This window comes from Malania oleifera, chromosome 1 (assembly GCF_029873635.1).
Source record: "Malania oleifera isolate guangnan ecotype guangnan chromosome 1, ASM2987363v1, whole genome shotgun sequence".
NCBI classification, from domain to species: Eukaryota; Viridiplantae; Streptophyta; class Magnoliopsida; order Santalales; family Ximeniaceae; genus Malania; species Malania oleifera.
In genome coordinates this window covers 22,726,023-22,798,111 of record NC_080417.1, presented here as the reverse complement: position 1 = coordinate 22,798,111, position 72,089 = coordinate 22,726,023, and the positions used below count along the sequence as shown (strand labels likewise).

Genomic DNA, 72,089 nt, shown 5'->3' with positions numbered 1-72,089 from the left:
CTATAAAGTTAAAATTTGTTTTGATGGAACAAAAGTGATAACTATTGTCGATGATAATGATAATTCATTAAAATTTCATCTTTTATATTTATATATCTAGTCAAAAAAACCATTAAAAATAATTTAACGACTATAAAATTATAATCTATTTAATGGAATAAAAGTGATAATAAATGATTACGATCGATAATGATGTTTCATTAAAATTTCATCCCTAATATGTTTTCTTTATGTTCAATCGAAAGAACCCACTAACCTTCTTGTGATTGTTAATTGCTTCTTTTCACATTCTATTTTACTTGTGTTCTCTTGTGTTTTGGGCCAAGAACCAAAAAACATTGCACAACAAAATGTTGAATGTCCATATATAAGAAGCAGTAGATAAGGCCTTTGAGCTTAAGAAATACAAATAATAAAACACATGCTGGCTTCCATCTCTTTTGTAATAATGATCCAAGTTAAACCTAGGTCACTATATGGACATCATTAAAAAATTTCGAATCATTCAATTCTTTTTCTATTCTGGCAATAAAACATATGAGACCAAAATTTTGGACATATGACAATATGCAAATTGTTTCTAAAATGCACACAAAGATTTTTGCATGGCAACAACGATAATGACAATAATAAAGGTTTTGAAAAAAATCATTTTTTTTTTAATTTTTTTTCAGGTTTTATTAGGTTTCCTAATTCTTGTATCTAAAGCAATGTCTCGAGCATTGACAGAGTGGAACCCCACATCTAGGTATGGGGTGTGGAGCCTACTCAAGTTAGCGTCTATGACTATATTATCAAAATACACGAATCAAGAAATTAATTTTAAATTTTTGGCGTGCATATAATATATTTATCTCATTAATTAACAATTTAATGGATGTCCTCAATGAAGTTCATATGCTTAGGAAATTTAATTCCTTTGTAGTGGAATTTTTTAAATGGTTGGTTCAAAGAGTAGTGTCATATAAAAACACTTCACAACTAGTAGACTTGTAAATGATGGTTAGAATATATTAAGTTATGTACTTTTGATAAAAACCATCATGGTTCATTCCGCTACTTCACACATCCCACATTGAAAATGAGACGGGGCATTCCTAAACCCTCAACCGTTTTTACTTCCCAACCCTCTCTCATACCTCAAGCAAACATGGTGTTAAATTTCATTACATCTCCTCTCATAGATGGTGCACTGCAAACTAAAAGATAAACTTCTTAAATTAATTTATACCAATTGGTAAATTACGCCAATCATCGAACTTCAGCACAGGTTTAATGTTGCCTTACAACTTTAATTTGTATCAAGTTTGTTTCAAATCGTTTGACTACTTACAAAATTTGTCTCAATTGTCTAAAGTTTATTGAGCCTCCATTATTTCATTCTCTAACATCTTCTATTGTCTATCTTCTTCTTTTTTCTTTTTTTTTTTAGTGGAAATTTTAGATGTCCATTTTTTTGCACTTTTATAGTAAAGTAGGGGTGGGTCATATTTGTTAAAAGTTAATTATTGCAACATTAGTGTGAAAAAAAGGCTTAAATTCAGTGCGGTGCACATATCATAACATAAGAATGTCTAAACCACTAATTATTTCTCCTTTACATAGTCAATTATGATAGGAAAAATCCTATATCTCTTACATTAAAAAAAAAGATTAAGATATTTGAATAAAAGAGTCACTACAATTCATTTTTAGGAACTTTTGTTTGATTTCCGAGGTATTGTTTTAGGTCTAATGTAATGGACAAACTAAAAAAAAAAAAAATGCATAAGCATTAAATTTTGGAAATGAAGTAGTGTAATGATGAGAGATATTTTGGTCAAATTTGATTGTAAAGTAAAATGTCAACAAAATGTCTTCAAGTTGATTTCTCCCTATATTTTTATTTTTAAATTGATTGGGAGGTTTATAAGACCCAAATCCCCTCCCTAATTTACTCAACATGTCATTTTTTTTATTTTTTAGTTATTAAAATTTTATTTTATTTAGTTGAAGCAAGCATGAATGGACATTGATGATGCCTTTGTTTCTCAATTGATCAAAAGAATCACGACCTTTCTTGAGATTTTGACTTTCTTCCATTTTGTGATTTTTCGCCTTTTATATGGCCTACTGAATTGAGGTGCAAAATAATAATGATAAAATATATTTGACTTAATATTGCATATTTGTATGCATAAGTAGCATCAAAGGCTTGCAAGCCTAATAAATTCAACAAATAAGATACATGTACCCTTCATCTTCTTCTCATCTCTTAGGAAATTTCTCATTAGCTAAAACGTAGGATTTCTTGAGGTTTTTATTTGAATCCTATAGAGGCGAGAAGCAAAATAGGATGGGAGATTGGTTTACTTCCTATCTTGTAGATTAGACTCAATATAAGCCTCCAATTGACTGATTTTAAAAATTTTAATCTTTATCCTTTCTTCTTTTGGATATTATTTGAGTAATACCTTACAAACACTAAATTTATCATCAACAAGTAATGACCCTAATGTATTCCCACTTGAGTCAAAGAAATTATTAGATTAAGTTATGTAATCACATTAGATTTTAAAAAATAAAAAATCAAATACAAGTGGTCATATGTTCAAACCAAATGGACCGCAATTCCCTAAAACATACTTATACCCTCATTATTTGTTTGATTACTATTTACAATTTAATGTGGTAGATAGTCTAACATAATAATTACACATATTCTTGAGTTGGTCTCATGTAATTCGAATAGAAAATTTTCACAGACTTAGAACCCCAATCAGTGGCAAGTGACCAAGAGAGTTCAATGTCTGGAATGTACGAATAGGTATGCAATAATTTTACCCCTTAGAAGATATCTCAATGATCAAAGTTTGAGACTTTTAGAAGTTTTTAGTTCCAATATTAGAATGGGTGGCAAAGGTAATGAAAGAGATGCTTTATCTCTTATTGTATGACCCCAAAAAAAAAAAGGGTTTGCAATTGTTTTGCTTCATGACCCAGTTAGCAACATAGGCACTAGAATGACCCTATTCTTACTAATTTATGTAGGTATTATAGACTAAGTATGGAATGACATTGTTGATACTGCTATTTCTATAACATCTAAGAAGGAAAATGACACATGAGCATTCCACCATGCATGCACGAAAAGTTGTGGATTAGGGTTTGAAGTCTCCATATTGGCGACATTGAATTGGATAGTTGGAAAATGGAGGGAAAGGATATGAGATGACATATAAGTTACCTTCCATTGTGTAGCTTATGATGCATACTGAACCTTCAATATACCAAATAAATAAATAAATCTTAGCCTATGATATTAACAATATAACCCCAATTTGAGTTCATTGCAATGAGTCAAATAGTTATGGGACTTGATTGAAACAAATTGAAGTCCACACCACAATATAACAAATAGTTATGAGATTTTATTTAAACAAATTAAAGTTCCATGGCCAACATTGAAAAGTTTGAGCAAATTTAGACATAATTATTGCAATTTACCATCCAAATGTTGACACCCCAATTTTAACTAGACCTCCCCAAGAAACTCGGCCAAATAAATTAAACTTAATTTTGAATGCTGAGCAAAACCCCTTGTTTTGAAATTAAGACCCTGAATCCCCATGATTGAGTTGTTTTATTTCAATTAGATAAGTTTATTAAAAATTTCAGTTAATTGTTTTTAGTTGAGTCTTTTTGATTTTCAGTATAATGTTTCTTAGTTGCAAAAATCGTTAGTTAGAATCCCGTAATCAACTGCATTTATTAGGTCTAGTATTGAGGTTTGGAATCCCGAAATTTAAGTCCTCAATGTTAATTTGAAAATAAATTTATCAACTAAAGTCACCCTTGAGTTTTCAATTTCTAGGGATTGGTGATGAAAATCTTAAATTTAGCCTTTTTAAGTTAGGACCTCGTAATTAATGTCTTCCAAACTTTTAGCCAAAATCTTTAAGTTTTAGAATTTTGAGAGTCCATTTTTCCTAATTCGAGTTTAGGATATTTTTTAAATCAAGTCCTTTAAATCGAAGAGTTAAATTTTAAACTGAGTTTTGCAGTCCTTGAGTCAAGTCTTTGATTTTAGGTCTGATAATTTTAAAACTGGAATTTTGTTCGGATATTAAAATCAGGTTCAATGAACTATGGTTTTTTCGTTCAAAATTGGTCAACCCTAGAGTCACGGTTGAAAAAATGCATACATCATAATTTTTATTCAAGAGAAGACACGTGTGTACACATTCAGAGAATGTTACAGGGAAAGTAAAATAAGGTTGAATATGAAAATACAAAAAAGAAAAGTTACAACAGAATAGTACAGGGAAAGTATGCACAAAAGTGCTTATAAGGGAATGTTACAAACAATAGTTGTAGGAAAGGAGAATCAGGGGTACATCAGAATGCAAAGGAAATTCAAAAATTACAAAAAAGGATAACACAAGAAATAAATTAAAAGCCCTCCATCCCTGAGATGCCACCTGGCCAAGATTCCAAGCCCTCCAATCCCTTGCTCCCAGGATCACCTGTGCACAAAGAGAAATTGCACATTAGTTAGCAAATGAAATTCAAAAATAAAATAAAAATGCAGTTAACAGAAAATTACATGTGCAAAAGAATATAAATATTCCCTACCAGGTTGGTTGGAGGGGAATTCTGTTAGAGCTTTCGGCGCCAAATCACCCCAGAGCCTCCCTATAAATAGGGAGTCTCACACTGTAGCTAGACACCCACTAAGAGCACAGAAGCACTCTACAAAAATTGAGAGAAAAATAGAGCAATTGAGAGAAGTAAGGAAACTCTACAAGAAATTGCAGAATTCATAGAGGAAGGGTGAAACTGTATTGAATTGCAGAGCCGAGAAGGAGAAGAGGAGAAGAGAGAATCAAAGTTAGAGGAACTCTGCAAGAATTATTCTACCGAATTGCAGAACCTCAGAAAGGAATAGAGATTATAGATGAGCACAGTAGCAGACTAGCAGAGAAGCAGGACTCGTCTATTCACCCAACATAGACATACCAAACCAGACGTTCGAAATAGACACAGAAAGACAGGAGAAGAGAGAGGAAGAGGGTAAAATTCGAAACCATCAGTCTTGTAATCATTCAATTCATTTGAATAATGGTGTATGAATGTGAGAGCCGGAATTATTTCTATTAGGTTTCATGCTCATGCTTGAATTTGAACTCTAGATCAGACTCGTATCCACTTCCCCATACCCGAATCTAAGTTCGGGTTCAACCCCCTTAAACCAAACCCATAGATCCGTTTTGAAGTCACCCCCAAGCCCATTTTGGTTTATAGATAACCAGGCTGAACCCTATTTAACCTTTTAATCCAGCCCATCTGTTTTAAAATCTCCGAGGCCCAACTTCATTTTTTAAAAAACCCCTAAACCCATTTGAAAACTTGACCCTAGGTCAGCCCTTTTTTTTAAATCTAACCTGGGGCTGTATTTTTTAACTAACTCGGCCCATTGATTTTAAACTAACCCCCTAGGGCCCATTCTTTTTTTAAACACTCAAGCACGTTTAACCAACAACCCCAAAAAAAAGCCTGCATGTGACAAAACCCATATGTGACCCCCACGTGGCTCACTTGGGGATACTCGAGTTCACACGACTCACCTGGGTTGACTCGTGCAAGTCAACCCTAGTTTGATTCACCCCAACTCACTAATTTGAAGACGAGTTGACTCATCTTCAACCTTAACCCTAACCCTAAGACCTGCAACTGAAAACCCTAATCGGCAGCATTCATACATAAAACCAAGATCACAGAGGCAACCAGTATTTGCAAACGAAAATGATGATGATGATGATGATGATAATAATAATATCTTTCTTAGTTAGCCCATGAGACTGTATATCAAACATTCATTTACTTATTATTATGTTCATATTGTATTATTTATATGGTAAATTCCATCATATTTTTTATTGTGTTGAACATCCACTCTTCTAGTCTTAAATTTGATGGTAGCCTAAGGAAATAAAAAATATGCGGCATCAAATGCCTTTTCTTTTTGAAAAAAAAAAAGAAAAAGAAAAAGAAAGAAAAGAGATGATGCATTTAACATTCAAATATACAAAAATAAAAATAAAAATAAAAAGTTCACTATTATTATTATTATTATTATTATTATTATTATTATTATTATTATTATTATTATTATTGTGTTTCATGTGTGTGGTTTTGTGTGTGTGTGAGAGAGAGAGAAAGAGTGGAATCTGAATCAGACGCCATCAATTGCCACGTGTACTACTAGAGAGCTCTTTTATAACTAATTTAAGGAGAGAGAGAGAGGTTTTGCAATTTACAATTCTAATTTGATTATAATTTCAGTATATATAAGTTTCCATGAAAAAATGCTTAGAAAGAGATTGCACGTTTAGCACAACTTTAAACACACTGCTGAAACTTTTGCCTGAGATTTCAAAGTTCTTACGTCGAATCTGAGCTAAGGTTATCTCGTTTTTCAAAATACAATTTAGCAATCATTGAGGAATCTTTTTGGTATTGAGGTTTGGTAAATCGATCTGTACGTTAATATTTCTTCTCATAGAGTTCTTCATATAAACTGATTTGCTTGATTGATATATATTTTTCCAAAGAACTTCTCATCTCAAAATCTATTGTTGAAATAAGTTGAGTGATTGATCTTGAGTATACTTTCATATAGATTATTTAGATAATATCACTACTTGATAAAGGTTTTCGCCATTGGTTAAATAGTGTTGATTCAAGTGTGTAAACAGTTAAAGGATCTATATTTTAGATATATTAAAAACACTTGATTAAATATCTTTGTTGTTCATAAATATTTATTTTATTGAGGGATATTTTTTTGGGAAAACTTTATATTTAGTTTTTGATCTTTGGAAATCATATTTTATATATATATATATATATATATATATTTGCATATTCCAAAGATTGTATTGTGATTGAATATTTGAAAGGAAGTTGTTTGATTTTGTTTGATATAATATTCAAGACAAAGATATTGATAAGTTCACATTAGATATTTGTGCATTTTTGCAAAGTGAACTAAAACCCTAATTTTCTCCAAAACTTTTAATTATATCATTACTTGGGAGTTTTGATAAAAAGGGAATTTGTGTGTTGAAGCATATCATTCCTCTAACGATTGTATCGTTACATACATATTGAGCTTCAAGTTTGATCATATGATTATGTTTTAGGAATTTCAATTGTACTCACTAGCTTTGTTAGAAGTAACATTGAGTGTTTTGCAGATTTGATATTATATTGTAATCACGGTTTAGGTTGTGAACTGGTGAAGAGGAAGTTGTGCCTTATGTAAGCAGCGGGTGAGGAGGAAGTTGTGCCTCTTGTAAGCAACGGATGTAAGGGAAGCTCCATCCCAATTTAAGGAGTAGGGATTTTAGTAGAATCCTTGAGTGAGTTGCTCAAGGCGATGACGTAGGCCGGGTTGGCTGAACCTCGTAAAATCGTGTTTGCCTTCTCTCTTCCCTTATTTCTTATTTTTCGCACTGTATTTCATTACTCGTATTTCATGTGTGTATGTTTGAATAATCTCACACGCACTTAATTGGGTAAAAAGAATTCATTGATAAAATAAATTTAAATGAGCCTAAAATTCCTGCATTTAATTTGTTAAACATAGAAATCGGGATTAAGTGGTAAATAAGTTTGAAAGATTTTAAAATACCCAATTCACCCCCCTTTTGGGATTACACCTAAATCAACACATGTGTTATAGGTGTGGTAGACATGGCCACGTAGATCATGATTGTTATGCTCCACTGAGCAATGCACTCGCTCTTGATCAGAATAGGAGGAACAACCTGGTGCCTCGCGACGGCAGTGGCTTGACGCGTGTTTATATGCTTGGTATGACTGAGGGGTACAATGCTAGTGTAACGACCTGCTTAATTTCCATGCTATATTTTTCTCTTTTCATACTATGACATATAACATCTCTGATACCATTCTAGGAGTAAACGCAATCATTAACCTAAGCAGCGAGAAGCATAAATCAAATAAACATATTCATATACAACTATATACAATACCAAAACCAGAGTGCTAACATGTTTTCCCCAAAATATACACATTTATATGTTTCCCAAAAATACCCTCAACTATACTGGGATATACAAAAATCCTCCACAATACTCACTTCGTTGACAAGGCACTACTGAAACCCCTCTATCTGCGAGCCTGGTTTGCTCGCCTACCTGGATTACTTGAAAAATGAATCAACACTAGGATGAGCTAACGCTCAATAAGACGAAATATGTTATTACTAGTGTGTGGCAAATGAGCTATAATATTATGAAAATTTGTTTTCATATAGTCATGTATAACTGAATATGTAAATATAGTTTAAGTAATAAAATCCACCACCCCTTTCCATGTTGCTTAACATAACAGAATTGAAGATTGCTATTCAAAATACTTCTAGTATGAGTAAGTATATTCCCTGTTTCTGTAAATCTGTACATATGTAATAGTAACAGAAAACTTTCCCTGTGGATAACTGTGTGTTATGATTTAACCCCTCATGACAGGGTTGTGCGGCCCGTAGGCGGGATTTACCCTGGCTGGCCAACCAGGAATAAATCACTATACTCCATCGGTCTGATCTGCCCACCTCAACCCATATTTGATAAGGAGTCTGTCCACGTCAAGGGCCCAGGTGATCAACCTACTACCACGTATTATCTAAATAGGTGGTTGCACTCATAACTAACATTATATGTAGCAATGGTACCGTACTCTGTAACTGCATAGTCCAACAGGGTCTGATACTATATAATATATCTCTATATACAACTGTCTGATTTACCTTGATTCTGAAATAACCGTAATAACCATGATATTGCATAAACTGTATTGTAATTCATATATCATAATACTGAGAACTGCATAATCATAATACTGAAGACTGCATAATCATAATACTGAAGTTCGTATAATCATGGTATTAGAATTCATATAATCATGATACTGAAATACGTAAAATCATGATACTAAAATTCGTAAACATAACTCCGTAATATATTCATATTCTCAAGTCGCACCATACTTTAATACATAATTTTCATAATTTAATAAACTGTATAATATTTCAAAATTTCCTAGCATAACATATTTCCCTTACCTGACTACTGGAAAGCCCCTATGGTACACTAGCGTAACACCCGTAGGGCCTTCTACATAACACCCTGAAAACAACATTTGTTAGAACAGAATATCAGTATTTCTTCGTCTACATCATTTCCTATAACTGTCATAAGGCCAAAAATAAACTAAAAGGCCTTACCCTGTGGGATAAATTCCAACTCGATCCCACTGACGATCCGTCTTAGCAAACTTGAAAAGAACTCCGCCAAGAACGTCGTGGTGGCTTCAGATCTTCGATCCGGTGAGCAATAGGCCCAGAAACGAAGAGAGAAGTGAGAAAGGGACGTAGAGAGAGAGAGAGAGAGAGAGGAGAGAGAGAGCGGCATCGAAAATGGATAAAAATCCGGTTTTTAGCTATTTATAGGGCCAGATTCGTCGACGAGACACGTCACCTCGTCGACGAGTCCTTCATTAAATTCATCAACGAGACCCTATATCCGTCGACAAAATTCAGAGCAGCCCATCCTTCGCTTGGTAGTTTCTCGTCGACGAAATCTTGCCTTCGTTGACGAGGTACTGAAGACCTTCGTCGACGAAACCATGTATTTGTTGATGAATTTCCTTATGTACTCGTCGACGAATCCCTGTATTCGTCGATGAGTCGAGGCAATTCCTTGAAATTATTATTATTATTATTATTATTATTATTTCCAAAATGCGATGTTGTCGATGAACGCGGAGCGTTTGCCTCCTTCTGTTCCTTTTTCCATTTTCCTCCCTCTTTATTATTAAAATAATATTATTCTCTAGGTCACTACAGCTAGAGGCGCAGGTAATATATTTATGATTGCATAAGTGATAGTTTTGATTGATTTTAAATGACTTGATGGTTTATATGTTGATTTTAAATGATTTGATGGTTTATATGTTAGAATAAATTGAACTGTGTAAATATGGTTAATTAGCTTTTAAGTTGTGAAAAATGATAGATTAACAAATTTTGAGGATGAAGTTTTATAAGGAGGGGAGAATGTAAAGACCCGGAAAAATAAAATAATAATAAAAATGGGAAAAATGAAGTTTTGGGGCCGGTTAAGGAGAAAACCGGTGACGATTTTCTAGAGGAGACAGAAAACCAGAGACGGTTTTCAAGTTACTGTAGAATGGTAACGGGTAAACGATGAAAAATGGGCTAGTTATATAGAAAATCGACGACAGTTTTCTCCAGGTCTAAGAAAACCGGCGACAATTTTCTATGTAAAGGGGATATGAAGAAAATCCTGCGAGCATCTTTCAAAGGAAAACAAAATTTTCCTTTCTCTCTCTCTCTTCCAAACCCTACGAAACCCCTTCCATTAATCCTTCAATTTCGGCTCCATTAAAGCCCTGATTGATGATCAGGAACCACGACGGGGTTCCTGGGAAGATTCTCTACAATCTACGCGGAGCAAATTTTCAGTTTGGGGTTTCGGGGCACCATCCCAAAATCAAGGTAAGTATGGTATTTTAAGTTTTATTGCTAATATGGAGTATGTAAGGTCTAGGGAATGATAAAATATCGTTTTATTGAGATTTGAGTTGATAAACTCGAGTTTTTGAATTAGGATTCGGGTGAGTGCTGCAAACATCGTTTGTGGTCCTTGTGGGCATAATTTAAGAAATCAGGTAAGGGGAATTAATTATAACAGGTTTTTATTAATTTTAAACTGGTTAAATTCGATTATAAAAATTTATATATATTTAGATATGATTTATCTAAATAGTTAGACATTTAGGAAATAATGATTTTTGATATATAATATATATGGGATAAAATTGCGTGGCAGAAATACAACTTTCATAATTTAACTGGATACGATTATGAGCCGATGTGAGTGCTGATTGGTGAGTAATAATATTTGATTGTGAATATTGGCTAGTTGTGAATATGTGAATAAAGATTGGTTGTGAATACTGGTTGCTTGAGATTATTGTGTGATGAACAATGTGATATGTGTGAATGTGTCATTTTGTGTGGTTATTTGTGTGTATCACAATATAACATTGGCAAGCCTGAGGAATTTGTTATATTGCCTAGATATAATCACGATATACGTTGCCAGGCCCAAGGAGTTTGTATATTGTCATTATATATTGGGGTAGAGCAATGGTAGGCCTAAGGAGGTTGTTCTACTGATATACTACGGGTAGGTCATAGGGACTGGTACTGGTTATTAGTGGTGCATGTGTAGGCCACATTATATCTTGTGTGGATGTGAGTCCTGTGTGGACCATGTTTCCTGTGTGGATGTGAATCATGTATGAATAGTCCTGTGTGGACCAGGTATCATGTGTGGATGGGAGTCCTGTGTGGACCGTGTATTATGTATGGATGTGAGTTCTATCTAGACAGTGTATCCTATGTGGATAATTTATGTGGAATGTGGTCTGATAAGATAAATGGTATGTGACTTTAATTATATGTATATTTATGACAGAGTAAAACTTTCTACCAAGAGGTTGCTGAGAAAAGCATGCACCCTGGTAATTTTCAGTTTAGTATTAGAGCAGAGGGAAGCTACTTGTATGAGCAGGTAATCTTTCCTATTCTTGGAGACTTTACCTATATATATAGCCTGAGGGGTTACTGAGTAAGGTGAGTGCTCTGATATTAGTATTAAAGCAGAGGGAAGCTACTTGTATGGGTGGGTAATCTTCCCTATTCTCGGGAATTATCATTAAAAATATTTATGTATGTGTGTATGATATCGAATGTATGTGTTGTTAATAATGATGTGTTTTCTCAGTTGCTATTGATAGTGATTTACAAATGAGTATATATTTTGTATTTATCTAAACTCTCTGCCACACAATGTTATGATTTATTTTTCCTTACTGAGATATGCCTCACCCTAGTGGATGATTATATTTTTAGGTCCATTAGGTGATCGAGCTTAGAGCTCCAAGCTGGATTGTAACTTTGGTAAATTTTGGGGTGAATAAAAGAACAATTTATGTATAGTATATGTTTTTAAATACTATGATGTAATATAAACAGATGGATGCAATTGTTTTCAGGGTTTGTAGATAGACTCTGGTATTTAAATTGAGGTTGTATATTTATTTCCGCTGCATGACTATGATGTATGGTATCAGAAACAGGTGAATGAAACATGTAACCTTCGAGCTCCACTTGGTGGGTTCAGTGCGTTACATGTTGGGAGCACACTTTGTACTCTATTTTCTCAATTTTCATATCTTGATGAATTCAAAAGAGAGGCATGAGTTCTTCGGAGCGCAGTATGCCCCAGTTTTGAGGGAATATCTATATAGTATTGATTTTGAGCATATCTTCACACTTTTTGAAAGGGGAGTTAAAATAAGAAGGTTTATTAAATTAACTTTTGGATAATTTTCGATTAATCAGGTACCGTTCATAAGAACAGGGTGCTAATAACTTTCTCTTGCGTAATCAAACTCCCGAGTCTGACTTTGGTAACGCAAACCGATTCTACCCATAATTGGGTAGTAATCAAGTGTTCTAACCATACTTCAAAAGGTTAGTGACGACTCCATTACACCATTGTTTTCCACGAAAATATATTTTTCAAAATCCACACATCACGTCATTTTTGAGTAGTTCCAAGTTTGCGTCTAGGAACATCGCGACAATAAATAAGAATTTTATTATTTAAATAAATTTTAAAAATTAATTATAATCAAAATTTAAATTATTTCAATTTTATCTTATTGACGAACTAATACTAAAACTTTTAAAAAAAGAACATAAACAAAAATGAAAAACCAATATCAAAGCATTGAAGGTTGTGGGATTAGGTTCAAATTATGTATGTATGTATTATTATTATTTTTAATGCTTTAAACAACCTTAGCAACTGCTATTAAAGGCAAGCACATCTTTTATCAAGAATTTAGTGATAAGTTTCTTGGAGATATGTTTTTTAGAGGTAAGATTTTTTTTTTAATTTGTTTTATCCATTATCTAAAACTAATATCAAAATTGTTCATATGTTAATAAAGTTTAAGGAATTAAGGAAATTGATTGTGGGAAATTCAAAGAAATAGTTACAGAAAAGAATAAAAAATAAGACAACTTTTCCTAATTAAAAAACCAAAGATTGTAATTAGCTAAGTTAAATTTTAAATTATTTTTAGTTATATTAAAAACTATACTTTTCATTGTGTGAGAAAGTACATAATGATAAAATTTAAAAAATATTTAAGAAGAAAATAAAAAATAAAATAATTACAAGTTCATAACAAGTACCAAAATAGGTTTCAAGCATGTACTCTTGTACTTCTAGTAGAATGTGAAACCAAGGTGGATTTATTGTTTGCCAAACCATGAAACCTATTTTTCAACTTTTTCAAAAACAATCATGAAGTAAGTTCCAAAAAAAAATTTAAATATAAAATAAAGTATTAAAAAGTCACAAAATGTAAAGATTAGACACAAAAATAGGAAGTATTTTTTTTTTTTTTTTTTGTGGTTAAAATCGAAACCTCGTTCAAAATTTTTTCCAAACTACTTGGCTGACTTCACCTGAGTAGAATTCTTTCACGGGATTAACTACAAGTGTAGGAAAGCGAATATCTTCTTTACCTTAAAAACGTTGTCAATGATCTATACTTTAGCTCGACCACAACTAGAATAATATAATAACATCATATTGAAGTGGGAGGAAAACAAGTGGTGTAAGAATTGCATTTTTAATATTTTGTTAAATGATTTCTAAATGTATATTATAAGTATGACTCGTGATCTAGCAAGAAAATTTGAGAACTTTTCAATAAGAACTATGTTATTAAAGATGTTGGAACCAAGAAATTTTCTTGCAGCAAATTCCTTTATTACATGATGACTTATGAAATAATAGATCCCCAAATTTGAGAATTCGAAATTGTTGCATATTGATGCGTTTCAAAAAGTCTTTTTAATTAATAAATTGACACCATCCTAGAACGAGATTAAGGGAACATTGATGCATAAAAATAAAGACAGAAAAACTCATTGCCTTAGAACGAGTTGATAAAAATATAGTGGTTCAAGATACTAAAATGAGGGAAAGGCGAATCCAGTGGAATATAATGAGACTAGGTACAAAGGGAATTTCATATTGAACTAGAAAACAAGTTAACAAGAGCTACAAAAACTATAGGTTCAATAATAAAGGAAACGACTAGAGGGTCAATCGGCTACAAAGTTGAACCAACAACTAGAGAGAAATAATGGAAGTAACAACCAAGAGAGGTACCTGTTATGCTTACAATAAGCTTAGATATTATACACCTTAATATTGGTTTCGTCAATGTGGTAGTAATAGTAATGATAATAATAATACACCCAAAGCCAATATTATGGAAGATGAGGTGATCACTGATGTGGTAACCAAGGTAAGTTCGGAAAACTTCGCATGACTGGATAGTGGATACTAGGGCCACCCAAAAAACATTTTAAAAAAGGAAGCCCAATATAATGTTTTTTTCTCTTAGCTTCTACCCATTCCCTTTCTTCCCCATTAAACTTCCTATGCACCACCTGAAAAAGAGGAACAAAAGGGCACAAGCCACATATCCTTGTTTCAACCCTCATTTTTTGAACCATATATAGGAGCTTCATTTTTCCTTGTTTCTTCATCTTATCTATTTTGCATTCTTACCTGTCCATGACTCACCTCCCCATTAACTAGTTTGGTAACCTACTGCCTCCTTACTAGAGGGAAGAAACTATCTTCACATTGAGTCCCCTAGCATTTAACTGTCATCGCCCTACTTGTTGGCAACATTGTTCCCTTTTAGATTTGTTAGTCTCTTCCTTCAGGACTCCTCCCTCTATTTCCTCCTTTTTGAAATATTATATTATTATTATTATTATAAAAAAAAAAAAGTAGCTCTATTTTTGTTATGATGTTTATGAAATAGATAGATAAATTTTTTATACACATACATTTTAGTTTGTTTAAGTATCATTATCATCTCCATCATCGTGACATGAAAATTAAAAAAGCAAAAAAAGAGAAAAGAGAGTTAGTAGAGTTAAGTTTTGATGAGTGATAAAATGGGTTGATGAGCATAATTGATTACATATGTTTGATAGATTGTGCTCTGACGTTGTGATAAGTGCAAATGAGTTTAGTGATACATTTATATACACATTTACAAAAAAAATTATAGTTGCATTTACAAATGAGATTACAAATGCACTACAAACTAATGTTCAGTTTAAGATGTTCAACAATCAACTTACTAAATCGTTGGAATTTAAATTATTTCCTATTTTATGAATGTTGATTAAAATCTTTCAACAAATGATGTTCGACAATACTTAGCTCAAAATCAAAGCTTGCACCATGTGCATGAATTTTTTATGCATGTTCGACAATGATTGTTGTCAAAGGTAACGCATGAAGTGGAACTTGTTTTTTTCTATAAATGCAAACACACGCAACACAAACAAGAGTGGATCGAATTACACAAAGTCAAAGTTTATCATGCAGCTACTCTTTTGTTTGTGGTTTATTGTAATTATAATTTCGGTTCAATAGTTTTTAGCATTCAATTTTGTTTAATAGGTTGTGTTCTTGACAAAAACTCTATAAGCTCACAAATTCTGATATACATATTGTGTGTGTGATTTAGAAACAACCGTAGAGGTTGGTGTTTACATGGTGTTCATATTGGATGCTATCCTGATGGGATCAGTGTCCTAGGTGCTAAGGAACTTGATTTTAATTGTTATTTAGGTGGGACTGATGTGTCCGAAGTGTTGCAACACTAAGTTTGGCTAGAGAATCATGTTGTATTGGGATTGTGTTATCCTAGGGCTGAAGCATGTGTTATCGGTGGTTGTCCAACAACGAAAGGACTAGTCTCTTGGTGATTGTAATACTTAATGTATTAGGGAAAAAATTTAAACTATTTAGTTTGAGGAGTGGATGTAGGTCAAGAGACCGAGCCACTATAAAATATTTTGTGTCACTTTATTCCCTTCACTATCTTTGTTTTGATCATATGCTTTAGTTTCATTTTCTCATCAACTGGCTTTATGTAAGATTGACGTAAATATCATCTTTCATTGATTATATTATGAATGTGCGAATGAGTAAATTAATCTACAACAAAAGTAGAAAAGGGAAACTATAAAAATGGAGCATATATGGGGGATATTGTTCGTGTCATCTTCATGCATGCCCTGGAGTATGACTAACATCGTTTGGGTACGTGGCAATTGCACCATTGACAAACAAATTATTGCTAGACCTGAGGAGCGACAAGTGATCAACCAAAAGCAATAAAGGTCGCCCATTCATTAGGTGATGGATAGGTGCCAATCTTGGTCATTACATAAAAAGCTGCAAGTAGCCACCTAAGTGAGACCATAAGGAGTCAACTACAAGAATTATGTAAATTAATGTGTGGTAACTCCTTTGATTAGCATTAATATTAAATTTATGATTTGTAACAATGTAATTTGAGGGTAGCAATGACTTAGACACAATTTAGTTTGCAATCATAATTCCAAGTTTGACTTGAAGTGGGTATAAATAGGTATATAGTCTATCTTGTAAGATATCTCTCAACTAATTAACGTACATAATACAACTAGCCTTGTAATAAATAGGCCCGAGTGCCTTCTACCCTTCTCTCTATCTCTTTCTCATTTCTTTTTTCCTTTATTCTCTTCACTCTCCATCTCTCCTTATCTCTTTTAATATGAGTTTACCTCTCTTTTTCTTGTCCTTCTTTTACAATTTCTCTTATATCTACAATGATTACCATCTCAATCTTTGCATCTCTGAGAGGTGTTAGCATAATGAGTCCATTCACAACCCATTCACTACCAATCCATCCAAATTCACACCACTATTTAAAAGCTTTTTAATTTTTAATCAAACAGGTGTCAACATAATTTTGTACATATTTAATTGTAACTAACCTATTATATATAATTATCTATACCTAAGAATAGATATTCTATAAACTAAACATAAGGGTAGTATTCACATTTTCTTTGCATTCATTGCCTCTTATACTAAATTCAACACTTATTTCTTTCTTATTTGATTGATTCTTTTAATCAATCTATAATGGCACATATAATAAGTAGGGGATTTCAATAGTCACTCTCATTTATGATATCTTTTGTAATGTAAAATTGCCTTGAATTTCATCTAAATTCACCAAAATCTAAATTTAAGATCCGAAATCCATACTCCCAAATATAAGCAGATAGTTTTCTTTACAGTTTATTTGAAACTAAAATGTAAGGGGAATATATGTATAGAAAGGAATTCAATTTTTCATGTTTAGTTATAAAAAAAAGTGGGAAACAAAATAAAATATATTGTAAATCCATGAATATAAATTTAATCTTATACATAATTAATATTTAATTTTTCTTATATTTTAATCATATTAAAATAAATTTTCATTTTCAATACTATCAATATAGAAAGAACATGTAGGGAAACTCTTTTTTCTTATTTTTCTTTTTATAAAAAAAATCTTTCACCCGAACATCTCCGTAAAATGAATTTTCGGGAATTTGAGGACCCTTAAAATATTATTCAACAGAACAAATAAGATCTCAAGGTCTTTCAAGTACATTTTAACAATTTCTCATTTCTCTAGGACTCTCACTTGGCCAACGATGACACTTGTCATCAACAAAAACTTATTCCTCTTGCATTTGTCCTTTAACAATTTCTCAATCAAAAAATTTTCCCCAATAATCAAGCCATACAATGTTGAGAATCAAGTATGCAAGCAACATCTGAAATCTAGGCCGTTCAATTGTAATTTTTTTAAAAATTTAAAAAAAAAAATTACCTTATTTTTTAAATTTTCAATATTCACATTAAAAAAGTATAAAATAAATAGTTTGCGTAGATGTGAAAAAAAATATTATTTTTATATTTTAAAAATGTATATGAGGTAATATTTAGAATCATGGGTTTTGAAACTAAAATTTGAATTTGTGTGATTTAAAAAAAATAACTATATACATAATCCATATAAACTAAAATTCAATATCTAAGTTTCATGTATCTATAAGTAAGAGTTAGAAATTTAAAAAAAAAAATTTATTGAAAAGAAGTCTTCCAAATTTTTATATAATTTGAAAAATTGAAAATAAGGTGACTTTTTTGGTAATTATTTAATTATTGGAAATAAAAAATAAAATTATTTTCACAAGTAAATACCAACAAAACTGTTAATTTTTGTTCACTTATTTTATACAAATATTATAAAAATTAAAAAATTTTAATAATTTTTTTTTAAAAAAAATTCACAACTAAATAGACCCAACTTTCAAATTAGTTTTCACAATTTTCTTTTCAGTTTACCAATATATTTAATATTTTAAAATCATTTCTTTTTTATGTTGTTCACCTTAATTGGAGGTCAACCCTTGCATACTTTGGATTTGCTTAAACAAAGATGAAATATCTATCAATTGATAAATAGGGAAAAAATTTAAATTTAATAATTCTTTAGATCTAATCGACCATATTAATGACATTCAATCCACTCACATCATCCAAGAGCAATGCACTTTCTAATATTTCTTTACATCTAATAGACCATATTAATGATATTCAATCCACTCACACCATCCACGAACCATGCATTTTCATAAATGACATTGTTAGAATAGAAAATTATACAGATTATTTGCCCATCCACATTGTTGGAGTGCCTATCCTTTTCTTTTTTTTTTTTGATTACATAGGAATTCCATCCACCAACGAGCCCTTCAGATCCCCTGGTGCGGTACTAAACCTACAGATCAGCGTCTTTCGCTCCCAAGTCTCGCTGATCAAGATAAAGTCCAGATGCGAACACGGCTTCTATGCATCAGTTAGACGTTCGGCCAACTTGATTCCCGGGATACATCTCCATTATCATCCACGGTCCTCGCTAGCTGACACAGAACTCTCACCATTCACGGTTTCCGTTGGCTCATAGAGTGAACTCTCACCATCCACGGTCCCTGCTGGCTCATAGAGTAAACTCTCACCATCCACAGGTACCGCTAGCTCTATGAGTGTACCTACTTGAAATTAAAGCCCCGATGCTTCTTCTTACTTGCTAATGTCTTTCCACCGCGCCATGCCGTGAGGGCTTGTGTGCCTATCTTTTAGATGTTAAACATGTGGTATGTGAGTTTCAGTGTTTTATAGGTTTCATACTTTGATATTAATGTTGTGTAAGACTTATTTATAGTATCTAAAAAATAGGCACATGGGCATATAAAGGGAAAATTATTTTTTTTTTTAATTTTTAATAACATTTCAATTTTAGTATTCATTATATAGAGAGAAAATGTAATTAGAAATGAGTTTCCTTCTATTTTTCTTTCCTTTCTTTTGCGCAACCAAAATCGTTTATATAAACGAATTCTAGTGCTTGTGAATTTGTTAAAGTTTGAGAAGTCCAACAACAAGAAGGGGCTTTGAACTCATCAAAATTGACAAATTTCTTAAACCAAGATTAAGAATTTTGTTGAAGAAAAAAAATAAAAATTAAAAATAATCTATTTTTCATTTTCATTGACTCTTGTTGGTGTAATTTTAATTTCCTCTCTCTACCCTTAGCATTTACCGACAAGAATTGGCATGGAAGTCTTTTTCTTTTTAATTAAGTTCATATATTAAGAGGGTCTTATAAGTCTATATCATGAGCCTTGGGACTCCATAATGTCCCATTTACTCTTCATTCCAAAGTTCAAACTTTATATATAATTTAAGTTTTAGAGAGTTTGACTTTTAAAAGAAAAGTGTTTTGTGGATAGAACTTTAGACTTTTTTATTTTGCATATGATTTGCGTGTATTGTACAATTTATTTTGGAATTTATTAGGCCAATTAATGCATTAAGCCTAAAAGAATAGGACTTGAACCTCCTTAGACAATGTGAGATTTTTTACGTTTGAACCACGTTAGATTCATATCCTACTCTAACATCTTTGTTATGTATTTTCATATATTTACACATTTCAAAACAATTTTTAAGGAAATCCATTTAAGGTGAAGCCAACACTAAAAAAATCTAATGAAAATGTTAGAAATTTTAACATGAAATTTCATTTCTAAGGGCGTCCTTATTATCGCAACGTCCTAGAAGTGTCCTCTCCCAAAATGAAAGGGTTGAGTCTTCGGATCACCTCGATCGAATGGCAAATTCAAGATTATGTAAAGGGGGTAATGCATGTGGTGAGAAATGGACCACATTTTCTTTCAAGGAAGTCGCCACTAACCTATTTAACTTTAGATGAGGTTAGAATACCTATTTAATTTACTATCAATTTATTGGTTTTTACGCTATTCTTGGTCAAAGGAAACAGATAGTTCATAGTCTGTGTGACCAGGTCAGGTTAGGGAGTATAGTTATGTAAAGGGAAGGTACTGGCACTCCTTTACACTTATCTCACAATACCTAATTAGCCTAGGGACCTTTGAAATTAACCGATTAAGACTCAACTTCCTCCATTTTTATTTTTATTACCAATCTAGTATATTGGGCAGCCTTGTGAAAGATTACCCTTACCTCGGGATCCCTAGAGGCGTGTGAAGACATAACCCCCAACGATCCTTATAAGGATTAATTATTTATCAAGTATATCCCACGTTTTAGGTGTTTCCTTTACCTAACCTTTAACTATTAGGAGGTCTTACGAAAGAAAAAAAAAAAACTCTCCTCCCACCTTCGATTTCTCGAGGGCATGCGAAAACATAACTCTCAAATTCAGAGGAAGATTTATTAAGAAATTTTATTTCAATAACATGTGCAATCAATAGAGCAATTTATTCAAAGCATGTAAACAACAAGACATACAAGAGAAGTATGCACGTAAATCAGTGACGTGTATTCCTCGATAGTTGGAGTAATGTCTACCCCTTCAAAAGTAAATTAGTGATAAGAGGGATTCTAGAATTCCACCAAAACATTCATCACTTCTAAATTCACTACTACATGTAGTAAGAATCCAATGTGACCATATAGCTGAGAGAATTTCAAGCGCCTTTCAACTGTCCAACCAGCCCAAATGATCTTTAACTCTTTCAGAGAATTCAATTGAGTATCAACCCTTACCCGAGCCGGCAGTACCACATTAGCCTCTTTACTCAAACTATCTCCTTGCTAACTCTACTAGCTTTCAGAATATAACTCAACTACGACCTCTTCCTCTTTATGCACCACTACTGAGTTATTTATGGGGTAATTTTGGAATACTTCGGAATTTTGATAAGGTAATATGTATGCCTAATATGAATGCAAAAAATTTGTGACAATATATCAAGGAATTTAATCAGACATAATAAAGATTAAACCAAGTTTTGTGAAGAAGGATGAAGTTCTTGTCCTATCCCTAGGTGGATTTATCACTTATAGGTTTTCACCAAAACTCTATTCTAAGGGAGGAAGCTAAAGTTAAATATGCATAGTTCAAACTCTATTCCCTATTAGCAAAAGGTTCCCAACATGTCCCCTATCCTCACCCAATAAGCTTGGACAAAGTACAAACTAAGCGGAGTAGTTCACATGCCCCCAAAGACCTTGTCTCATGAGAGCTAATGACACTACACCTGTAGAGACCCGAAAAATATAATAAATAAAATAAATAAGGAAAAGAGGAAGAAGGTTTGGAAACAGCCCAAACTGTCGACGGTTTCATGGGGAGGTAGAAAAACCGTTGACAGTTTTCTTTTTATCGCGACAGGGTAACATGGTAAACGGTTAAAAAGATTTGGTTAAAGACCAAACCATCGACGGTTTTTTCTGGCTGTGTTGAGGTTATAAAGATCCTGCGAGCTTCACTTGAAAATTTAAAAAAAAATAAATTGCTCTCTCTCCCTCCCTCACCAAACTCTATAGCCCTACCTCCATTTTCCTTCGATTCTCGCCCCGTTAAGCCCCGTTTTTACAATTAGGAACCACCACGAGGTTCGTGGGAAGGTTCTCAGCAACTTCACTCGAGCATATTTTCAATTTGGGGTTCCGGGGCACCACTCCAAAACTAGGGTAAATGAGGTAATTTGGAGTTTTATTGTTAATTTGGAGTATATAGAGCCTATGAAATACTGAATGATAAATATACTAGGGGTTGAGTTGATTAAATTTGAGAAATATGAATTTCATGGTTTTGAGTTTCAAACAATGTGGGGCGTAGATTTAAAGTTTCAGCAGGCTTATCAAGAAACAGGTAAGGGAAATATGTTATGTTAGTTAAATTAGAGATTTTTACCAGTAAAATATAGTATATGATTATAGGTTTCTAAAGTGAGATTTTGAATAATTTAGAGTAAGAAATTATGTAGTTTTACAGATCATATTTAATGAGTTTTAATTATTGTGCGGGCATTAGAATATTGGTATATTACAAAATTTTACACAGCTTTTTCAGAACTATGATTATATAATTTTTACAGAATCATGATATACAGATTATACAGTTTTATTTACAGAGTTATGACTATACAGTGTTTTACAGAATTATAGTTTACACGGTTATACAGAACTATGATATACAATTTTCATAATATCATGATATTCTAATTATAGAACCATGATATTCAGATTTCAGAACAATAACATACAAATATCATAGCTTATACAGATCAGTTTATTACAGCGTTATGGTTAACATAGTTTATTACAGAATCATGGTAAAATAGTAATATATATATATATATATATATATATATAATAGTATTATATAGTATCAGAACCCTAATGGACTAGATCAGATTATAGAGCACTGTACCATAGTTATTAAAGTTCAGAGTGCAACCACACATTTCAGATAAAGTGTGGAATTTATGAGTAGCTGATTGTGCCTTGGGAGAGACGAAGACTCCTTGGTAGTCTAGGTTGAGGCGGCCAATCTGACAACAGAGGTTTTTTGTTGACTTATCCTAGTAGGCCAGCCAATGTTAAGTCCAACCCACGGGCCGCACAACCCTATCATGAAAGGTTAAATCATGACATACGGTTATCCATCCAAGGAAATTTTCGTAGTTATATATATGTTTATAGATTTTCAAAAAACAGAAAGTATATATATAGTACCTAAAAGTATGATTAAGTAGAAAGTTAATAAACACTTGTATTTTAAGTGACATAAGTGTGAGTTATGATGTATCTTATCTTTATATGTTATTTTAGTTACAGCCTGATTAATAAATATATAGCTTACGTAGACTCTTTTGCCACACACTGGTAATAACATATTTCGTCTTATTGAAAGTTGTCTCATCCCAGTATTTATATTTCAGGTGATCCAGTTAGACGAGCAGATTAGGCTCGGAGATAGAGGAGACCCTTGTACTGCCCTCTTTGTAGGGTAAGTGATTTTGGGAGATGTATTTTTGAGTAGTTCCTGGGGGATCTGGTGGATGATTTTGGAGAGATGTGTATGTATGTTTGCGAGATGAATGTATCAACACCCCTACACACCCAATCTACAAACAGTATGTAATTAATCATGAACTTTCCCTAAATTGAATGCAATGGTCTTTAATTAATTCCTTAAAAATAAATAAATAAATAAAAATTTAAAAGGAAAATGAAAGTCATAGTGCAATTTAGGAATGTCTAATATGACCTTTAAACGAGGGGATCTTGTTAGATAGACCGCCTTTAGAACTAATATAAATGAGGTCTGAAATATTTCTATACCTTTTTTAAAATCATTGGGACGCACACACACAAAAATCAAGCAAAAGCATCAAATTTTAAGCAAAAGTGTCTTTAAAAGCATTCCCAGATTTTTTCAAACAAAAAAAATTTGTGGAAATTTTTGTAAGAACCTGAATCGTGATAAGTGGTTTTTAAATAATTAAAGAGAGGGGCATTTTGGTAAAAGAGCAGGCCTCGTCGACGAAGCCAAATTTCGTCGACGAAGTCTGCGTCCTTCTCGTCGATGAGGGAATGCCGAGTGGTTCGGGGAAATTAGAAATATTCGGTTCATCGACGAGGCCATCGTCTCGTCGACGAAACCAATGGCGGACTCATCGATGAAACCAATGGTGGACTCATCGACAAAGACGCTAATTTGTCGACGAATCCACCCGGGTCAAAGGATCTTTAAAAGGATATTTTGAGTTGATTAGTAGTGAAGTAATGGTTTCTCTCTCTCTCTCTAGGAACTCAGGATTCACTCTTTCTCTCTAGATTTCTTCGCAGTTCGTCACTAAAATCGTGAATCTAAAGTTACCACGAGGATCGTGGAAGGATTCTCTACAAGTTCTGCGGATCGGAATCCCATTTTGGAGATTTTTGGGTTTTGGCGTAAAATCGAGGTAAGGCTCGGTTTTCATTCTAGATCCGGTAGTTTTGTAGGAAACAGTCTTGTGAGTATATTCTATACTGTGATTTGTAGGTTTTGGAACTCAATTCGTTGTTTAGGGGCCTTGAAGTTCGGGATTTGCTATTCAGGGAAAAGGTAAAGGGAACTGTGTTTATATTGGTTATTTTTGAAATCGGACTCGATGGAACTGTGGTTCACGGTCCTATGTGTGTTTTGGCTACTCTTTGGGGGGATATAACGGGGAAAACTATGAGTTTTTCAATTTTGGAAAAAAGGGGATGACGGGCTGCATCCCTGGTTTTGTTAAAAACCGAACGTATATGTTGATTTATATTGTGTTATTGGGATGGTCGTACCTTGACTTGTTTAAACTATATTTATTTGGAAAACCATGATTTAGATTACCAAATGGGTGTGGTTTGTTTGGTTATATAAGCATGCATGTGTGTGTGACTGTTGAAATTCTAGTAGGAACGGGGTTCCGAATTGTTCCAAGTATTGAGATTGTCCGGCTCTATATCCAAGGGCGTGTGTTTATCGCCTGCTACGTAGGCAAGAGTGTCCGGCTCTATATCCGAGGGCGTGAGCCTATTACGATAGATCAGGCCAAAGGGTGTGGATCCACCAGTTAGCGTTGGTACGATGCCATGGGAGTCGAGGACTAGGCATGTGCTGGTGGCGCCGTGTTCGCGGGTTGGCTACGGTTCAACGCCGTATGTCGCGGGCCGGCTTCAGGCCGAAGGGTGTGACGATACCAGGATTGCTGATCATGTGTATGTGTGCATGTATGCACTGTGTAAACTAGTACTGGAATGCATTTAACTGCGTGTATGTTGCATCATGATAACACTCAAATGTCATACACCGATATAACCTGTGTTCTTCCTTACTGAGAGGTGTCTCACCCCTACTGTACATACATTTTTACAGGTCTTTCGAGTAACCGGAACTAGTGTCCTGGTGTAGGGAGCGTAGTGACCGGTGTACTGCAGTTAGTGCTTGGGTAAGTGCTAGGACTGTATTTTGGTGGGTTGCCATTTTGAGATGTATTTGGGCACTCGTTTGTACGTTTTGATAGAGTATATTTCTACTCTTATATAGACTCTGGTATGGTACTGCATATGTATATATAGAATGACATTTTTTCTACCGCGTATATGATTGTGTCTGGATGTGTTTAGGGTGCCTGGGAACTCCACGGGGTCGAACCCTCATCCTTGGTACTGTATCTGTGGATGATTTGTATGATACAGGGACATGTTAGGTTATATTTTCACCCCTGGGTCCCATTTCAGGGTTTGGGGCGTGACATTTTATGAAATTTTCCAATATCAAATTTTTTTTTTTTAGATTTTTAAAAGATTTTTCCTCATTTTTTTTTGGCATTTTTTTTTTTTTTTCATTTAAGTCAAAATGACTCAAATATTTTTTTTATAATTTTAAAAATATTTTCCTGATTTTTCTTTGATTTTCCCTATTATTAAAAATTAAAAATCATTTAAAAATTAATAAATAAAATCAGTTCAGGAAATTAGAACGATTCAACCGGTTAGAACCGGGATCAGCTTGGTTGGCCTTGGTCTGCAAGATTTAACTCTTGACATTAAACCATCGATGCTTTGGCTGAAACCGTCGACGGTTTCGTTAGGCGCAAGTCACGGAATTTGAATCGGGAGATCAATAGATTGAGGGTTTTAGAGGATTGTCCTACGGGGATTGCTACAGGAGTGATTTAGACAGGTTCTAAAACTTTTGTACGCATAAGGGTTCATTTATATACATTATTTTGTAACCCTTGATGTATGCTTGATATTGTAATAGTGAAAATTCAATTGCTGCTCCTGTGGACGTAAGCACATTGCTGAATCACATAAATCTTGTGTTTTTTTTATTGCTTTCGTTTATTCTTTTTGTGAGTGATTGCTTATTTTGTATATTCATCATTCAGTGCTTGCATTACTAGTTCCAGATTCAATTGTATGGTTTTTGCTACACATTCGCATCAACAAATTGCAAAATTAAAAGGGTTTTAAGTGCTAATCAATTTGAGAAGGTTCTAAAATATTAATTATTATATTTATTATTTCACAAATTAATTCAATAACTATTTGTAGATAAAAATTATTAAACTAATTATTACTAATGGTTGAAATTTTGATAATTCAATTATTATTAATGGTTACAAAAATAAAATTATAAATTTATGGGGATATAAAAATACTAATTATTTTATTTATTAGGGATTTTAAAAATATCAATTATTTTATTTATTAATTCATAAATTGTTTCATTTAATACAACAATTATAAAGGTCTATTAATTCAACTATTGTTAAATTATTATTTCAATTATTAATACAAGTTTAAAAATTAACTTACAAATTGAAATTAAAAAATTAATTATTTCAATTATTAATAGAGATTACGAAAAATATTAATTCAAATATCATATTTTTTGTTTAAGAAATAAATTAAAAAATTTAAAGATATTTACAATTTTGATAGGTTTATTTATAGGATTATTTTAAATATTAATTATGGTTATAGAAAATTATTGTTTCAACTATTTAGATAAATATAGTTATCCCTTAAATTCTTAAAAGTATACATATTAGTAATTTGTAATAATTTGTGGTGGTATTCTTAACATCATATAATACACAAATATTATGCAAATGAATGACAACACTAAGAACTTTTTTTGTTTTTTGTTTTTTTTTCAAAATATTGTCTTTTTTTTAAAAAAATATTTTTATATTTTAATGCATTTTCTATATAAGAAACTCATTCAATATACAACAAATAATCAAATTTCTCTAAATTCTTTATTTAAAATTTATCTTCCATTTACTCCTATTAACGTTATCATGAGGGTTAGATACACTTATTCTCAAAACCTAATCATGCAAGGCGACAAAAAAACATAATGAGAAATTGTAACAAGCACATCCATATGATAACGTATGATAATATATTTTATTTTATAATATAAGACCGAGTGGATAAAAAAAGAATAATAGAAAAAAAATGATAATTTACAAATAAAATTAACATGTTTTGTTATTGTAATTTTAACCATGAATTAACCACAAATTTCTTTTTAATATATATATATATATATATTTTAAAATAATTATGGTTCGCTTATACTTTTTGAATGATTGAAAAACATGTTTTTGCATACCCAAGGAACATTGGGGCTAAAGAAATTAGTTTTATTTATATTTGAATAATGTGTATGGATATGATATTTTGGTCGTTTTGACAGTGGACATCTTTTCATTTTATGATTTAATATTGTTGTTAGTGTGTGATTTGGATAATAGATATAACATTTCTTTGATTACTTTCACAATCCTCCTTCTATTATGTTATCAATGTAAAATTGAAAATTGTAAAGTATCTTTATTATGTTACATCGTGCTGTTAAATTGAATATATTATTTGAAAACAAAGATATAGTCCTAAGAGGGGGGTGAATTGGGTTTTAAACTTTCTTTTAAAACTTTTTATGAATTTTTAAACTTAATTTAATTCTTTCAACGAATTCTTAATTTCTTGTTGATTTAGCAATCACACAATAAAAGTTTAATTCTCTTTATCTAATCCACAACCACAAAACAAATAAACATTCAATCAACCACTCAAACTAATTAACCACAATGCAACTAACCAATCAATTAGTTACACAATATTCAATCAGGATGTTTAGTTTGTTTGCAGCCCTGTGGTGAATGAAATTGTAATCCTTGTAGAGAACGTAATTTGTTTCTCAAATTGATATTTAACACAACATCCAAACTCTTCCCAAAAATTCAGAATCCAAATAAACTCTTAGTTAATTTATCTTTGGGTGTTAACCAATCAACGTACTCCCTTTGAGGTTTTCGCAAAGTATTAATCAACTAACGTACTCCCTTTTGGTTTTCGCAATCCCAAATCAAAATTAAACTTTAAGTTTACTTAATTTCCAAATTTACGTAGTATATATGATTTAGGAATTTAAAACATCGACGCAGTTAATATATGTGCTGAAAATAAAGAGCAAGGGAAAGAGAGAGTAAGACCACGACTTTTAAGAGGTTCGGCTTATCTCTAGCCTACGTCCTCGCTTTGGCAAACCACCAAAGGATTCTACTAAACCAATTCCTTCCCGGATGAAACAAAACCTTTACACACTCCTTCAGTAGGCTAGAGCCCGCCTCTTTAAGTGATACCCCACACTCGGTCACTCCTTCAATAGGTTAGAGCTACACCTCTCTAAGCAATACCCCACGCTTAGCCAATGATCCAACAACCTGAAATTGTCAAAAAACAACAAGAAAAAAAAGAAAATATCTACGTACAAAAACACTCTCTTAAAGAGCAAATTAGTACAAGTTCAACTCTATATACTTCAATGTAAAAATATCAATATGAAATAAAATTGAAACTCAAGTATAGAATTCACCAATATCCTTCTTAGATGAGGATTAGCAGTAGGAATTTAGAGGAGGAAGGATCAGCACTTCAGAATATCTCAGCAAAAGAGTTTTGCATTGAGTGAGCAAGAGAGAGCTTTGCAAGAATAAGAGTGCTTTCAGCTTATCAATCATATTTTTCAATTCTTGGTGTGTTTTAATTTGCAAAACCATGTATTTATAAGCTTTCAAAAGTATTTTCGTATTACCCAAGATTACTTGGAGTATCTTCCAAGTTTATAGAAAATTTGGTGGCCAAGAAATATGAATTTCAAATCCAAATCTTTTAAAAAATACAACCGTTAATAGTGTTTAGATGTCTGAACTTTCGGGTTCAATTGTCTGATGTGGTTTTGCCTCTTTAGAAAAATTTCAGAAAAATCTACAAAAGTCTGAACTTAATCTTCAGTCTTCTAAAGAAATTTTTCAGACGTTTGAAGTTACACTTCAGTCGTCTAAAGTGATTCTGTCTGTTGTTTAGTCCTCTAAAGTTCTGCCGTGAACAGTGTTCAGTTTGTTGACAACTTCGACCTCACTTTAGTATTTTGGTAATAACTTTTTCTATACAACTCCAAATTAGGTGTTCTTAGTGTCAAAAGAAAATTAAGAGAAAATCCTAAAACGTTTATGTTGAACTTTTTTTAAAATAAGTAGTGATTGATAGTGAAAAATGTACCTTAATGCGGATGTAGAAAAAATGATAGCATTTGAAAAAACCTCTTTTTAGTGCTTTTCATTCCAAAAATAATTTTGACCTTTTTGAAACATCTTTTAACCTTATAAAAATATTTTTCAAGTATTTTAAAATGTATTTAGGTCAAAGAAATTAGCCTAAGAGCTTCAAAATATTTCAAACGATATTTAAACATTAAAGTACGTACATAAAGACTTTTTTCACATTTTAGGTACTTGAGTTTTCATGTTTTGTCTTTCTTTGAGCTCTCTCACTTTGCTTTTCTTTGACTTTTTTGACTTCTAACTTTTCTTTAGCTTTCAACAAATCATCCATGTCATCATTTTTTTCAAGCTTTAAAATATCATCTTTAAATCCATGTTTCGACTCTTTTAAACTTCATTTGATCCTTGTGGGTACTTTGACCTTACTTTCACATATGTGATCCATGAGATATCATTACTCACACAAATATGTTAAGTTTCACTTGTTTGTTAGCATCAAAACAGGATTTTAAGCCAACAATCTCCCCACCTTTTTTATGATGACAAACAAAGAGTAAAAATTTGAATAAGCCTTAAAAAGGTCCCCCCCTCCTTTCAATAAGCATTATCTTAACAAATTTTGCAATCTCAAGGTCATTTTTAAAAATATTTTCACGTATCGTGCTTATATATCAAAATCACATTATTCAAAATTAATATTAATCAATATCAAATATTTATCCTCCTTTTGATATATATATATATATATATATATATATATATATATATATATATCATGGTCATAAATTTTTAATATCATGCTCAATTTTTGCCGCCCAAAACTTCTCCCCTTTTTGACATCAATAAAAAAGAGTAAAACTTTAAGTACTAAGGCTATGAGCAACCATAAAAAGTATAGTACTTTAAACTTCAGCATGCATAATAATTAATGATACCAATTTTATTCCATGATTCCAATTTAATAATTAGGGAAGAAACATAATACAAGCAATAGGTCATAATACTCCCCCTTAATTTAGTACATTCAGATTTGATACCAACTATGCTTTTAAGTTTATTATCTGTGCTTTATATATTGATTCATATCCAGTATGTTCTCATGAACACAATCATCAAATACTAATATCATGTTAACATCATCAATATCATAACATGCTCATGAGTTCAATTATGCTTATCATTCTTAAATATCAATTTGTGATACCAATTGAGTCTTTTAAATTGTGATACCAATTAAAATTTTTAAATGTGATACCAAAAATACTTTATAGATACCAAAGTTAATATCACTTCATGCATTGTTCATGGATATCAAAAATATCATTCATAGCTCATGGATACCAATATAAAGAGCAGCACAAGACTAATTTATCCAATTAATTCATTATTAGCGTGTATAGTCAAAAATTAATTTTATATCAAGATTCATGCTAATGCTCAATAATCTCATGCTCAAATTTCATACTTCTTATATCCAGATTTAGCTTCATAATCATGCTCAAGTTTGCAGTATAATGAGCCATACATTATTAATATAAGTCAAGTCATGATCACACATGTAGTATATATAGCAAATTAGCACAACATGTATTTCATTTTCATTTGCTTTGTCATATTGCTCAAGTTGTCTTCAAGTATCTCTCATTTTTAAAATGTTTCTTATCAAAATATTCATGTCATATTTTTGATTTTTGCTTTCATATGAATTATCTTTCCAAATTTTAAAACTCTCTATTTTAAGCTTGTATGAATCATCATATGATTTTGGCCAACAATGTTATTTGTGTTTTTATTTGTTCTAATAAATTCTTTGAGATTTTTAAGGCCTTTTATCTAGGTACTAGGTTTCATAAGTGATGTTTCTTTTATTCTCCATACAATTTTTAATTCTTACACCCTTTTTCTTTAATGAACATTCAAACTTTATATGGTGTTAGTGTAGGCTTTAGAAGATGTGCTAGCATAATCTTTAAATGTTTTTGAAAATTATCCTATGTAAAGATTCTTTTTCTTTTTCTTTTTAATCCCATTAAATCCAATGCCTTCTTTGTTTAAGGACATCCTTTTTGTGCCTATCATTTTGTCAAAGTTTTCCTTTCTTTTTGTGAAGTTGTAAATAATTTTTTCTTTATCTTCAATTTGATTTTTGAGATCATTTATCTCAATATCTTTATTGTCATCAACCTTCTTTTGTAATTTCTCTAATTCTTGAAATAATTTTTTGATTTTATCATCTAATTCAAAAATATATATATCTTTCTCATATTTCATAGAGGATGGGGATCGAAGATCTTCTATCATCTTTTCATTTTTGCTTTCTAGTTTCTTGATTTTTAAATCTTTTTCATTTTCAGCAAAATTTTTAAATTCTAATTCCTTTGTCATAACTTCATTCTTACTTTCAATTTTCTTGATTCTTGAATCATTTTCTATTTCAGTAGTTTTAAGGAATTCTAACTCTTTCATTACACCTTCATTCTTATTCTTCAATGAAGTATATCGTTTAGTCACATCAATTGACATTTTATGTACCTTGAATAAGTCATTTTGAAGTTCTTCATAAGATGACATGCTCTCATCATCGGATTCATTAGATGAATCACTATCATATTCATTATCTGATTTGGTTAAGGAACATTGTTCTTTATCATCGATGGTTTAATGCTAAGAGCTATTTCCCTTGCAGACTGAATCCTGAAACCCTCAATGGTTTAGGTCTAACCGTCGATGGTTATCTTCCTATAACCTTCTCTCTTGTTCTTCACTTCACCATGCTTTTTTGGTGCATGCGTTCCACTCAATATGAGCCATAAACCAACAAGATATTAACTTTTATTCGAAACAAATATTTGAATAAAATTTTTTCAGTAAATATTAATTCCTATTTGCTTCCAATCAACATTCTTTCTAACAAAATTTCAACAAATAATTATTTTCAAGGTAGTTAAAACAATTATTTTCACAATAATATATTGAGGTTGAAAAAAATAATTTAATGTGCAATAAAATAATGCGAAATGACAGTGCAATAATAAATATTATGATTAAATTACAATAATATCAAACAAATCTTATTTCAAATACATAAACCCTAATCTCACAAAAATATGTTAATATAAATACACCATCATCATACAAATAACTCAATATCACAATGAAACCGATGCAAAACATCAAAACACAAACTCTAAATATTCTTAGTTCTACTACAACAATAAACAAAAAAGTGAAGAAAATTTTTACTTCACATGTGTAAAGGAGAGGATTTTTTTAGGATTACCTAATTTGAATATAAGTATTTATACTGGTGATCCTTCTTCCTCTCAGTGAAAATGTTCACTGGTAGCTTGCTTAGTCACTGTTGAAATAGAGGCGTTGGAGGAGATCAGTTGGAGGAGCAAAAGGGGGAGGGAGGATGCAACTTTGGTAGAGGGAGGCTAGAGGAGGAAGGAAGAAGACGGAAGGAGGAGGGAGGAACGCGCAAGAGGGAAGGAGAAGAAAAGGGGCGCGGGAAAGGGGTTTGAATGAAGAAAGTCAATTTTGGCTTGGAATGACTGTTGCTTTATGGGGGGAGGGGACAGGTGGTAGGGGGCTTGGGAACCGACTTTCCTTGGTTTTGACTTGGACAAGATAGGTCGCTGACCAGGGGGCAGAGGGTAGGAATCTGAACGGAAATCGACTTTCAATATTTCAATAGTCGATTTTGGTTGAAACCAACTATTGAAAAGTCGGTTGGATTTTTTTTTGTAATTATTCAGCCAACTACCATACAATTCTATTTATTTTATTTTAATTTAAATATTTTTGTAAAAAATTTACAAGTGTAAAGATAAGGGAAACAAAGGTTGAAGCACAAAAAAGTGCTTGCTATAATGTATATGTGACTGTTGAATTATAGAGAGGGAGATTGATAAATGCATTGCATTGAATGAGTTTTTTTTTTTTTAAATTAATAGTTTCTAACACATATTTATAAAAAAAAGAAAAACAACCAATAGGATTGAGGTGTCCAAACAAACAATTAGTGAGATTTTCAATAGGAAATTTGAAATTTTCAATTTTTAAAAAAAATAAAGAATGAGATTTTGAAGGTCTCTTACGTTGAATTTGAGAGTATAAATTTCAGATTTTGAATTTGACTGGATTTAGACAAATTTCAATATAATTTTATATTACGTCTTATTCAAATCTAATATAAATCCAAATCCAAAATCTTTTCGAACATAGAATTATTATTTTTATCTTATTTTAACATTTGCTAATATATATAGATACAAATAATATTTTAGTATTTAAGTGAAGAAAGATTGATCTATTGTTCGGTGAATTTGTCAAATATTCAAACAGTTTAAGATACCATCATTTAAAAAAGTTTTTTTTTTTTTTGAGAAAGTGAAAAGTTTAGGATTGTGAGGTTCATAGTAAGTGTAAGATAATAATAATAATAATAATAATAATAATAATAATAATAATAATAATAATAATGTGTCTAACCCTTGAAATTAATTTGTTACTTTATTTGTGTTTTGAAAATGAGTTATAAAAAATGGGCAACAAAAAATAACATCTGGAAGTTGTTATTGGTTTATTTCACTAATAGTATCAATATTGATAATCAAAAATAAAATATTAAATGATGAATAACTTAAAGAATGAATAGATTTATAAATAATTATTAAAATATATATTTATTTCTTACTAGCATTTTTATTCACAATAACGATAAAGCTATTTATAATTTATTAAAAATAGAGCATAAATTATATAAGCAGTTAGCATATACTAACTAAAATTTTTGAACATAATCTATACTACAATAAATGATATCTTCCTATTTGGTGTCATTTTTCTAAAATCCAAAATTAACTCATTTAAAAAAATTTTTATTTATTAAAAATTAAATACTTAAGGCTATAAGTGTAAAAAATATATTATAATTCATGTTTAATCATTCCTCAAAAATTGGATTTAATTTTCCTTCCCCTTTAACCTCTTTATTCTGTTTCTAAAATGCCCTTTATAATCTACATTTAACCATTCCTAAAAAATTAGGAAGTACTTTTCTTCCCTTTTAACCTCTTCATTCAGTTTCTAAAATGTCTTTATATTATTTAATTTTTAATATTTTTTATAACTTTTTACAAATTTTAAAGGACAAAAGACACTAACCTTCTCTAAAATTTGATAGAAAGACAATGACCTTGAGGTTTCAAAAATTCCAGAAACATCCCCTAAAGTTTAAAAAATTCCATAAACTTCTCATAAGATCTATCAAAAAGACACAAATCGTCTATTGTATTTTACAAAAATACAAACTTTTCGAAGGAAAATCTATATTTTTTGACAAATCTCAGGAGATGTCTGTAACATTTTTAAAACTTTAGGAGAGGTTAATGTCATTTTTGACAAACCTTGATAGAGGTCGTTAAAAGTTTTGAAATCTTAGTAAAGATATCTTTTTACCAAATCTTAGGAAATGTGAGAGTCTTTTATTCAATTTTTAAATATAAAAAGTTTGTAAGCAAGCACATATTGTGCGCCTATAATAGATAATATAATAATTTCTAACAAAATCTTACATTTTAAGACAAAAGGCACTGATGTCCTTTGAGGTTTGTAAGATAATATAATAATCTCTAACATAATCTTACATTTAAAGGTAAAGAAAACTTATTTCTCTTGAGATTTGTAAAAAAGACAGAAACCTTTGTAGAGGTTTCAAAAATGTCTCACACCTCTTATGAGGTTTTAAAAATTTTAGAGACTTTCATTTACCAAAATGATAGAAACATTTTTTCAAAACACTTGTTTATTTTATACAAAATATAAGGAAATATTTGTATTTTTTAACAAATCTTAAGGGAGATTCTTGAAATTTCAGGAGAAGTCTATAAAAATTTTGAATTCTCATGGAAGATTATTATTATTATTATTTTTACCAAATATATGAGGAAATTCTTCAAAACTCAAGAGAGGTATTCTTCAAAACTCAAGAGAGGTGTCTGAAAATTTTGAATTCTCATGAGAGATTAATTTTTTGCCAAATCTCAGAAAATATTAATGTCTTTTGGCCAACAATTTATGGATGCCGAACCGTTCGAAACGCACCCTAATCGGTTTGAAACGCGCTACCCACCCACGATTTTTGGGTTAGACCGTCTATTTTCCTTTTTTTTTTTTTTTTTGGAAAAAAAAAAAAGCTATTTGAAGTCCCAGAAAGGACGTTCCGGACATTTCGATAATAATGTGAGGGCAAATCAGGAATACAAATTGCTTCTAAAGGCCACCGGTCACAACTCACAAGTCGCTCCGACGGGTAATGAGAAACAGGTGACAAAAGGACCCTTTTTATTTATTTCCAGAAATACCCTTCTCCTCGCAACCCCCATCGATCCATCCATTCGCCTCAAAACCGTTCTCCTCCGCCCTCGGCCACCTCTTGACTCACTGATAACAAAACCTAACTGCCCCAGTAACCGACCCTGCCGAGAAACCCGCCTGAAAATGGTATCGGATTCGGAGCTTGTCGGTCGGCTTCGCGAATTTCTCCGGACCTCCGACCTCGACACAACTACCACCGGCACCGTCCGTCGCCAGCTTGAAGAAGATTTTGGAGTCGATTTATCCGCCAAAAAGGCGTTTATTAGAGAGCAGGTGGATTTGTTCCTTCAGAGTCAATTCGAAAAGGCTGGGGAAGATGACTATAATGAAGGGGAACGAGAGGATGAGGAAAATCAAGAGGCGGAGGTGAAGTTAGAGGGAAGCGAAGGTAATGGTTCAAAGGAGGGAGATGAAGATGAAGAAGAGGAGGAAGAAGAAAGTAACGGAAAGAGTACCGGGAAGAAAAGGTCGGTATTATTTATTTATTTATTTTTGAAAGTGTCAGCGATTTAATTGATTTTCATGATGTGAAATTATGCATTTGCAGCTTTTATTTACGGCGACATTTCGGATTTACATGCATGGCTGTTTGGGAATTATATTGAAGAGTTTGGGCCTTCAGAAAGAAAATATCTGTTCTTGCTTCTTTATGACTGTATTTTTATCCTATGTTTCAATTGACACTTGAAATTTCTGTTAATGTTGCATGCGAAATGGGTAGGGTTGATGTTAATTTGTTTTTTCATTCATTGCATTATGGATTTGTTTGACTTGGGACTTGGAATTCCTATACCATCACTAGTCGCATTGCCGTGTGCAATCTGCTGCCACCAAATGCAATCAACTTGATATCTTTGAGCAAGGATAAGTTTTCAAAAACTAATTTTTGATAACCTCATTTTTGCGCACTGTAATATTCAAATGCCTATAACATCTTGTTGCGATTTGTCATTTTTTGTTGAATATGTAATTAGAGTTTCTCACTGTTTGGTTGATGCAAAAATGCTTTAATTTTGACTTCGTGCATTTGTTTCACCATCCCTAGTTTTCTACTGTCTTTTTAAACAGTGGTTTGCTGTACAGTTCATATTCTGTTATGTTGGCCCTGCTTTCTTTGGGTCTAAACAGAGAACAAAATTATCCGGCCCAACACAAGAGGGGAAATTTGTGAAGAGCGAAAACTGTCACAGTTCCTCACATTTCTGCAAAATGCTGCTACTGAGAGAAATTCATGTTCTTCTTGTAATTTTTAATGATTCTCAAATTGGGACTTCACTTGCTTTTATACAAAAGCTAATCTCAAACTTGATCAGTGATACAGGATGTTTCATGTGGGTTGGTAGGTTGCTGGCTTGCCTCATTGCTTGAACAATTAATGATAATAATTTTCCCCCTTGTATATTGGTATGCATGATTACAAGTACTGATAGAATTATGGATTGGAGTTTGCGCTGGTTAATCTTGTTAAACAAATGTTTGCTTTATCGTACTAATCAGGTCTAACAAGCAGAATAAAGAGGTCAAGAAAAGAGGTGGTGGATTTAATAAATTATGCAGCCTTTCTCCCCAACTCCAACAATTTGTCGGAGTTCCTGAGATGGCAAGGACTGAGGTGCATAAAGAAAGTTCTCAAGAAAATTTTTAGGGTTTTTTTTTTTTTTAGCATTTCATTTTTCATTTTTTGATCTTGCAGATCAAAGGGTTCTTAGAGCTCTAATCTACATACTCATTATCTTTAGGTTGTCAAGCAACTTTGGGCCTATATTAGAGAGAAAAATTTGCAAGACCCAAGCAATAGGAGGAATATAATTTGTGATGAGGCACTGCATGCTGTTTTTGGGGTTGGTTCTATCAACATGTTCCAAATGAATAAGGCCCTGTCAAAACATATCTGGCCACTGGAAGCGGAAGATGGTACTACTTTAATCATTCTCTTTATTTCTGTTTGGATGGTTAGTGCATCAGATATCCATTGCTTTTATCTCTTTGATATTTTGCTTTCATTTAATTTAGCAAGTTGAAACCTTGTTACAATTTTGGCCCAATAATTTTTTTTATTAGTTGTTCAGTAGTTTGTTTGTGAAACTTGGGTTAGCCACTTAGACCTGATCCTTCAGGTACTTACTAAAGTTGTATCTATTTTGCTGCATGTAAAGTGTAGGTTAGATGAAAGCATAAGGTAGCTTATCCATTTATTTTATTGCTCTTTTTCTTTCTGATTTGCATTTGTTTGTTTCTGATTTACCTTCTTTTTGTGGAGGATAATTAAGTCTTGACAGCTGAAGTTTTTGTATGTTGCAGAGTACACTAACTTTACATATGTTAATAATTTGTAAGAATAATTGGCTTCAGTGGTGGCTACTGTGGTGACAGTGGCAGCTGTCATTGTTATTTACTTTTTCCTGAGGAGTAAATTTACATTATTTTATCTTGCATTTGATTATGTAAAATTAGTACTTCTGTGGGGAATGTGGAACCTTCCCGAGGAATTGAGGATGCATCCTGGAATCTTCCATCCTGCTAAAATGGACAGTACTAGTTAGAAGTTATTGGTATGAAATAGTAGCAATATTTGTAGTACCAATACAGTTGTTTTCAGTGTCAAGATTTCCGATGTTGGAAGAAAAATGTTACATAAAAATGATTTTATAAAAAATTCATCAAGATGTGCTTTCTCGAGGATGTGTAAGTTATTTTATTTTCATCTACAGCCTGTCATCCTGATGGCTTCCAGAGCTATGTTTCTTTAGAATTGATATCTGTTGTGGGAATGCTGGTATTGACACTGCATCTGTATCTCTTATTTATGGGTATAAAAGAAGGATAATCTGCAAGAGGGGTGGTGTTGAGCATTTAGAGTTTCATTTCTTCTCGAGGTACCCACACCATCTTCCTCATCTCTTGTGAGCCATGGCCTTTACCTCCCGAATCATATGACAACGTGTAAGTAGAAGTCTCCTATGATATAGTTGGGGTCAAAGCCTAAGTTTTCAACTCCGCACAGTGCACCTTTACCCCTTTGTTTTTCTTTACTTTCTTCTCATTCATGAATTATGGCACTCGCAACTCTTTTTTTTCTTATTTTTTAAATGATCTTGATAGGAAGGAGCTTCAACCTTAGGCCTATCAGGAGCATCATTGGATACAATTTTTAACACAATATTTAAGTTGCCTTGCCTGTGGCATTACTTTATCTAGACTAGGCTTATGGAGAAGGTATTTTTTCCCTTAAAAGTCCTAGACCTTTTAAGCTTTAACAGTTTAGGAAAGGACCTTCATTTATTAACTCGTCTCTGAAGTATTGAGTGGTAGTGGCATTTGACAATGTAAGATGAGTTTATGAGCTCACTCACGTTATGGAGTTCTGGGTTTAATTCTTTTCTCTGAATGGTATAGGAGCAATCATTAAGGCCGGCATTTGACCCTGCAAGATTGTGAGCTCTCTTACATAACAGAGTTCTAGGTTTTCTCTCACTGAGTTCCTTAACTTCCTTTTTGCCTTTTGAAGTCTCTAGTTTGGCGCATTTCATATTCTTGTGTGAGAGGCCCAGTTTCCCATTGATCTTGAAGTTCTTTGATTTCTAAGAGCTTCACTAATCTTCATCACAGTTCTGGACACACTCTCTAGGAATCAAAATCCTTTAGTTCTTCTCCTTCAAGAGTTGCTGGCACAATCCATTGAGGACAAAAACAAGGGCAAAATTCAGATGACGCATTAGAATTCTTAAAAAAAAGTAAGAATACTCATTGCATGTCCTCTGAATCGCCAGCATTTCTATTACTGACTAGGCAATAGGCAGCATTATATAAGATGAAGCATTTAACTCAGTCCCCCGAGGGACATAAAAATATGCCTGAGGTTTGTTGACATATGTAATTCTGTCAGGTTAATATGTCCATGATAGAAAGAAAGACTTTGAGCCAGGAAATAAAAGTCCAAACTCCTTGTTTAAGGAGGGTGATGAAACATTTTGAGGCTTGGAGCTGAGTACAAGAAGTCAGGAGAAAGAGGGGAGGAAGGACTAAAATGAGAAAGAAAAAGAACTGTTGCTACTGGAACTAGCATAGCCTCCTTTACTTACTGCCTAGTTTGTATGATGTTTGAAGTAAAAGTAAGAGCCCATTCTCCAGATGCTTCAATGATTCAATGACACGTTCCTATTGAGTATTGACTGGGAGGTGAATATGCTCCTTTCCTCTGTTTCATCAGCGAATAACATAGTGCATGCATTTTACTAATCCTTTTTCGATCTGGACAGAAAAGCTTGGCAGAGCGTGGCAAGAATATGCCTTGAGTGGACTGTGGACCAAATTGGGAATAGAGTTGATAAAATTTGGTTTTATCAGAGACCTAGAAATACCTGTCCTCCAGTGGGCCAAATAATATATCAAAGAACTAGCTTGGGAGAGGGTATGGGCTGGTGAGGATTGGACTTATGCCCTTTATGTGTAATTGAGTGGGTGCAGATGTGAAATTTGAATTATCTCCTTGGTCAAGAGAACAGTGGATGGATAACAATTGTTAGTGCTGATGTCTTTGTTGAAACATGTTGTCCACCACATCATCATCCCTAACTTTTGGACTCACTTTTAAGTATTGATTTCCATGGCACTTGATTCTCTGCATTGCTTTGATTGGAATCTTACCTTTAGTGTTGGAGAGGATCCCTGGAGAATGAAATGACAATCATTGGCGAACATAAAGAGACCAATGTGATTTATTCTTTGATCAATGTGATCCTCGTGTTAAGTGTACAGATGCTGTTGTGAATGATTATGGGGATCTCAAATTACTAGGAAAACTAAGTCCAAGTCAGAGAGGTTCGATAAAAAGATCTTGTGCTTTCCTATAAATCTCATGCAAGAATTTAGAGATGTGTTCGTGAATTAATAACTTTATTAAGTGATTGGCATTTAGCATTCGGCTGATGACCCCTAAATGTATCATTTTGAGTCAGATACTAGATTGTGTAGTGATCATGCACTCTTGAACTTCTGAATGAATGTGCTGAGCACCTCTCAGGGATGTTATAGTTCATGTATAAATTTCTGTTTGAATACTTTCTGCTTGTCACACTGTTACATTGCTGTCGCTTTGAAACAGCTGTGGGATCTGGATGTTGTTTGAGTTTGCTAATGACTCTTTTGTGAATCTCAGCATAAAAACCAATTTCCAACTTGTAGTTGAGTCAAATTCAAAATTATGCCATCTAAGAATGCTCCATAAATTAATATGAATTTTTTTCAACACACTTTTGAACTGGTAGTGCCAAATCTATCATTTCATGGTAATTTTATCCCTAATCTGCCACAAGTATGTTCTTTGGTGATTTGGATGCTAGTTTTGAGTCAATGTTTCATGTTCATTTTATCCATTGTTCACTCGAATTTGTTTTATGCTATCACCAAATTAAGGGGCTCTCCTTTTTTCTTGCAGTGGTAAGTGTTAAGATGTTTCTTTTAATGCTTCAAAATACTATTTAAAATAATTTTCATGATTTAGCAGCTCCAGCCAAGTCTACACAGAAGGAAAAGCAGCGGAAGCAAGAAAAACAAGGTGGGAACTATTAGGTCTCATTCTCAGTTTGCTTAGTTTGAAAAGCTGCTTGGTTTTCATACCAATTTTAGGTTTCATCAGTCATTGCCGTACCCACTTCCAGTGCCCAAATCTCTTCTACATGTTACGTGTGTGTGTGTGTGTGTGTGTGGTGTGCATATGTGTAATTATTATATATAGGTAAAAGGCTGTTAGACTGTCCATCCAACATGGTGCTGTCTTTATCAGAGTCTTGGACTGGCAATCTACGGGTGTTTAGGGAGATGATGACATTTATGCTATGTTATCCATAGATATAATGACATTCTATTGCAAGAAAATAATATAGAAAATGTCCTTTATGTCTCCTATCTGGGGTTGGTTATGTAAATTTTGTTTCACCATCATCTGGATTTCATATTTATGCTCCATTGTCCACCTAACACCATTGGGCCTGGAACTGGTAGTGCAATGGCCTTTGTGGAGATGATGACTCTTCATTGCCGGGAAATAGTATGAAACGAACAGATCAGTTCATATTACTGAATTTTGGTAAAACCTGTATCAGTGAATTACTTGATTGTTTTAGCATCCTTATCTAGTTTACTGCATCCTGATCCCTGTCCTCTTTCTAGTTTAGATCCAGATGATGAGCCAAAACGAAAGGAGAAACGGCGAAAGGGAGGAAATTCAGGTGGTTTTCTTGCTCCACTTCCACTTTCAGATGCTCTAGTAAAATTCCTTGGTACTGGAGAAAAGGCATTGTCACGAGCTGATGTAGTAAAGAGAATGTGGGAATACATAAAACAAAACAACCTCCAGGTATGTGATTGTTCTCCTTCATTGTATGACTCATATTCGATAGCTGGCAGTCATATTTTATATCATTTACTGTACATGGTATAACATATGATAATAGCACATTTTGACTCTTTTTGGCAGGTTTTACTTGAATGATTTGGTTGTTTTTATTTTGATGTTTAAATAATTTTATTTTTGTCTTTTTTCCATAAGAGAGAGAGAGAGAGAGAGAGAGAGAGAGCAAGAGAGATTATGGTGCTCAATTTTTTAATGGTGTTTCTTCACTCAAATTTAACTACATTCTGTAATAATATTAAACCCCTTCAGCAAGCGACTTAATTTGCTATAGTACAAATAAGAGTTGCATGTGGGTATGTAGTTTTTTAAATATCGTAGGATCATCCTACTTTGAAAAAAATGGTTTAGTTTCTATATAGAATTGCATATTTGTACGATTGCAGTAGGACTGTAGTAGGAATAGTGGGATGTTTAGGATAGTAGTAGGATTTTCATAGGTAAAATTCTACATTACATTATAATTTATAGGTCCGTAGGATCAGTTGTGTTGAATGCCCTCCTAAAATGACTTTCTTTGGCATCTTATGCCCAGGAATAGGATTACTATCTCAATATTTTTGTTCAGCTGCTGCTGCTGCTGCCGCTGCTCTTACTACTACTAGTCATTGTAGTGTTGGGGGTGGTAGAAATTGTAGCAGCAGCAACAGTAGTCATCATGTCAGTGACAGCAGAAGTGGTAGTTGTAGTCATAGTTGTAGCAGTGATGGTAGTGGGAGTGGTAGTCCTAGTCATGATGGTAGTGGTGCTGGTGGTACTGGTACTTTTAGTCATCGTAGTAGCGGCAGCATTGAGAATACTTACTAATAATGAACACTATTAATAATCATAATGTCGAAAACCAATAATAATAATAATATTAAAGAAGTAGTATAGTGGGCCTGCAACAGTTGCAATAGGTAATAATAATAACTTAATGACAATTATTGGTAATACTTGTTAATAATAATAATAATAACTTCTATTAAAAAAATATGATAGTAGTAATAGTGGCAATCATGTCCTAGAGCGATGAATGTAAGGATATGTTTGTGTCATTAAGTTGGGAATCTGAGATTATTGAAGGGAACAAAATGGGTATTAACTACCCATGTTTTTGGGAATATCAGCTGCAAATGATTCCCATGAGTGCCCAAACATGGCCATCCAATGTTCTAAAGGCCACACTCCCTAGAATCCTTTGGGATAATCTATGCCGAACACCCCATATATTTTTAGATCTTTACTATATTAGTATATCACCTGCATTATATTATAGGTTTAGTGTTTGTCTTGTATAACTTGTACAAGAAATGAACCAGTTAGGAACTGATTTTATATATTTAATGTAACAGGACTCTGTAACGGCATGATATACTGTTGGTGCACAACTAATTGCTTAAGCTTTTAGGTAAAAGTGGTAATCTAACATGTTATTAGAACTATAGTTGCCAGGAGGTTCTAGGTTCTAGTCTTTTTGCCTGCATTTGTTGTGTGGTGTTTAAAATTATTGTTTCCCCTATAATGGGTATTATTTATTGTTTGTTTATCTCTCCACGTGCAATTGGCTGCATGTGTGGGGGAGTTTTAAGGTTTGATATACATTGTTGGCCCACAAACTAATAGTTTTTCAGCTTTTTAGATAAAAGTCGTAATCTTACGTGGTATCAGAACTATGGTTGCCAAGAGGTCCTGGGTTCTATACTTGTTGCCCATTTAATCGTTTATTATGTGGTGTTTAAAAATTATATATTCCCTATAATGGATGTTATTTATTGTTTTTTTATCTTTCCACATGTAATCCAGTTGCGTGTAGGGCAGTGTTAAGGCTTGATATACATTGTTGGGTCACAACTTAATAGCTTAATCTTCTAGGCAAAAGTGGTAATCTAACATGGTATTAGAGCTATGGTTGTGAGGAGTTCCTAGCTTCTATTCTTCTTGTCCGTTTATTGTAAATTATTGTGTTCCCTATATGGGTGTTATTTATCATTTATTATCTCTCCATGTTCAAACTGGTTGCATGTGCAGGGTGAGTGTTAAGGCATGTTGTACCTTGTTGGCCCATAACCTAACAGCTTACACTTTTAGGTAAAGTGGTTGCTTAAGACTCAAGCATATATTTCCAAATTGATGTTAATTAAGTGGTTCAAACTACAAACATGAATGTTAGGTAGAGGATGCAGGCAGATATTTAATGGATTAATGCATTTCATGATAATAACGATAATGGTGACGATGGTTTATTGATAGGCTTGATGAAGTTACCTTTGACGATCTCAGTGATACTGATGAAACAAATTGTGGCTTGGATGCTGACACTAATGTTAAGGAGCTAGCTCAATAGTTTCGATTTGGCTGTTTATTTATTTATTTTTTATAAATTTTATGTGTTCATGTTGTACAATTGCTTGTTGAACAATTTGCGTTAGAAATTGTGTGTGTGTGTGTGTGTGTTTTTTTTTTTTTTTTAAATTTTAATAAAGTATTAGCTTTGTTTCATTGTGAGCTGGTTTGATTTAGGAATGCAACACTTTGAACACTTTATCACTTTGTTATGCGAGGGCTGTACCAGATAAGTTACTTATTTTTTTATTGTGCATGAATGCGTTTTAGCTAATTTTTTAGGTTTATAATATTAAAACTTATGAAAAATAACATACAAATGCATTTCTTATATTCATTTATATTTAGTAAAATCTTACAATCCTTGATACGATCATGCTAACCCTCTTATTGTAAGATCATGGTTTCAACAACCTTTGTGCATATAAAGTGAGTATAGAGATTAGAGACTGCTCTATATATATAACAGGACTATATAATTGTCTTGAGGAAGAGGAACGTATTGAGAACATGTAGCTAGAGTCCATTATAAAAATATGCTATGCTGTCCTGGCTGAAGTCTTAAATTTCATAAAATTTGCTGAAATTTCAGTTGAAATTTTGGATTTTGGGAGGTTCAGAAGGAAATCAGGTTTCAATTTCCATATTTCAAATTTTTCTGGAACGTTAGGAATTTCTAGAATGTTGTCTCAAAATGTAGATATTTTTGGGAATTCCAGCTGAAATTTTATACATATAGTTCAAAATTTCAGAAATTTAAAAAAAAAAAAAAAAAAAAAAAATTCTAAAAAAGTAAAGACTTCTGTGTTTTTCATTTGTTTCAAAACTAATCACAATCATCTATTTGGTATTTCCTGAAGTCATTCATAATTTATGGGTTCTTCATTTTGTTTCTAAACTAATTGCAATCATCTATTTTGATATTTCCTGAAGTTTCATTCTTAATTTCCAGTGTTTTTTTTAACTCGAAATCAAATTTCTAACGAAGTCAAAATTTCTTTAAATTTAGACCATTGAAAATTCTGTTGAAATTGAAATTTTTGTCCTTTGCCTTGCTGAGTTGTAGTAGTACTTTTATTGGGCGGGCCCCTAATTTATATTCAGAGTGGGATTTCTGATGGTATTGTGATTTAATGGTGATATAAGTAATGAGTCTTGTTATTATTAGGAAGGGGAAATTGTTAATTTTTTGTCACCATGAGGAGTGGTTACTGCCACATACAACAATAAAATCGAAGCCTTAAGTCTCACTAGATGGGGATTGTTAAGTGGTGTGCTGGCAGCTTAGCAAAAATATCAAGCCCATTTTAAATTTTATAATCTTGTGTTTGCACGGAGTATCCTCGGAGGCCGTATGTTGGAACTTCTAGCTTTTCAGATGAGCTGGACAGATAGTTGGTGATGAACATAATTTTTGTGATCTGATTGAATACTTATTAACGAAACTTCACCTGGTCTGTTTCTTAGCAAACCTATTGTTGAACTGTCCCCTCACAAATTTTCTCTTTGCTTGGCTTTGAAGGATCCATCTGATAAAAGGAGAATAATTTGTGATGAGAAGCTGAAAGAACTCTTTGATGTCGACTCCTTCAATGGCTTCACTGTTGCAAAACTCCTATCCACTCATTTCGTAAAAACAGAACAGTGAGTTGCTTGCTTCTATATGTTGTTCTTGTTTAAGCCCACGAGGGGATTTTGCACGTGAGTTTATTTTTAAAATTTCAACTGTTCTTTCCCCCCTCTGCTGGGCATGCCAACTGTTTTTATTGTCCTCTGTTATGTATCTTTTTTAAATGATCGACCAGAAGGGCAAATAGATAAACCTTCAAAAAAAAAAAAAAAAAAAAACTAATCATGTTGAATTAATTTTTCCATGCAATACTGAAGTTCAAATTTTTTTTTTTTTTCCCAAAAACTGAAAGCTATGAGTGTGGGTGTGAGAAAGAAGCAGCCCACTACGGAGCATTGGGTACTCAGTATGCCTGCTGAAGAGACATTAGGTTCTGGTTAGGATATCTTCATTGCCCATTCAGTTCATCGTCAGCTATGTCAAGGATCTTCTTACTTACAAAATGAGTAGTCTGTTCAATTGCGAAAAACAGTTCTATTTTTTGTTTTCAGTTTTTTTTTTAAAAAATTAAAAAGAAATGTCTTCTTGTTTTCCAACATTTGTGTAATAAAGTTGGAGAACATTTTTATTGTTTCACTTTTTTCATAAAAATGATAGGGGAACTTAAAAATAAGGTAGTGTTTTGGTAATTATTTAGAAAATGAAGAATGAGAACTGTTTGTCATTAACAGGCCTTAAGGTCGCTTGAAGGTTTTCTCAAGTACTACTTTTGCAGTAAAACACCTGATATTTGTTATTCGTGTTTCATTTATTCACAAACCAAGCCAAGAGTCATTTATTTAGTTATGAATCTTTTACTTCTCCCTAAAATCTATTCTACAAAAACATTTGTTAACAGGAGTATGGTTGTTTTACTACTCAAAAAGAAAAGATAAAGATGTGAGTTATTCTTAGTATATGCATGTGTGTGTGTGCCCGTGCGCGTGTGTGTGAGAGAGAGAGAGTTGTAAATGAGGGGGACAGGAAATCAAAGTCTGAAAGGGAAAAGATTTAAGAAAAAGAAAACCGTGGCTGTCAAATATTTGTTTGTTTGATACTGATGGTGGATGAAATTGTAAATGCCATAAAGATACTAGTATATTTTAGGAAGCATCCGACAGTATCAGTAGTTAAGTTTCTACCACCCACCTAAACCCCACCAAAACGATCACAATGACCACAGCACGAGGGCCACAATCAATCATAGCTAACCCCCCTCAACCACTATCACCATGTCACACCCTGCCAATCCACACACAGTAAACTTTGTCACACCAACATTGCCAATGCTACCCTCAAATGTCGTTTTTTCTCATCTTTCCCCATTTCCATTCCGCTTCCCACGACGCCACCTTAACCATTATGTTCTGCTCACATGCTTTTCATCTGCTCCATTTTCTCTGCTGGATCATGATTCATGAACAAAGAAAATGGGCTCACTTTGATACCCGAACAAATCGTAATTCAAGAGAAATATGTTTTAAAATATTGAAAAAAGTTAATTAGATTGAGAAGTGTAAGCTTTCTATCATTATAGCATATTTGGGCTGCAAATGAGCCGAAGCGAGTTGAGTTTATCATGTTTTAACTTGTTCATTACATTAACCGAGCTCAAGCTTGAGTCAAGCTTTAATATTTATGTTTGTTTATTGTGCAAATGAAAGAGTTCACAAGTACTTATCGAACCAAGTTACCGAGATGTTTATAAATATTTTTCTTGTAAGAAATGTCTATATCTCCAGACTTGATTACAGTTCATATTAACAGAAGTAGTAGTGTATTTGAACAAGACTGAAGTAGTTAAATCGTTTGTTATGGAAATGTTCAGAGGAACAAGTTTTTTAAAGTGGCAAGACCTGCCATTGTTGCCTGGGGGCATAGTGTTGGGAGCTGCTTGTTTGTGTTGGTATAGAATGTTGAATAATTTATGAGATTTGTAAAAACAATACTCTTGTTGCTGTGAACTTGAATTCTCATAATATAGGAGCTCGCTTTTTCTTTTTCTTTCGTTCTTTCTTTCTTACTCATGAATTCCCCACAAAAGAAAAGGAGCTGCCTTCTGTCTGCCTGGTTCATTTTGTTACCATCTGCTTTATAAATTATTCCCCTATTTCAGCAGTCTTTTAACACTGATGTCTTTATCAGGCGTAAGATGTAAGTCCCCCTCTCTCTCTGGTCATATCAATGGATGGACTCTTAAAACCTCTGTTAGGCGTGTTGGAGCTTGAGGATTGTGTGTGACTGAATATATCCTTATCTTTTGTTGATATTATCCCCCATTTCTCAAGCTAAGACTTGTCTCAATCACACATCCTGACCTCAAAGCTCTGTTCAAACTGGGGTTTTGCTAGTGGCATTAACGTTGGGTTTTATCATCCACGCAGATTCCGACTCTCTGCTTTTGTTTTTTAATGCTAAGGGTCTGACCCGTGTGCCTTTCTGAAAGGCCATTGTAGAATTCTTACCGTCCTTTGAACATTGCTTGACTGATCTTGAGCAGTGTAGTTAGTTGGATACTATCTATTTATACGATGGATTACCACCCGTACCGCGCCCCCCCCCCCCCCCCCCCCCTCCCCCCGCCCCCCTCCAATCATGTTATTTCTGTGCGTCAAAGAAGCAGGCTGTAAGTTGCTCTGACTAGTTTTCTTCGTGTCCAGCAGTCCCATCATGCCAAAACAAAAGATCATCATATTGCCCCGCCAATTGAAATCAATTTTGATTTTTTGTGTTTTTGAAATTTTATGGTTAAGAAGGATGTCATCTTCATTGAAAAATGGAAGAGGCAAGTTGAAGAAGAACAATGGTGGGGTGTGGAAAGAAGTAAAGGAGAGTTGAGGATGAGGATGGGCAAAGTGTGGAGAGTACACGGAGATTTGGTAATTGCTACCGCGTGAATGAAAAGTTGATTTTACCCTTGTGTAGAGATTGTGAACCCATGGTGGGCCTCTTGCCTCTTTCTTTTCATTATTATAGGCGTGGGTTGGAGATTTTGTGGCCCATTGGTGCATATATATATATATATATATATATATATATAAAAGAGAGCAAAATACACGGACCCTTCTCGAAATTTTGTAAAAAGACAATGACCTTCTATCTTATTTTATAAAGCTTAGGAATTCCTCCTAAAACACCATTTGGATTAAAAATTTTACTTGTGAAAAAAGAAGAAGAAAAAGAGTAGAAAACTTATTTTTCATTATTTTTTTTCTATATTAAATTTTATTAAAAATAAATATTTGTTTTAATACAATTAAAAATTTTAAAAAGGCAAATATAAAATATTAATAATACGTATAATTAAAATTTTCTTTGTGGATTTGTTATATATTCTTTATTTTCTTTCTCATTGGATAACCAAACATGAAAAATATATATTCCTTAATATATATTTTTTAGTTTCAAATGGGATTTTAAGATTTCAAAATTTTGTGAGGCTTTTCAAAGACTCTAAGATTCCCTTGCATTTTGTAAAAAAGACGAGTTCTAAAAGATTGTTTTGAAAAATTAAATGTCACGGGAAGTCTGAGCTTTGTGAAGACCTCTAGGATTTTCAAATGATAGGGGAGGTTAGTATCTTTTTGTTAAATTTAAGGGCACAAGGGGTCTATCATATCTTGCCAATATTTCAAATATAAAGCTGTGTATGTCAATGCTGTGTTTGGCACTAGGAAAAGAAAGAATATAGATTTCAGAAAAAGAATTCTACATTTTCCCCCTTTTCATATTTTCTTCAATCATATCTTGCTATCAATGCAGCCTTAAGAGTTGGATGCAGTGTTTTCAATTTAATTTATTATTATTATTATTATTATTATTATTTGGTTCACACTACATTGGGATTAGACAATAAGATAATTAAACTTTTTAAGGGATGTTTTGTTTATTGTTCTTTATTAAAGGTAGTCATTTAGAGCAGATTTGATAGTTAGAAGGAATCCAAGGAAAGCTACTTGATTGACTAGACAAAGACTAGCTCAAAGTCCCGGCAAAATATCCAAACGCTCGAGGTGCATGAAAATTCTTTCGAAAAACTTAAAATCATTTCGAATAACTTCAGGAAAAATACTTTCTTTTGGGCCAAAAAAAATTGAAACTAAAATAGAAACAAGATAAATTGTGTAAATCAATCGAGGAAATAACGATGTCGAAAAGAAGACGGGGATTCTCTATATATAATGACACTGTCGATCAATTGAAAGGGACGTAGCGCAGAGAGACTGTGTGATCCAAGAAAGGCAGTTTCAGGCTACATTTGGATTAGACAATGAGATAATTAAACCTTTTTAAGGGATGTTCTGTTTATTGTTCTTAATTAAACTCTACATGTGCTGGTTTAAACCTCTTCAATTCAAGCATGGTCCGACTAAGGCAATGCCAAGCATAGCACAGTGATTGTATCCATTCTTATTCGTTCATTGGTACCATTTCCTCATGCATAAAATTATAGGGAAGTGCTGGTTTTGGTGTGCCCCCCTCTTTGGACCACTCCTTCACAAAGAATAGGCATCCATTAATCAGGACAATTCCATTTTGAACAAACTCAAAATGCATGTGCTGAAATTTAAGAAATTTGTACCCCACATTTTTGGATGGCTATACTTCATAGAATCATCTTTAAATTTGAAAAATAAAAAATAAAGGAAACTGATGAAAGGCTTTGTATGCTAACCAATCTTCATGAATAGGATGTAGAACCGATTTTATAGGGGCCGATAATTAGAGCTTTTAAGGTAGTATTTGGAAGTACGGATTTTAACAATTTTTATGTGGATTAGAAAAATATTCAATATAATTTCAGATTATGTTCTACAGAAATTTATATAAATTTAAATTCAAATTCTGAAATTCGTTTTCCTAAATGTAAAATAAGAAACAACAAAATTAATTTATTATGTAAAAAATCAAAAAGAAAAAATCATAACATGACATAAGAAAATGGTTTATTATTGTGTACACATGGTTTGTGGCTTACTCCTCCATCACCATCTTTATTCTCTTTATGAAAATTTTAAATTGCAGTTAAAGCTTATAATGTTTTGATTATTGATGAATAAATTACATGATTAGTCCTTAAAATTTTATTAGATTGTACATTAAATCACGATATTTAACTTTTTGAACTTGTGAAAACTGAAGTACTATGTTAGAGCAAATATTACAGTTAATCATCCTAATTTTCATTAAGTCACGTGATTAGTGCGTAGTTTGTGAAATGACTGATTTGCCATTTATAAGTTTTCAAAATTAAGGTGGCACCGAAATGAACTTTATTATTCATCCCATTAGATATGAATGACTAATTTGACATAAGATCGTACTATTTTGTTTAGGATTCACATAATATGGGTATGTGTTAATCATCGAAAATTGAAAGAAGGATGATTGATGATTAAATGTGCTCAGGCATGACATTGTAAATTTTTTTTTTACAAGTTTAGGGAGTTTAATGCTAAATATAAAATTTAGGAAGCGATGTGTAATTTACTAAATTTAGATATTAATTGTGGAATTTACACTCTAAATATTGCTATTCCCTTTTTTTTATCCCTCTCTAACCAAAATTCTTGGCTTCATTGCTGCTTGCATGTGGAATTTTTACTAATCAATATTAGGATTCATTATTCAATTTTCATTATTTTATTAATCACATTTAAACAAAAGTCAGTGATATACCCAAAAGACATCCCGACATTAAGCTCGAGATTAACTTATGTAAGATTAAAAAATGAAAAGGTATAGAGGATTCAATGAAAAGGAGGTAAAGTCCATTAATTAAAGTAAGTGATTACCACATCAATTTTTACTCCCCAATAAGATATATAAAAGATAACCCTTGCAGTACATTAGTAGAAAAATCAATAGGGAGGTATCCCAAATGTCTATAAAAAAAATCCTCCCTAAGCAAGGTAAGACATTTCATCTCATCCTCCCTCACTTTTTTATTGTTGCGATCCTATAATCTTTCCAAATTCCTTAATTTAGGTATCAGAGTGATGCCTCAGAGTACACGCCGTGTCCTCCAAGCTATTCTTCTCTCATTTTTGGTAGGTGATCAAAGTCGCGATTTATCCAAATTCTTGCGGACAAAATTTTGACAACAACAATTGGTGCCGTCTGTAGAAAACTTGGAAGGGTGTTTTTTTTTTTTTTCTTTCTAAAACTCAATCACGACTGCATCACATAATTTCAAATTTGAACATGTTGTTGGGGATCAATCACTCCAGTCGGTTCACTCCCCACCACTAGACAATTTGCCGCAAATTGTGCTTTAGACCAATTTTTAGCCTTCCAAAAGAGGGTGAAGGACATGTTTAGCATGATATTATGAATAAAAAAAGATTATGTGAAGCACGGCTTCAAGCATAAATGACACCTAACAATAATGTGGTGGTACTACATGAAGCAGTCTTAAAAATTTCATATTTGACAAAGTATAAGGAGGCAATAGTGTCAGCATTAATGAGCAAAGATTCTAGGAATTTGATGAAAAATTCAAAAAAAAAAAAAAATGATCAATCGGAAAAGCTAGTGGATGAAGTTCGCAATCAACCCTTAATAAGGGAAACCTTAGCTAGACTTCTAATTCCCCCTTTACCAAGGAAATAATAGAGGTCCCTCTACAAAATAAATTCAAAATGGCCATTTGATGAACATCGTTTATGATACAAGAAGTGATGAGTTTTACTTAGTAAAAAATTGGCTCATTTGACGAGCACCGCTCATGAAATGCAAAAATTTCCTTCTTATGTGCACTACTCATGAGACAACAAGAACCATGTACTGCTCGACAAAGTATTGTCCCATTTGATGAGTACTGCTTATGAGACCAAAAATATCCATTTGATGAGCATCGCTCATGAGATGACAAGAAACAAACATTGCTCGGCAAAATATTTACTCATAAGATGAGCACCACTCATGAGGCCCCAAAATGCCCTTTTGATGAGCACCGATCATGAGGTAATAAGAAATAGACATTGCTTGACAAAGTATTGGGCCATCTGATGAGCATCACTCATGAAGCGCAAAAATACTCATTTGATGAGTTCTGCTCATGAAGCAACCAGAAATGGGCACTATTTGACAAAGTATTGATCCGTCATATTAGCACTGTTCATAAGGCCAAAAAATGTCTATTTGATGAGTATTGTTCATGAGATAACAAGAAATGGGCACTACTCGGCAAAGTACTGGTCCATCTATTAAGCATTGTTCATGAGGCCAAAAAAATGTTCATTTAATGAGTACCACTCATGAGGTAACAAGAAACAAGCATTGCTCGACAAAGTATTGACTTATCTGATGAGCACCGCTCATGAGACCCAAAGATTTTCATCTAATGACTTAATCCAAACTGTGTGATAATAAAAAGACATAGTAATGTAATATACACTGGAGCTAAAAAGGTAATTCTAAGATTCGAAAGTAAAGGCAACTGTATAACCTAAAAGAGATCTTAACATTAAACTTTGTTTAGATATTGATCGAATAAATAAGATGCACAACAGAATAAATACAACAAGTAAATGAAACACAACCAGAATAAGAACAACAACCAGATTTAGGTGGTATGACAAAGCCTACATCCATGGAAGCAATGACACAAATTTTACTATGAAAATCACAAAGTACGCAATACACTTATGAAATGATCACTCTCCAATCAATATATGCCTAGAATGACATATATAATAGTCCCTCAGAGGTTTCCCTCCGATTACCCAACCACCCCAACGTTCAAATTCAAAATTAAAAAAACTGCTCGCAGCCTAGAACTTCTCGTCGATGAGAATAGGGGATTCGTCGATGAGACCAAGAAGAACACTCATCGACGAATCATTCCACTCATTGACGATCCCATTTTTCTACTCTTGGTATTTCAGAAACTTTGAACTTTTGGGCATCTTGGGATCTTCTCGTCGACGAGCATAGGACACTTGTCGAAGAGTCTTTGCTGTCTCCTCGTCGACAATCACAGGGCACTTGTTGACGAACCCCTACTGTGCTACCCCTTCATGTTTTTATTTCTTATTTGTTTATAAAATCCAAAGTATAAAAGCCACACCATAAACAACAATCTCCACCTTGGCGATTATATGCTCTTTAGAAGGATCCCAAAAAACATGTTTAACTGCTCCACCTTGAACTTGAAATGCTTGGTTGGGTATGTTTCCCTTCTATCACTTGGAGACATGGAATAAGTCCAAGCAATGCTTGAACTTCTCAGAAGTAACTAATTTTGTCAGAATATCCACTGCATTTTCAGACATGTGAACTTTCTCTAACACAAGCTCACTCGAAGCAATAAATTCCTGAACTCTGTGGAACCTCACATCAATGTGCTTGGTTCTAACATGGTATATCTAATTCTTTGCCAAGTAAATGGTATGTTGACTATCATAATGTAGCACCACTACATCTTGTTATAACCCCAGCTCTCTGACTAAACCAATAAGCCATAAGGCTTCCTTTGCAGTTTCAGTAACTACCATATATTCTGCCTTAGTCGTGGATAATGCTACCAGAGAATTTACCATGGATCTCCAATACACCGATCCTCCTATAAGGGTAAACACATATCTCGTTGTAGACCTTCTATCATCCATATCTCTAGCATAATCAATATTAACAAACCCCATAACTGAAGGACAACCCTGTTGCTTGCCGAACATAATGTCATATCCCGATGTACCCCGTAAGTATCTAAGTATCCATTGACGGCTTCCCAATGCTGCCTCCCTGGATTAGAAAGAAACTTACTTACCACGTTCACCGCATGAGGCAAATATGGCTTTGTACACACTATGGCATAGATCAAACTCCCCATATCACTAGCGTAGGAGACCTTTGACATGTCCTGAATTTCCTCATCCGTACTTGGGCAATCTGCAGTAGACAACTTGAAATGATTCGCCATAGGTGTACACACCAGTCTTGCATTAGCCATGCTAAACCTCTCAAACACCTCTGTACATAACCGCCCTGAAATAACCATAACCTCCCTACAGTTCTATCATGACGAATCTCCATCCCAAGTATTTTCTTGGCTGAGCCAAGATCCTTCATGTCAAATTCCTTATACAGCAGGTCCTTTAAGTGACTCACCTTAGTCAAATCCTTTGCAGCTATCAACATGTCATTGACGTACAATAACAAGAAAATAAGAGAACCATCTTCAAGCTTGTTCACACATACGCACCAGTTATACTCACACCTCTTGTAGCCAATCTTGATGATGTAAGAATCAAACCCGTTTATACCATTGCCTTGAAGACTGTTTTAGCCCATAAAGAGATTTTTTCAACCTGCAAATAAAATTTTCTTTTCCCAGTTCAATGAATCCCTCTAGTTGTACCATATAGATTTGTTCCTCCAAGTCACCGTGAAGAAATCCATTTGTTCCAAATGAAGATCATAATGGGCTACCAACCCCAACACAATTCTGATAGAAGTATGTCGAACCACTGGAGAAAAATCTCATCATAATCTATCCTTTTTTTTTTTTTTTTTTTCTGTGAATATCCTTTTTTCCACCAATCGTGCCTTGAACTTCTCTCCTTTATTTTCTGAAATTGCTTCATTCTTCCTATATACCCATTTGCAACCTATCAGTCTCTTCCCATATGAAAGCTCCACCAAATCCTAAGTTTGGTTCTTATGTAGTGATTCCATCTCCTCAATCATCGCACTCATCCACCTATCTTTCTCTTGGCCGTGCACTGCCTCTTGAAATGTGATTGGATCGCTGCAACTAGTAAGGAAAGCATAAGATTCTAACTCTTCAAATTCATACCTTGGTGGAGGCCTAATAGTGCATCTAAATATTCGTATAGGAATATCGTCGACATGCTAGTTTCCCAAGCTAAACTCCCTATAACTATAGCACCATGATCATTTCCGTTGCCCTGTGCTTCCAACTTCACCTGCACAACATGTTCATCACTGCCCCAGCTTTTTGACTCCTGTTTTTGTTCATCATATTCTTGAGTACGCTTCACCATAGCCTTTTCATCAAAGACTATATCCCTACTGATCACTACCTTGTTTTCCATTAGGTCTCATAACTTGTACCCTTTCACACCTTCTGGATATCCCAAAAGGATGTAATGACGAGACTTTGGGTCAAGCTTAGACCTCTCCTCACTAGATACGTGAACATAGGCCGGACACCCAAATACCATCAATATGGAGTAGTCTACTACATTTCTTGTCCAAACCTCTTTTGTGACTCTACCCTCTAGTGATGCCCTTAGTGATTGATTTATTAGAAAACAAGTCATATTCACTGCCTCGGCCCAGAAGTTTTTTGGTAGCTCTGTATTTAATCTGAGACACCAGGCCCTTTCATTAAGAGTCCGGTTCATCCATTCCGCCACACCATTTTTCCGAGGTGTCTGACGAATTATAAAGTGTCTCTTGATGCCTTGCTTCGCACAAAAATCCATAAACCGAGAATTAGCGTACTTGGTCTCATTATCTGACCTTAAGTATTTGATTCTCCTCCCTTTCAGGTTTTCCACTTCAGCTTTCCAAATCTTAAACTTGGTAAATGTACTTGATTTGTGACGCATGAAGTAAACCCAAACCTTCCATAAGTAATCATCAATAAAAATCACATAATACACATGTCCACCCTTGGATGAAACTCTAACCGGATCCCAAACATCTGAATGCACATAATCAAGAATACCCTTTGTCTTATGTTTAGCTGATCTAAACTTCGCCCTGTTCTGTTTTCTAAGAACATAAATCTTGAAAAATTCCAACTGACATGATTTCAAGCCCTTCAAAAGTTTCCTCTTATGTAGTTATTTTATGTCGTGTTCCCCCATATGCCCAAGACGCATATGTCACAAGACAGTCTCATCTGATTTAGAATCTATGGCTGCAGCTTCACCTACAACGGTAGTTCCTTGCAATGTGTAGATATTCCCATCCAGTTTTTGCCCTTTTTGTTGACACTATGGGTCATACCCGATTTCGATAATGACAAATACTCTTTGTATTTGATGGCTTTCGAGTTTGTGTGCAGGATCAATTGGAAGTATCATATGGTGCACATACATAGACTTGAATAAAGACCTAGAACATTTATTTGTTGTAATTTAATTGATTTTTATTTGAGTATGTAATAGTAAATAGAAAATGGTCTGTAATAATTAATGCCTTACCTGCATGGTAAGATAAATAAGTTCAAGACCATAGATGGACCTTAGGGATCACCCTTCGGTCGACCGACACCAAATTTTTAGGGTATATGCTCAAAGGCCTTAGATCGACCATAGGACCCACAATATTGCATGAAAATGGCCTCCATAATCTTAGTGTTGATTATCATGTGAATAGGGGTAACTTTATAAGAAGAAAAAGACTGAAATGCACAAAAAGGGCATGTTCGGTTGATTGAACTTCTACATGCAGAACTCTTCGGTCGATTGAACCTCCACCGGATCAACATTTTGACCCTTTAATTGACCAACCCAAAATGTTCTCCAATGCCCTGGTCGAATGAACCTCCCTGTGGTCAACAATTGACTCTTCGATCAACCGACCAGAAAATGAACTCCAACACAATGGTCGACCGAACATCCTTGGGAGAAGCCCTAATCGCCTGATTGACCAAACCTCCTAGTTCAAATTGATCCGGTTGACCAAATTGCGCAGATTTGGAAAATCGCCTTTGAAACCTTAAGTACGGTTGATCATCTTTCTAGTTCAAAATACTCCCGATCGACCGAACCTAGACACTAGGTCAACCGAACCTTAAGTATGGTCGTTCGGTGCTCTCGAGTTAGCGAATTTTACCGAGGTTAAAAATGTTGTTATTTTTATTAATCTCACTTAAACTTTTTTAAAAAATGACTAATATGTCCTGAACAGTTATATTTTTGGGGAATTCTATATATTACCCCCTTATTTGCAAAAATTAGTGTGAGATTAGCAAACATAATTCGCAAATATCCTCCGAATTTCAAAAAGCCTATTTTTCATATTCAAATTTTATACTCCCATTCTTACTTATCCATATTATAAATACCACTTAGTAAGAGTGCTCTTGTGTTCATCTCACAAAACTTAAACTCTCACTTGCTCGTTTTGATTGAGATTAATTTTTATTTGAGAGTGAGCTTCTAGTTTTTCTATGGGACTTTGTGAATAAGCCTTCCGTAGGAAAACTTCTTAGAGCTTCTGAGTTTTGCATTTTCATTACTCAAGAGTTCATATTGTGTTTTGATTGCGAAAAATATTTTAAAAAATCGTTCTCAAATATCTCTTATACTTATCTTTGAGAAATATTTTGAGAAATTTGCTTGCATGTTGAAAATCTTTGTTGTTATATCTTTTGATTGATATTATAATCTTGACACAAAGATCAAATAATTTTTACAAACTATTTTTGAATATCTTTTGTGGTTTATTTTGAGAAAAATATTTGTTGAGATATTTGAACTGTGCTTGTGATCTTTGTTGTTACATTGTGATTAAGACTATTATTTTGACACAAAAATCCTATCACTTACACTCTCACGTACTGATTGCAATATTTGCATAAATCTTTGAGAGTAGATACTAAGATTACATTGAGTTTATCATATCTTATCATTTGGTAGTGTGTTGATTATATTGGTACATATCAGCTTGTGTAAAAAACATTTTCATGTACGCAAAATTTTGTACATATTTATTGTATTCCAGGCGTGGGTTTGAAGAGGGAGACGAGCACTGTTGAATAGTCTCAGATTGGCTTAGACCCAATTAGGAAAGTTAAGTGCATCATTTTGGTAAGGTGTAGGTTGAGATCAACCCCATTAATTGACCTGGTTGTAAACGGTGTCACTTCACTCGTTAAGTGAGCTTATAGTGTAATCCTTGTGTGAGTGTGTCAAGGCGGGGACGTAGGTAGTATTGGCCGAACCCCGATAACATATCTGGTGTTGATTTTATTTTTTGTAATTTACATTCTGCACCTGTATGTTTATGCTTATTATTTGAATATTTGTTTGGGATTGTGAATATGTAGAAAGACCCTAAGTTTGTGAAATACTACCTACTAGATTAGCTAAACCTAGGAAGAATTTTCAAATACCAATTCACCCCCCTCTTGGGATTGCACTAAAGTTAACAATTTCATTACAGTTAGATTACCCTTCCATACCGTCAGAATTTCACCTTTGGACTTGTAATTAAAGCCATTACAATCCACAGTATCGAGTGATATCAAACTCTTCCTCGACTCTAGTATATGTCTTACATTACACAACGTTCTTACAACACCATCAAACATTTTTATCTTTACATTTCCTATGCCAATGATCTTGCAAGAAGCATCATTACCCATAAGAGCTGATCCAAAATTCACTAACCTGTAAGTGCTGAACCACTCCTTGTTCGGAATCATGTGATAAGAACATGCCGAGTCAAGTATCCAAGAGTCCATTAGATTATACGACTCCGCTGAAACTAATAGAACATCACCATCACTGCACGTTGAACCTCCTTCTTGAATAATATTCACATATTTTGAAGTACCCTCATGTTTCTCAGAATTTCCATTCTTTCAATCCGGACACTCCGGTTTCACATGCCCCTTTTTACCACATTTATAACACCAGTTTTATTTCTTCTTCTTGGATTGATTTCTGGATTTCTAACTTGATCCATGTTTAGATTTTCCCTTGCCTCGCTCATTATTACCTTTTACCACAAGTTCTTCTCCTTTATCACATGTTTTCAGTCTTTGATAAAAATTTAGCAAAACACTTGTCCCATATAAGAGTGGTCACAAGATTTTCATAGGTATGAGTCGAGAGTAAAGAGTTCAAGAACATAAAAGCTTTGTCATCCTCATTAAATTTAATATCAACTCTTATCAAATCACTAATAATTTGATTGAAAACATTAATGAGTTGATCTAAGTTTGATCATTTAACCATCTTAAGCCAATACAAACATTGCTTAAGAAAAAGCTTATTATTGAGAGATTTGGACATGTACTGATTCCTTAACTTTCGCCATATAACTGCTAGAGAATCCTCCTCCATTACCCGATAGAGTACTTCGTCGGCTAAATACAAGCGTATTGTAGAAGCAGTCTTTTCTTTCAAATCTACCCATATTGCCTCATCTATTCCTTCCGGTTGAGTATCAAGTAAAGCCTTAACCATTCCTTGTTGCACAAGAATTTCTTTCACTCACATCTGTCATAAACCAAAATTTTCGATTTCATCAAATTTGACGATGTCAAATCTTGTAGAAGACGATCCCGATGCCAAAACAACAATTGCTCTAATACCAATTTGTTGAGATATTGATCAAATAAATAAGATGCACAGTGAAATAAATATAACAAGTAAATGAAACACAACCAGAACAAGAACAACAAGAAGATTTATGTGGTTCGGCAAAGCCTACATCCACGGAAGTAATGACACACAAATTTCACTATGGAAATCACAAAGGTTTTCCTTCAATTACCCAACAACTCAAACGTTCAAATTCAAAATTCAAAAAACTACTCGCAGCGTAGAACTTCTCGTCGAAGAGAACAGGGGATTCGTCGACGAGATCAAGAACACTCGTCAACAAATCATTCCACTCGTCGACGATCTCATTTTTCTACTCTCGGTATCTCAAAAACTCTAAACTTTTGGGCCTTTCAAGATCTTCTCGTCGACGAGCATAGGACACTCGTCGACGAGTCCTTACTGTCTCCTCGTCGCTCGTTAGCGATCACATGACACTTGTTGACGAACCCCTATTGTACTACCCCTTCATGTTTTTCTTTCTTTTTGTTTATGAAAACCAAAGTATAAGAGTCACACCATAAACAACAAACTTGACATTAACCTATGTAAGATCAAAAAATGAAAAGACATCAAAGGATCAATGGAAAGGAGGTAGTCTATTAATTAAATCAAGGGGTTACCACACCAGTCTTTACTTCGTAATAGCATATCTGAAATGTAACCCCTACGATCCATTAGCAGGGAAATCAATGAAGAGGTATCCCAAATGCCTATAAAAAGGACTCCTAAAGAAGGTAAAACATCTCATCTCGTTTTCCCTCACTCCTTTATTATTGTAATAAGATATTCCTTCCAAATTCTGTAACTTATGCATTGTAGTGATCCCCTCAAAGTATACCTCGGATCCTCCAAACCGTTTTTCTTTCATTCTTCACAAGTTATCGAAGTCGTGATTGATGCAAATTCTTTCAGACACATTTTGGCAGCAACAATCACCAAAAATGAAAATATGTTAATAGAAAAATGTTAATAACATTTTTTCACTTATTTGTGAGACGATGCAAGTATGAAGATTAATTTTCATTATAAAAAATATTTTGCACCAGAAAAAGAATAATTTCTTATTAACGAGGCCAACTATCTCTACTACTAAAGAAAAAAGAATAATATGCATTTTCTTCTTACTATATAGAGAATGCTCTTCTTCTTACACAAGTTTGAAGTTAATATAAAATTCTTACTAATAAGTTAATTAGTAGAATAACAATTTTTAAGAAACAATTCACAATTAGCTAAAATTAAAATGTTCATAAAAGTATAATAATGAGAGATAAGTTGTTTCTTGTTGTACAGTAAATATAATGCGAGTCTTCGATAAACTCAGAAAAAATAAACAAAAAATACACATATTGTAGTTAAAAAATTTGCTGGATCCATTTTTGCATTCTCAATTTCCTAGAAAAAGAGTACGGAGGATATATATATATATATATATATATATATTAAAAATCTCTTCAATATTTAGTGAGAATCTGAGTAGTATAATAACAATATATTAACAAAAATATTAATATTTAATATCAAGTGTCATTTAATTAAAAGAGAGCCTGTCATAAGGCTTATATTCCTTTATTGTGATGTGTGAATATAATTATTTTTGCAAAAAAGGAAATCTTTCTTCTTCTCCTTCTGTTTGTTTCATAAGAAAAACAACTAAAAGGGAAGGGAGAGGGGAGGAAAATGTGAAAGAATCCTTATCCCCACCAAAGTTATGGATTGGATCATACATATAAATATATATAAGAACACTTTTTTTGAAACTTTATAATTTAGATATCACGCGCGGAAAACTTGATGATGATTGATGAAGGGCACGTGTCGGGCGTAGGGGGCAGGTGTGAGATCAGGAAATCGGAATCAGACCAATTTGCACCACTCTCTCTCTCTTTCACTTTGGGAAGTTCAAAGAAGAAACGATTCCCTCGTGACGGTCCGAATACGAAATCCCCCACCAGCCTGTTCCCAAAAGATCTTCTACACGTGTCGCCTTTTCCTTGGACTGTACGGAGTTCTGGGTCCCAGCAGATTCCTCATATGCTTTTTTTTATTAAAAAATATTAAGAAAAGATATATTTGAAATCTCGGTTTTGCCCCCCAACGAATGCTTCCGTGACAATCTTACCCTTTCTCTCACGGCCATTTTCACTTTTTCTTTTTACCGCATCGTGGGTTCCGTGTTTTTTTTTTGTTTTTTTTTAATGGACCAAGACCAAAAAAAAACGTGATCCTAAATATTAGAATGTAGTACGGATAAATAAATACTCAAATCTTTACAGATGTTTTTTTTTTTTTATTACATAAAAACTTCAGTCATCAATAAGCCCTTTAAACCCTAACCACTTGGTGTGACACAAAATCTACGAATCAACGTCCTCCCCTTAACTCTCGTTGATTAGGTAAAGTCCGGAATGCGGACATGACTTCCGTGCATTAGTTGGAAGTTCGACCAACCTGATCCCCGGGACACATTTTCATTGTCATCCATGATTTCCGTTGGCTCACAGAGCAAACTCTCACAATCTACAATCCCTACTGGTTCACAAAGTAAATTCTCCCCATCCACAGGTACCGCTAGTTCGGTGAGTGTATTTACCTAGAATTGAATCTTCAATGCTATTTCTTACGTGCTGATACCTTTCTACCGCGTCATGCCCGTGGGGGCATTGCAAATGTTATTTTTCATTTTATATTCATTGTATGCTTTTTAAATTTTAAAAACATTATCATTGTCACAATTTACCACCATTTTTGAAAATTATTTGATCTATTACTATATTATAAAATATGTACATGATTATGTAAATTACGTACATGCATGCCTTCGTATTAATTAGTTTGTATAACTTATTTGAATCACTTGAGTATACCCATAGTTGCATAATTAGATGCATACATGAAATAATGTGTCAATAGTTATAAAATTACATAAAGATATAATTACATAATAAATTATATAGTTTAATTTCAAATGATGATTATAGAAAATACTATAATTATATGTCAATAAAATTATAGATATATCTTAATTAACAAGTTATATAATTTTGTATATGCATGCATATATATTAATTGGTTTGCATAACCGAGCTCGACCAATTATATACACTTATAATTGCATAATTACGTGCATATATGTACATATATTTAAATGGATGTATCCACAATCACAAAATTATGTATGCATATTTTCGAATTATAATACTGACTTCTAATTAATTATATACTTTATTTTTAAGAGGTAATTGTAACCAATAATAATGATTATGTACGTTAACTATAAAATAATGTTATATTTTAATCAATCCATTACCACTACAAAAAAAACTGACTTTTAGTGACGAAAGTATTAGTGACGATTTTAATTTTGTCACTAAAAGCGCGTAGTAGTGACGAAATTAAAACCATCACTAAAAACCAATTTTCCAACTCAAACTATCGCATGAAACCACTTTTAATGTAGAAACTATCCCAGGAAAATATTAGCGAGTTTCTTCAGGTTTTAGTGACGATTTTAAGGCATCACTAATAATATCATAATAATAACGTTCTGTAAGCCATTACTAATAATATATATTGAGTGAAAAAGTCAACAATATTAGTGACGGTTCTTAGAAACCGTCACTAATAATCCATTATTAGTAACAGTTCTTCAAACCCGTTACTATTTCTGTTGTATTAGTAACGAATTTATTAAATCGTTACAAATAAAGTTTTTTATTTTAAAAATATAAAAATAATTTATTTAACTGTATTAGTGACGGTTTTTCCAATTCATCACTACTAGTCTATTATTAGAAAAGAATTTATGAAACTGTTACTAATAGAATTTTTTATTTAAAAAATATAAAAACAATTTATTTAATTGTATTAGTGATGGTTTAGAAAAACCGTCATTAATAGTCTTTTATTAGTGATGGTTTTTCCAAACCGTCACTACTAGTCTATTATTAGCGACAAAAGACAAATTTATTTTACCGTCACTAATAGAGTTTTTTATTTAAAAAATATAAAAATAATTTATTTAACTATATTAGTGACAATTTAGAAAAACCGTCACTAATAATCTTTTATTAGTGACGGTTTATGCAAACTGTCACTACTAGTTTATTATTAGTGGCGAATATTTTGAATTGTCACTAATAGTGTTTTTATTTAAAAAATAAAAAATAAATTATTTAACTATATTAATGGCGGTTTATAGAAAACCATCACTAATAGTTTGTTAATAGTGTTAGTTTATGAAAATCGTCACTAATAGTCTATTATTAGCGACGAATTTATTAAACCGTCACTAATAGTCTGCCCTATTTTGCTTCCTAGACAATATCAGCAACTGTTCCTATTTGTCCATTACTACGAAGATAGTCCCTTATTGGTCCATTTGAATTGTAATCATCTTCACGAGCAACCCACTCATGCATAGATATTTGAACCAAATTGTTTCTTTCGCGAGCATCCCATTCCTTTTTAGTACTGTGATAATGAACAACTTCAAAAGATCTCTCAAACTCTATTACATTTAAAAAAATTAGTCGAATCATTGCAGAACTTCACCACAACATCCTTGGTCTGTACACAGTCATTTCAAAGTAATCAAGTTCAAAATGTTGAAATTAAGAGAATCTTGGAAAAATACTTGGAAACTGACCTAGCCAATGAGTCGGACCCTTAAACTGCAAAGTGGAATGATCTATGTTAGGCCAATTCGGAACTGGGATTGTTCTGAACATAATGGACGAAAAAAATTGAAGAGATGTCATTTATATAAGAGTGAATATTAGTTGAAAAGATTCTCTAAATTTAAACATTTTGAAGGTCATACCTTTTGGAATGACTATGTTCATACCAGGGAAGATGTGGTGAAGTTCTGCATTGATTGGACTGGTTTTTGAAATGCAATCAATAGAGTTTGAGAGATCTAATGAAGTTGTTCATCACAATAAAAAGGGATGGGATCGATGCACAAAATTAAGAATAGTTGCTAATATTATCCAGTAAGCAACTTGACACCACAAATGAGAATTTAAATGAGTTGAAGATAAAATACAATGAGAAGAGCATGTCCTAAGTTTAATAGGACAAGATTCGTTACACATCATACTATATATATAAATTTTCCCCCAAGGAAGTTCCACTTTCATCATCAGTGGAAGATTTTTCTAGTTTCTTTGAGACATACTTTGTAGTATATATTGTGCAAAGGCTTCACGAAAGCATTACTCATTTTTAGCTTCTTCAATGAATCAGGTCCTGAAGATCTTTTCTCACTTTTCCTAATAGAAGCAATCTCTTTCAAATTTGAAGAAAAAATCTATATGTCTAGCCATGGACTGAGATTGTTTTTAACATTTATAGTAAGCGAAAGAAATGGAAGAGCTGTCATTGATAGTGAATATTGGTTGAAAAGATTCTCTAAATTTAAACCTTTTCAAGTTCATACCTTTTAGAATGATAGTGTACATACTAGGGAAGGTGTGGTGAAGTTATGCAATGATTGGATTGATTTTTTAAATGCAATAGAGTTTAAGAGATCTTTTGAAATTGTTCATCATGTATAGTAACAAGGAATGGAATGCAGGAAAGAGAAACAACGTGCTTTCTTCAAATGTCTATGCATGAGTGGGGGTTGCTCGTGAAGATTATTACAATTCAGCAGGGCCAATAAGCTAAGAGGCAATGCTCGTATCAGTGGACAAATAAGAACAGTTGCTGATAGTATCTAGTAAGCAACTTGACACTACAAATGAGAATCTAGATGAGTTGAAGATAAAATACAACGAGAAGTCTTAGGTTTAATGGGACAAGGACCATTACACATCATATTATATAGCTTTTCCCCCAAGGAAGTTCCACTTTTACCGTATGTGGAAGATTTTTCCAATTTCTTTGAGATAGACTTTATTTGTAGTATTGTACAAAGGCTTCACTGAAGCCTTACTCATTTTTAGCTTGTTCAATGAATTAGGTCCTTAAGATCTTTTCTCACTTTTCCTAATAGAAACAACCTCTTTCAAATCTGAAGGAAAAATCTATATGTCTAGTCATGGACTGGTATTGTTCTTAACGTAGTGGACGGAAAAAATGGAAGAGTTGTTATTGATAGTGAACTAGGCGTATATACAAATTACCAGGAGTCATTTGAGTGGAGAAATTTGAGGTCGATATTAGTCGTAGTTAAGTCAGAATGAGATTCTATAGCAGCCATGTTGGTGCATGCATGGGTGGGTTGCTCGTGAAGATGATCATTACAATTCAAATGAGCTAGTATGAGACTATCTTCTTAGCAGTGGACTGATATATAGGAACTGTTACTGATATATATTGTCTAGGAAGAAAAGACAGTCACTAATAGTCTTCATATTAGTGACGATTTTTAGAACCATCACTAATCATTCAGCTTAATTAATTAAGCTGCTCATCTATTAAATTTATTAATAAAATTAATAAAATATAAATTAGTGACTAAATGGTTATCAAAACACTACAGAGTAGTTTTAATTTATATTTAAATTTGTAATTAATTATTAATTAGGTTAATTTGGTTAACCGAATTAAAATTTATATTAACCGAACCAATAACCAATGAGCTGAAAATTGGTAAAATCGTAATTGAATCGAATTGATCCTATTTATTAAGCAAACCAAAATATTGACCGAGATTGGTCACTTAATTTGGTGAATTCGGGTTTCCCCGAATTATGCTTACCCCTAATTAGTACAACATTTTTAATTTCAATTTAAAATGACAAACTATTAATGATAGTTCTCCTAAACCATCACTAATAACAGACTATTAGTGATGATTTTTAAGAGTTTTAGTGACGGTTTTGACGGTTTTAAAACCGTCACTAATAGTCTTGTTAATATCCTAATTTTCCCCAATTCCCCGAGCCTCCCTCCATCTTTTCCATCCTTTCTTTCCCTCCCTCTATTGCTCACCGAAGCACCTCCCGTTGCCGTTGCTTGCCAAAGCTCCTTGTGCCGCCATTGTCGCCGCCACCGCCACTCACCAGAGCTGCTCCTCATCCCGCCGCTATTGCTCGCCGAAGCTCCTCGACCGGATCTGACGATTCTTCTTCCTACAAGCCGTGGGTTGTCCATGTGTGTTGTGCGTGTGTGGTGCATGGGTCTAAGTGTGTGTGCATCGTGTGTGTACCATGGACGATGGACGGTTCTTCTTCTTCTTCTTCTTCTTCTTCTGTGTGTGTGTGTGTGTGTGCGCGCGCGCGTATGTGTGCGTGGGTTTGAGTGTGTGTATGTGTGCGTGTGTGTGTGTACCATGTGCTGGGATTGTGTATCAATTGCTGCTTTAGATTCAATTACTAGTTGTATGGAATTTTCTGTGCTAGGTTTAATTTACTTCAATGATTTTGTAATTTATTTTTTAAAATTGATAATATGGTTAAGTTAATATTTTATTAATAATATTTATTAATGTCTGAATTAATAATTTTGGTTCATCAATAATGGATTATATTTTGTTGTAAATGAAATTTGTAATTTGGTTTTCAATTGTATAGCACCCCACTTTGCTAGTGAAATTGTATTTGAGAGTATGAATTTGTAGTTTTAGATTGTAATTTGCATAGGTTTTGGACAATTCAGCATAAGTTTATATTACATTTTATCCAAGCCTACACAAATCCAAATTCCAAGCTTGTAAACACAAGATAAAGGAATTTGATGCCTATGAAGTGACCTTCTAATACCAATCTAGCAGTTGAGTTTTGGGCCATTGCCTAGAAAGGCCCACTCCATTGGATTTTAAAAAGAACTATTAATAATTTATCAAATTTGTAATATGATTTTTAGCTGCTAATAGTAATTGAATTACTATTTTATTAACTACTAATTGACATTAATTGCATAATTCAAGTATAACATGAACTTAAAATTTGAAATCATCCATTTTATATTTCAAATCTTTAAATTTGACTATACTATAAAAATATTATAAAGGGATAGTTTTCGTAGAGTTCATTTAACAATTTAGCATCATAAACTTATTATACCTTACTATAAGAGTTGCTTTACATATAAGGATACCAACCATTATGTTTTTTCATCAAATTGGTAGTCACCAAAGTGAATATTATTGTGCAAGCTTTTGCATGCTGAAATTTTACTTTATTTTTGCGTATTGATATTGTTGAACAACTTTTGTATGCTTGATGCAGACATTGTGAATTGCATGCTAGTTAGATCAATAGGTTGTTGCATGCTATTCAAAGATGGACATATTTTGCTTAGACACAATTTAACAATAGAGATGTGGTCTACCACCCTACTAACTTCTAGTTCAGATTCAAAAGAAGGCGGTGATTCGAGTGTTGGAAGTCCTACCTACCATGAGGATATTTATAGTCAAATGTCAAGAACAAGTCAAGTTTGTCTCAGTATTTAAAGCAAGATGTAGATATGGGAGGGGAAACTTCACTTATGAATAAATCACTAGCTATCATCATTTTGTGTTAATTGACAATTTGGAGAAAGACTTGTCCCCAAGAATAGTTGTGGAATTCATACATAAGCAGACCACCATATCAACACAAGTGTGCATTTTCCCAAGCTTGTCTTCAGAGACATACACGAGGGGAACCATTGTGTTGGATTGTAAAGAGAACGTTGAGAAATTATGGGAATTTTTAGAGAATCCAAATCACATTATAATATCTTCAACAGGAAGGTGTCTATTCTTGTTGCACCTTGGTGGTTTGGTAACTTGGTCCCAGTTATCTCTTTTATTAGTTTCTAATTTTTTATTTTTTATGGTTTCCTTTATTTCATCAGCATAGTGTGAATGAAGTGTAGATTTAATGGGCCTATACCTTCCCCAATCCAATGCCAAGTGATGTTTATGATTTTGATCATTTTATGGTCAATTAGCTTTCATTGTTTTGTTCTTTTTTTGCAGGTCGTGGGTGATAGCTGAAAAGATACCAAGGCATGGATTGTTTAAACCATTGATTGGGAACTTGAAAGAGAAGTCCCTGGAAAATTCTTTTATTTTTATTTTAATTATTTTTTGAGGAAATATCATCAAGTATAAAAGCGAGATTGTGTGCTAGTGTTGGAGCTCTGTTGTGGAATTACATAATTGATTATATGATTCTCATCTTGCAGCAGGAATTATAGAGCAAAAATGCCATGAGGGGTGAAGAATTAAAGCTCTATCAATTAGGAACTACATAATACATGATAGCTAAGCAGTAAAGGATTTATTCGTGGAGTTTGTAGATCATTAGAAGTGATTGCACAAGAAGCTTGCATGGGAAGAGAGAAACATCTTGCACCCTTATCACCCATAAGTTATTGTGGATGTTTTATCTATGCCTATATTATGGTAATGATCAATGTCCCAATTTTTGTCTATACTCTTGTACTTGTTGTACATGGATTTTTGGTTTATAACACGCACAAGCTTGAACACCTTCTCAACTAATTGATTCTCCACACTTGTGTCTATGTAACTAGATATTATATAATTATTTATATATTTAAGAAGCTGAATATTCCTATACATGTTATAAAGTTTTGTGTCTTATTTTTGCAAACCGAGTGTGATCAGTCCTGACATATCTATCACATTGATCTGGATGTGCTGGATTTGACAGTGCCCAAAAACTCCTCCCCAGGAGTTTTTTCCCCACGTAGAAGCAAAGTTAGAATACAAACATAGTAAACTTAGTTCATTTTAAGCACTCAGCTGTCCAATTCGGGTATACGAGGTCCAAACCAAGTGGGACCTGTCTCGACACATCCATCACATTGATTTGGACATGTTGGAGTTGACGGTGCCCAAAAACTCCTCCCCAATTGAAAATTATGCGATTAGATGCGAACTTAGTAAACTTAGTTTATTTTAAGCACTTAGGCATCCAATTCAGGCATATGAGGTCCAAACTGAGTGCGGTCAGTCCCGACACATCTGTCACATTGACTTGGACATGATGGAGCTAATGGTGCTAAAAAACTCTTCTTCGAGAGCTTTTTCCCCACTTAGAAACAATGTTAGAATACAAACATAGTAAACTTATTTCATTTTAAGCACTCAGGTGTCCAATTCAGGCATATGAGGTCCAAACCGAGTGGGGTCTGTCTCGACACATCTATAACATCAAAATAGATGTGTTGGATCTGACGGTACCTAAAAAATTTTTTCCAAGAGCTTTTTCCCCACTTAGAGGCAAAATTATAATACAAACAAACTTAGTAAACTTAATTCATTTTATGCACTTAGTTGTCCAATTCGGGCATACGAGGTCCAAACCAAGTGTGGTCTGTCCTGACACATTCGTGACATTCAGCTTGACGTTCTGAAAATAACGGTGCCCAAAAAATCTATGCCAATTAAAAATTATACGCTTAGAGGCGAACTTAATACACTTAATTGAATTTAACCACCCAAGTGTCTAATTCAGGCATATGAGGTCCAAACTAAATTAGGTCAGTCCCAACACGTTTGTCACATCGAACTGGACATGTCGGAGCTAGTGGTGCCCAAAAGCTCCTTCTCGGGAGCTTTTTTCCCACTTGAAAGCAAAGTTAGAATACAAACATAGTAAACTTAGTTCATTTTAAGCACTTAAGTGTTCGATCCGGGCATACGAGGTCCAAACTGAGTGCGGTCTATCCCAGAATATCGTTCACATTGACCTGGACATGCCGGAGCTGATGGTGCCCAAAAACTTCTCCCTGATTGAAAATTATGTGATTAGATGCGAACTTAGTAAACTTAGTTCATTTTAAGCACTCAAGTGTCCAATTCGGGCATACGAGGTCCAAACTGAGTGCGGTTGGTCCCAACACGTCTGTCACATTGACCTGGATGTGTTGGAGCTGATGGTACCCAAAAACTCCTCTCTGAGAGCTTTTTCCCCACTTAGAAGTAAAGTTAGAATACAAACACAGTAAACTTAGTTCATTTTAAGCACCCAGGTGTCCAATTCAGGCACATGAGGTTCAAATTAAGTGGGGTTTATCCCAACACATCTGTAACATTGAACTGGATGTGTCAGATCTGATAGTACCCAAAAAATTTTCCCCAAGAGCTTTTTCCCCACTTAGACGCAAAGTTAGAATACAAACAAACTTAGTTCATTTTAAGCACTCAGGTGTCCAATTCGGGGATACGAGGTCCAAACCAAGTGGGGTCTATCCTAACATATTCGTGACATTGTAACAACCTGAATAAAATGGAAGTTAAATAATAAAAGAAAAGGGATATGGAAACCGGAAACAGAAGGAGGCCGTCGACTTTGTCGATGACATTGAACTTTAGAAGGACTAAAGGAAGGGGGTCAGCAGGGTTTCGTTGACGAATACAGGGGATTCGTCAATGAAGGCTTTAAAGATTTCATTGACGAACACAGGGCTTCGTCGATGAGAAAATACCGAGAGGGGTTCTGAGGCAGCCTGAATTTCGTCGACGAATATAGGGTCTTGTCGATGAAATTTGTGAAGGACTCGTCGACGAAGAATGGGCTCGTCGACGAAATCCCCTGTTTT

General features: G+C 33.4%; 1 protein-coding gene across 12 annotated transcripts; it reads left to right on the top strand.

Moving 5' to 3' along the window:
- The first annotated feature begins 35,780 nt into the window (after nt 1–35,780).
- On the top strand, nt 35,781–59,317 carry LOC131162964 (upstream activation factor subunit spp27-like). 12 transcript variants are annotated; one of them, XM_058119666.1, is made up of 7 exons: nt 35,781–36,390; nt 37,421–37,535; nt 37,663–37,837; nt 41,430–41,480; nt 42,100–42,281; nt 46,183–46,304; nt 48,415–48,813. In XM_058119666.1, the coding sequence occupies exons 1-7, from the start codon at nt 36,047–36,049 to the stop codon at nt 48,425–48,427; spliced, it is 1,002 nt and encodes a 333-aa protein (XP_057975649.1). In that variant the 5' UTR covers nt 35,781–36,046; the 3' UTR covers nt 48,428–48,813. The 12 variants fall into 12 exon arrangements, with proteins under 12 accessions (XP_057975649.1, XP_057975604.1, XP_057975667.1 ...); XM_058119621.1 differs by lacking the exon at nt 48,415–48,813 and adding an exon at nt 46,583–46,759; XM_058119641.1 differs by lacking the exon at nt 48,415–48,813 and adding an exon at nt 58,972–59,317 and having other exon boundaries at nt 35,855–36,390; nt 41,427–41,480.
- Nucleotides 59,318–72,089: the final 12,772 nt, after the last annotated feature.

Coding starts and splice junctions, on each gene's coding strand:
- LOC131162964 (XM_058119612.1), top strand. CDS start 36,047: ATGGTATCGGATTCGGAGCTTGTCGGTCGGCTTCGCGAATTTCTCCGG. Junction 37,536..37,662: donor CTGAGATGGCAAGGACTGAG/GTGCATAAAGAA, acceptor CATTATCTTTAG/GTTGTCAAGCAACTTTGGGC. Junction 41,481..42,099: donor GCGGAAGCAAGAAAAACAAG/GTGGGAACTATT, acceptor TTTCTAGTTTAG/ATCCAGATGATGAGCCAAAA.